Source organism: Salmo trutta, chromosome 13 (assembly GCF_901001165.1).
Source record: "Salmo trutta chromosome 13, fSalTru1.1, whole genome shotgun sequence".
NCBI lineage: Eukaryota > Metazoa > Chordata > Actinopteri > Salmoniformes > Salmonidae > Salmo > Salmo trutta.
In genome coordinates this window covers 35448067-35520155 of record NC_042969.1, presented here as the reverse complement: position 1 = coordinate 35520155, position 72089 = coordinate 35448067, and the positions used below count along the sequence as shown (strand labels likewise).

Sequence of the window (72089 nt, the reverse complement as noted above, 5' to 3'; positions counted from 1 at the left end):
GGGGTCTCACTCCCACTCACAAGGGGTTCCACTCCCATTCACAAGGGGTCCCACTTCCATTCACAAGGGGTCCCACTCCCATTCACAAGGGGTCCCACTCACACGGGGTCCCACTCCCATTCACAAGGGGTCCCACTCCCACTCACAAGGGGTCCCACTCCCACTCACAAGGGGTCCCACTCCCATTCACAAGGGGTCCCACTCCCATTCACAAGGGTTCCCACTCCCATTCACAAGGGGTCCCACTCACACTCACAAGGGGTCCCACTCACAAGGGGTCCCACTCCTACTCACAAGGGGTCCCACTCACACTCACAAGGGGTCCCACTCACAAGGGGTCCCACTCCTACTCACAAGGGGTCCCACTCACAAGGGGTCCCACTCCCACTCACAAGGGGTCCCACTCCCATTCACAAGGGGTCCCACTCCCACTCACAAGGGGTCCCACTCTCACTCACAAGGGGTCCCACTCCCATTCACAAGGGGTCCCACTCCCATTCACAAGGGGTCCCACTCCCACTCACAAGGGGACCCACTCCCATTCACAAGGGGTCCCACTCCCACTCACAAGGGGTCCCACTCCCACTCACAAGGGGTACCACTCCCCTTCACAAGGAGGCTAGAGCAAAGTTTTCAAAAAAAATCTTCATTTCATTTTGTGAAAGCAAGGAAGAGTCACCTTCCCTTACTAGTCATCATGTTTTGGTCACAGAGAAAAGAGCACATGGCTAGCTAGTTGGATACAGCAGGTTCTACCGTTTCACAATAGCCTGGAATCACTATAGACAGCATAGCCACAGGAACTAGAGGTTCTGAGGGTGCTGCAACAACCCCTGATATATCAGCATAAAAAAATACTGTATGAACACAGACCGTACGCTACGTGAAAACAGACCGTATGCTACGTGAACACAGACACTATGCTATGTGAACACAGACAGTATGCTATGTGACCACAGATAGTATGCAATATGAACACAGACACTATGCTATGTGAACACAGACAGTATGCTACGTGAACTCAGACAGTATGCTACGTGAACACAGACAGTATGCAATATGAACACAGACAGTATGCTACGTGAACACAGACAGTACTTTAAAGGACAACTTGTCATCCAACCAGATACCTAGTTATTTGTAGGATGACATTTTTTCAATGGATAAGCCACAAGATGTGACAATGCTAACCTTCTCTGGCAGAGTTCTAGCTCTGGTAAAGGTCATGAATTGTATTTTTTGTACATTCAAGACCAGTTTGAGACCATAAAGGGAGGCCTGCAGTGACTGAAAAGCAGTCTGGAGCTCTTCAACAGCCCGTACCAGAGAAGGAGCACATCAATATATGACTGTGCTGGTTGCATCCCATTTCCCAAATCATTAATAAAAAGTGAGAACAACACAGGAGCTAAAATGGAACCCTGGGGCACACCTCTATTCATCTATGAAACCCTACATAGGGAATATGGTTTCACTATGTAGGGAATAGGGTTAAGAAAGCTAGACTTGTGATTGTCAGTATATACACATTGTGTTCTGTCAGAAAGATAGTTCCTAAACAATTTACTGCCCCTTCACTGAGACCAATGTTTCTGAGTCTGGCAAGCAACAATTGATGGTCAACTGAATCAAATGCCTTTGATAAATCCACAAACAGAGCAGCACAATGTTGCTTTTTATCAAGTGCATTAATGATGTCGTTTGCCACTGCCGTAGCTGCAGGTGTGGTGCTGTGCCCCGATCTAAACCCAAACTGAGCCCTGATCAGTATGTTATTTTCAATATATTTTTTTTAAACTGTGAGTTTATTAGGGATTCATAGACATTGGCCAGGATAGGGAGTTTAGAGACAGGATGATAGTTATTAGCATCTGAGGGATCTCCAGCCTTTAGCAGTGGGAGGACATAAACTGATTTACAAATGCTGGGTATGGAATTGGTCAAGAGACTCAAGTTGAAAATGTGTGCCACAGGTTCAGTAATAATACCAGCTGCTCTCTTTAAGAGGTAGGGGTCCAGGTTGTCTGAACCTGCAGACTTTTTTGTGTCTATTGCCTTTAGTGCTTTATAGACCTCAGCATAAGAAACAGGCTCAAAGTTAAAATGGTTCACATGAGGGCCTATATCATAGTTTACTGTAACAGAGCTAACATTAGAGGCCTGGGCCCCACCACTATCAAAAACTGAATCAGCAGATATGAAGTGCTTATTAAAAACCCCTACAATATGGGCTTTATCCTTCACTTCATTAGAATCCATCATTAAATGGTCAGGAAGGCCAGAGGATACATTAGAACCTCCCACTGATTTGATTAGCTTCCAGAACTTGGTAGGGTTGTTTAGGTTCTTCTGGACTTTCTGTTCAATCTTGTGCATTTGTTTCTTAGCACTCTGAAGGAGGCCCAGTCAACAGGAGCATTTGTTTCTTAGCACTCTGAAGGAGGCCCAGTCAACAGGAGCATTTGTTTCTTAGCACTCTGAAGGAGGCCCAGTCAACAGGAGCATTTGTTTCTTAGCACTCTGAAGGAGGCCCAGTCAACAGGAGCATTTGTTTCTTAGCACTCTGAAGGAGGCCCAGTCAACAGGAGCATTTGTTTCTTAGCACTCTGAAGGAGGCCCAGTCAACAGGAGCATTTGTTTCTTAGCACTCTGAAGGAGGCCCAGTCAACAGGAGCATTTGTGTGTCTAGCTTAATTGCTGACAGACAATTTGTTCATTGGACATGGTGGGATCTTTTTGTGTCTGTAAAATTAATTATGCGAGTCATAGCGGTGGAAACGCCTTTATGCGCAAATATTGATTTAATAACAATCATATTGAAGTGAACTTGGAGTCACGCGATGATTTGTGTTTGGTCTGTGTAGTTTATTAGTCTACAGATTAAATAAACTATGATGAACTTCACAGGGTGGTGAAAGTGCACATGATGAGCTTGATGCTCCTTTCCAATAAATGGTCTTATTTTGGTGACATGATGATGCTTGGCTGCCGTTTGACAAATAAAACAAATATCGCTCTTATCCAGAATAATCTCAAAATGCAGGTAGCCTACCAGCATTGAGCTGTTGGCTAGAGGGCACGTGCCAAGACCAGAGTGGGCACGTTTGCTGTTTAACACAAGAGTTTGTGGCAAAACCATCAGTAGAGTTGAAAATGCGATGGAAACCCATTTAACTTTGTATTTTTTAATTCAGTACAATGTCATTTAACCACAAAAGTTATTTTTTATGTGCACGACGTCATCACCCACAGCCTTTTATATCCACAATGACTCCACAGCCTTTTTATCCACAATAAGTCCACAGCCTTTTTATCCACAATGAGTTCACAGCCTTTTTATCCGCAATGAGTCCACAGCCTTTTTATCCACAATGAGTCCACAGCCTTTTTATCCGCAATGAGTCCACAGCCTTTTTATCCGCAATGAGTCCACAGCCTTTTTATCTGCAATGAGTCCACAGCCTTTTTATCCACAATGAGTCCACAGCCTTTTTATCCGCAATGAGTCCACGGCCTTTTTATCCACAATGAGTCCACAGCCTTTTTAACCACAATGAGTCCACAGCCTTTTTATCCGCAATGAGTACACAGCCTTTTTATCCACATTGAGTACACAGCCTTTTTATCCACATTGAGTCCACAGCCTTTTTATCCACAATGAGTCCACAGACTTTTTATCCACAATGAGTCCACAGCCTTTTTATCCGCAATGACTCCACGGCCTTTTTATCCGCAATGAGTCCACGGCCTTTTTATCCACAATGAGTCCACGGCCTTTTTATCCACATTGAGTCCACAGCCTTTTTATCCACAATGAGTCCACAGCCTTTTTATCCACATTGAGTCCACAGCCTTTTTATCCACAATGAGTTTCACAGCCTTTTTATCCGCAATGACTCCACAGCCTTTTTATCCACAATGAGTCCACAGCCTTTTTATCCGCAATGAGTCCACGGCCTTTTTATCCGCAATGACTCCACAGCCTTTTTATCCACAATGAGTCCACAGCCTTTTTATCCGCAGTAAGTCCGTTTGATGGAAACACATCTCTGGTGGGAAAATGCGGGTATTGTTTTATGCAGATTTTTTAATATTTGCATGTAAATCTGTCGTAAATTGGATGGAAACCTAGTTTATGACACTTCATTAAAACAACTAAAGGATATGTCCCAAATGACACCCTTTGCCCTACATAGCGCAGTATTTTTGACCAGTTCTGTTCGAAAGTATCGCACTACATTTCCCTCATCTCTTGAGTTATGATGTAAAAATCTCCTGGCACACAGTGACTGACTGACCTTCCTCCTCTTAAACACACAGTAGGCAGGTTTCCATTGACCCGGGATTAATCGACAAAAGCAATGTGGCAAAAATAATCATTGCGATATGTGTAACAAAACGCCAGATATAGGATACATTTTCTAAAGATCAATAAACATTTTGTCTCTGTTTCGACAGGGGTGGATTTTTCTTTTGTTGAACTTTCTTTATTGCGACACATGATGGAAACTATGATTGCTAAGTCATTTTGATGGTACACGTGGCACGTGACGTCATCACATAACTATAAAGCGCTACTTCACATTTGATTCTAAATGCCTGAACTTCCTCCTCTGTAATGTGATATTTTTAGCTGTTGGATGACGATGACCCAATAAAGGACTAGGTTCCATCATGACGTTGCGCCCTAAATGGTACCCTATTTCCTATAAAGTGCACTACTTACACCACAGGGCTATGGTCAAAAGTAGTGCACTATATAAGGAATAAGACGTATTTTGTTACATAGCCATAGCTCTGGCTCCTCTGCCCTTGTTCAAGTGAGTGCGTAACAACTCACTGCACCTCCCCCTCTCCCTCTCCCAGACCACCCGGTCCCTTGGATGGCCCTGCAGTAAGTAGCAGGATACTACAGTGGGACTTACTGAAATGACATTACAGCTGACTCTGAAAACCACCCCCAGGGCCTGGAGCCAGTGAAACATGAAGGCTTTGACAGAAGTGTGTTTCTCAGTGTATGAAATAAGAGCATTTGGCCTCCCTCTCTGGTTAAGGCAAAAGATAGCACATTTTGGCATGTAATTATGGTGATAATGATGTTGTTTCACACAATAATGTGCATATTTTTTTGTGACCCTGCAAATACAACCCTATTTCACACTGAGAAATAAGCTCTGTTTTTGTTGTGTTGATGGTGATAACTAACCCTTGGTGGTTTCACCACATGATAACGAAGACCTTGACATTTCTTCACACGCCAGGATGGGAATGTTAATAGATTCAAACAGTCTTAATGAGAGACCTGATCGCCTCCAACGTGTTTGTGTCTGTGTGCTTAAGTGCCTGTTTGCATTCCTGTGTGTGTGTGTGTGCGTGCGTGCGTGCTTGCGTGTGCGTGCGTGCGTGTGTGTGTGTGTGTGTGTATGTATGTTCATTCCAGGGCTCCTCAGGCTATAGGCCCCTCTCTCTGGTTGAGACTGTGGTTGTATCCCTAATAGCACTCTGTTCTAAAAGTAGTGCACTATGTAGGGAATAGGGTTTCACTATGTAGGGAATAGGATTTCACTATGTAGGGGATAGGGTTTCACTATGTAGGGAATAGGATTTCACTATGTAGGGAATAGGGTTTCACTATGTAGGGAATAGGATTTCACTATGTAGGGAATAGGGTTTCACTATGTAGGGAATAGGGTTTCACTATGTAGGGAATAGGGTTTCACTATGTAGGGAATAGGGTTTCACTATGTAGGGAATAGGATTTCACTATGTAGGGAATAGGGTTTCACTATGTAGGGAATAGGATTTCACTATGTAGGGGATAGGGTTTCACTATGTAGGGAATAGGGTTTCACTATGTAGGGAATAGGGTTTCACAATGTAGGGTTTCACTATGTAGGGGATAGGGTTTCACTATGTAGGGAATAGGGTTTCACTATGCAGGGTTTCACTATGTAGGGGATAGGGTTTCACTATGTAGGGAATAGGGTTTCACTATGTAGGGTTTCGCTATGTAGGGAATAGGGTTTCAGGGGATAGGGTTTCACAATGTAGGGAATGGGGTTTCACTATGTAGGGGATAGGGTTTCACTATGTAGGGAATAAGGTTTCACTATGTAGGGTTTTGCTATGAAGGGAAAAGAGTTTCAGGGGATAGGGTTTCACTATGTAGGGAATAGGGTTTCACTATGTAGGGGATAGGATTTCACTATGTAGGGAATAGGGTTTCATTATGTAGGGAATAGGATTTCACTATGTAGGGAATAGGGTTTCACTATGTAGGGAATAGGGTTTCACTCTGCAGGGAATAGGGTTTCACTATGTAGGGAATAGGGTTTCAATATGTAGGGAATAGGATTTCACTATGTAGGGAATAGGGTTTCACTATGTAGGGAATAGGATTTCACTATGTAGGGGATAGGGTTTCACTATGTAGGGAATAGGGTTTCACTATGTAGGGAATAGGGTTTCACTATGTAAGGAATAGGGTTTCACTATGTAGGGGATAGGATTTCACTATGTAGGGGATAGGGTTTCACTATGTAGGGAATAGGGTTTCACTATGTAGGGAATAGGATTTCACTATGTAGGGAATAGGATTTCACTATGTCGAGAATAGGGTTTCACTATGTAGGGAATAGGGTTTCACTATGTAGGGAATAGGGTTTCACTATGTAGGGTTTCACTATTTAGGGGATAGGGTTTCACTATGTAGGGAATAGGGTTTCACTATGTAGGGGATAGGGTTTCACTATGTAGGGAATAGGGTTTCACTATGTAGGGAATAGGGTTTCACTATGTAGGGTTTCGCTATGTAGGGAATAGGGTTTCAGGGGATAGGGTTTCACTATGTAGGGAATGGGGTTTCACTATGTAGGGGATAGGGTTTCACTATGTAGGGAATAGGATTTCACTATGTAGGGAATAGGGTTTCACTATGTAGGGAATAGGATTTCACTATGTAGGGATTAGGGTTTCACTATGTAGGGAATAGGGTTTCACTATGTAGGGAATAGGGTTTCACTATGTAGGGAATAGGGTTTCACTATGTAGGGAATAGGATTTCACTATGTAGGGAATAGGGTTTCACTATGTAGGGAATAGGATTTCACTATGTAGGGGATAGGGTTTCAATATGTAGGGAATAGGGTTTCACTATGTAGGGAATAGGGTTTCACAATGTAGGGTTTCACTATGTAGGGGATAGGGTTTCACTATGTAGGGAATAGGGTTTCACTATGTAGGGTTTCACTATGTAGGGGATAGGGTTTCACTATGTAGGGAATAGGGTTTCACTATGTAGGGTTTCGCTATGTAGGGAATAGGGTTTCAGGGGATAGGGTTTCACAATGTAGGGAATGGGGTTTCACTATGTAGGGGATAGGGTTTCACTATGTAGGGAATAAGGTTTCACTATGTAGGGTTTTGCTATGAAGGGAAAAGAGTTTCAGGGGATAGGGTTTCACTATGTAGGGAATAGGGTTTCACTATGTAGGGGATAGGGTTTCACTATGTAGGGGATAGGGTTTCACTATGTAGGGAATAGGATTTCACTATGTAGGGAATAGGGTTTCACTATGTAGGGAATAGGATTTCACTATGTAGGGAATAGGGTTTCACTATGTAGGGAATAGGGTTTCACTCTGTAGGGAATAGGGTTTCACTATGTAGGGAATAGGGTTTCACTATGTAGGGAATAGGATTTCACTATGTAGGGGATAGGGTTTCACTATGTAGGGGATAGGGTTTCACTATGTAGGGAATAGGATTTCACTATGTAGGGAATAGGGTTTCATTATGTAGGGAATAGGATTTCACTATGTAGGGAATAGGGTTTCACTATGTAGGGAATAGGGTTTCACTATGTAGGGAATAGGGTTTCAATATGTAGGGAATAGGATTTCACTATGTAGGGAATAGGGTTTCACTATGTAGGGAATAGGATTTCACTATGTAGGGGATAGGGTTTCACTATGTAGGGAATAGGGTTTCACTATGTAGGGAATAGGGTTTCACTATGTAAGGAATAGGGTTTCACTATGTAGGGGATAGGATTTCACTATGTAGGGGATAGGGTTTCACTATGTAGGGAATAGGGTTTCACTATGTAGGGAATAGGATTTCACTATGTAGGGAATAGGATTTCACTATGTCGAGAATAGGGTTTCACTATGTAGGGAATAGGGTTTCACTATGTAGGGAACAGGGTTTCACTATGTAGGGTTTCACTATTTAGGGGATAGGGTTTCACTATGTAGGGAATAGGGTTTCACTATGTAGGGGATAGGGTTTCACTATGTAGGGGATAGGGTTTCACTATGTAGGGTTTCGCTATGTAGGGAATAGGGTTTCAGGGGATAGGGTTTCACTATGTAGGGAATGGGGTTTCACTATGTAGGGAATAGGGTTTCACTATGTAGGGAATAGGGTTTCACTCTGAAGGGAATAGGGTTTCACTATGTAGGGAATAGGGTTTCACTATGTAGGGAATAGGATTTCACTATGTAGGGAATAGGGTTTCACTATGTAGGGAATAGGATTTCACTATGTAGGGGATAGGGTTTCACTATGTAGGGAATAGGGTTTCACTATGTAAGGAATAGGGTTTCACTATGTAGGGGATAGGGTTTCACTATGTAGGGAATAGGGTTTCACTCTGCAGGGAATAGGGTTTCACTATGTAGGGAATAGGGTTTCAATATGTAGGGAATAGGATTTCACTATGTAGGGAATCGGGTTTCACTATGTAGGGAATAGGATTTCACTATGTAGGGGATAGGGTTTCACTATGTAGGGAATAGGGTTTCACTATGTAGGGAATAGGGTTTCACTATGTAAGGAATAGGGTTTCACTATGTAGGGGATAGGATTTCACTATGTAGGGGATAGGGTTTCACTATGTAGGGAATAGGGTTTCACTATGTAGGGAATAGGATTTCACTATGTAGGGAATAGGATTTCACTATGTCGAGAATAGGGTTTCACTATGTAGGGAATAGGGTTTCACTATGTAGGGAATAGGGTTTCACTATGTAGGGTTTCACTATTTAGGGTATAGGGTTTCACTATGTAGGGAATAGGATTTCACTATGTAGGGGATAGGGTTTCACTATGTAGGGAATAGGGTTTCACTATGTAGGGAATAGGGTTTCACAATGTAGGGTTTCACTATGTAGGGGATAGGGTTTCACTATGTAGGGAATAGGGTTTCACTATGCAGGGTTTCACTATGTAGGGGATAGGGTTTCACTATGTAGGGAATAGGGTTTCACTATGTAGGGTTTCGCTATGTAGGGAATAGGGTTTCAGGGGATAGGGTTTCACAATGTAGGGAATGGGGTTTCACTATGTAGGGGATAGGGTTTCACTATGTAGGGAATAAGGTTTCACTATGTAGGGTTTTGCTATGAAGGGAAAAGAGTTTCAGGGGATAGGGTTTCACTATGTAGGGAATAGGGTTTCACTATGTAGGGGATAGGATTTCACTATGTAGGGAATAGGGTTTCATTATGTAGGGAATAGGATTTCACTATGTAGGGAATAGGGTTTCACTATGTAGGGAATAGGGTTTCACTCTGCAGGGAATAGGGTTTCACTATGTAGGGAATAGGGTTTCAATATGTAGGGAATAGGATTTCACTATGTAGGGAATAGGGTTTCACTATGTAGGGAATAGGATTTCACTATGTAGGGGATAGGGTTTCACTATGTAGGGAATAGGGTTTCACTATGTAGGGAATAGGGTTTCACTATGTAGGGAATAGGGTTTCACTATGTAGGGGATAGGATTTCACTATGTAGGGGATAGGGTTTCACTATGTAGGGAATAGGGTTTCACTATGTAGGGAATAGGATTTCACTATGTAGGGAATAGGATTTCACTATGTCGAGAATAGGGTTTCACTATGTAGGGAATAGGGTTTCACTATGTAGGGAATAGGGTTTCACTATGTAGGGTTTCACTATTTAGGGGATAGGGTTTCACTATGTAGGGAATAGGGTTTCACTATGTAGGGGATAGGGTTTCACTATGTAGGGAATAGGGTTTCACTATGTAGGGAATAGGGTTTCACTATGTAGGGTTTCGCTATGTAGGGAATAGGGTTTCAGGGGATAGGGTTTCACTATGTAGGGAATGGGGTTTCACTATGTAGGGGATAGGGTTTCACTATGTAGGGAATAGGATTTCACTATGTAGGGAATAGGGTTTCACTATGTAGGGAATAGGATTTCACTATGTAGGGATTAGGGTTTCACTATGTAGGGAATAGGGTTTCACTATGTAGGGAATAGGGTTTCACTATGTAGGGAATAGGGTTTCACTATGTAGGGAATAGGATTTCACTATGTAGGGAATAGGGTTTCACTATGTAGGGAATAGGATTTCACTATGTAGGGGATAGGGTTTCAATATGTAGGGAATAGGGTTTCACTATGTAGGGAATAGGGTTTCACAATGTAGGGTTTCACTATGTAGGGGATAGGGTTTCACTATGTAGGGAATAGGGTTTCACTATGTAGGGTTTCACTATGTAGGGGATAGGGTTTCACTATGTAGGGAATAGGGTTTCACTATGTAGGGTTTCGCTATGTAGGGAATAGGGTTTCAGGGGATAGGGTTTCACAATGTAGGGAATGGGGTTTCACTATGTAGGGGATAGGGTTTCACTATGTAGGGAATAAGGTTTCACTATGTAGGGTTTTGCTATGAAGGGAAAAGAGTTTCAGGGGATAGGGTTTCACTATGTAGGGAATAGGGTTTCACTATGTAGGGGATAGGGTTTCACTATGTAGGGGATAGGGTTTCACTATGTAGGGAATAGGATTTCACTATGTAGGGAATAGGGTTTCACTATGTAGGGAATAGGATTTCACTATGTAGGGAATAGGGTTTCACTATGTAGGGAATAGGGTTTCACTCTGTAGGGAATAGGGTTTCACTATGTAGGGAATAGGGTTTCACGATGTAGGGAATAGGATTTCACTATGTAGGGGATAGGGTTTCACTATGTAGGGGATAGGGTTTCACTATGTAGGGAATAGGATTTCACTATGTAGGGAATAGGGTTTCATTATGTAGGGAATAGGATTTCACTATGTAGGGAATAGGGTTTCACTATGTAGGGAATAGGGTTTCACTATGTAGGGAATAGGGTTTCAATATGTAGGGAATAGGATTTCACTATGTAGGGAATAGGGTTTCACTATGTAGGGAATAGGATTTCACTATGTAGGGGATAGGGTTTCACTATGTAGGGAATAGGGTTTCACTATGTAGGGAATAGGGTTTCACTATGTAAGGAATAGGGTTTCACTATGTAGGGGATAGGATTTCACTATGTAGGGGATAGGGTTTCACTATGTAGGGAATAGGGTTTCACTATGTAGGGAATAGGATTTCACTATGTAGGGAATAGGATTTCACTATGTCGAGAATAGGGTTTCACTATGTAGGGAATAGGGTTTCACTATGTAGGGAATAGGGTTTCACTATGTAGGGTTTCACTATTTAGGGGATAGGGTTTCACTATGTAGGGAATAGGGTTTCACTATGTAGGGGATAGGGTTTCACTATGTAGGGGATAGGGTTTCACTATGTAGGGTTTCGCTATGTAGGGAATAGGGTTTCAGGGGATAGGGTTTCACTATGTAGGGAATGGGGTTTCACTATGTAGGGAATAGGGTTTCACTATGTAGGGAATAGGGTTTCACTATGTAGGGAATAGGGTTTCACTATGTAGGGTTTCGCTATGTAGGGAATAGTGTTTCAGGGGATAGGGTTTCACTATGTAGGGAATAGGGTTTCACTATGTAGGGGATAGGGTTTCACTATGTAGGGGATAGGGTTTCACTATGTAGGGAATAGGATTTCACTATGTAGGGAATAGGGTTTCACTATGTAGGGAATAGGATTTCACTATGTAGGGAATAGGGTTTCACTATGTAGGGAATAGGGTTTCACTATGTAGGGAATAGGATTTCACTATGTAGGGAATAGGGTTTCACTATGTAGGGAATAGGGTTTCACTATGTAGGGTTTTGCTATGAAGGGAAAAGAGTTTCAGGGGATAGGGTTTCACTATGTAGGGGATAGGGTTTCACTATGTAGGGGATAGGGTTTCACTATGTAGGGAATAGGATTTCACTATGTAGGGAATAGGGTTTCACTATGTAGGGAATAGGATTTCACTCTATAGGGAATAGGGTTTCGCTATGTAGGGAATAGGGTTTCAGGGGATAGGGTTTCACAATGTAGGGAATGGGGTTTCACTATGTAGGGGATAGGGTTTCACTATGTAGGGAATAAGGTTTCACTATGTAGGGTTTTGCTATGAAGGGAAAAGAGTTTCAGGGGATAGGGTTTCACTATGTAGGGAATAGGGTTTCACTATGTAGGGGATAGGGTTTCACTATGTAGGGGATAGGGTTTCACTATGTAGGGAATAGGATTTCACTATGTAGGGAATAGGGTTTCACTATGTAGGGAATAGGATTTCACTATGTAGGGAATAGGGTTTCACTATGTAGGGAATAGGGTTTCACTCTGTAGGGAATAGGGTTTCACTATGTAGGGAATAGGGTTTCACTATGTAGGGAATAGGATTTCACTATGTAGGGGATAGGGTTTCACTATATAGGGGATAGGGTTTCACTATGTAGGGAATAGGATTTCACTATGTAGGGAATAGGGTTTCATTATGTAGGGAATAGGGTTTCACTATGTAGGGTTTTGCTATGAAGGGAAAAGAGTTTCAGGGGATAGGGTTTCACTATGTAGGGGATAGGGTTTCACTATGTAGGGGATAGGGTTTCACTATGTAGGGAATAGGATTTCACTATGTAGGGAATAGGGTTTCACTATGTAGGGAATAGGATTTCACTATGTAGGGAATAGGGTTTCACTATGTAGGGAATAGGGTTTCACTCTATAGGGAATAGGGTTTCACTATGTAGGGAATAGGGTTTCACTATGTAGGGAATAGGATTTCACTATGTAGGGGATAGGGTTTCACTATGTAGGGGATAGGGTTTCACTATGTAGGGAATAGGATTTCACTATGTAGGGAATAGGGTTTCATTATGTAGGGAATAGGATTTCACTATGTAGGGAATAGGGTTTCACTATGTAGGGAATAGGGTTTCACTATGTAGGGAATAGGGTTTCAATATGTAGGGAATAGGATTTCACTATGTAGGGAATAGGGTTTCACTATGTAGGGAATAGGATTTCACTATGTAGGGGATAGGGTTTCACTATGTAGGGAATAGGGTTTCACTATGTAGGGAATAGGGTTTCACTATGTAAGGAATAGGGTTTCACTATGTAGGGGATAGGATTTCACTATGTAGGGGATAGGGTTTCACTATGTAGGGAATAGGGTTTCACTATGTAGGGAATAGGATTTCACTATGTAGGGAATAGGATTTCACTATGTCGAGAATAGGGTTTCACTATGTAGGGAATAGGGTTTCACTATGTAGGGAATAGGGTTTCACTATGTAGGGTTTCACTATTTAGGGGATAGGGTTTCACTATGTAGGGAATAGGGTTTCACTATGTAGGGGATAGGGTTTCACTATGTAGGGGATAGGGTTTCACTATGTAGGGTTTCGCTATGTAGGGAATAGGGTTTCAGGGGATAGGGTTTCACTATGTAGGGAATGGGGTTTCACTATGTAGGAAATAGGGTTTCACTATGTAGGGAATAGGGTTTCACTCTGAAGGGAATAGGGTTTCACTATGTAGGGAATAGGGTTTCACTATGTAGGGAATAGGATTTCACTATGTAGGGAATAGGGTTTCACTATGTAGGGAATAGGATTTCACTATGTAGGGGATAGGGTTTCACTATGTAGGGAATAGGGTTTCACTATGTAAGGAATAGGGTTTCACTATGTAGGGGATAGGGTTTCACTATGTAGGGAATAGGGTTTCACTATGTAGGGAATAGGGTTTCACTATGTAGGGAATAGGGTTTCACTATGTAGGGGATAGGATTTCACTATGTAGGGGATAGGGTTTCACTATGTAGGGAATAGGGTTTCACTATGTAGGGAATAGGGTTTCACTATGTAGGGAATAAGGTTTCACTATGTAGGAAATAGGATTTCACTATGTAGGGGATAGGGTTTCACTATGTAGGGAATAGGATTTCACTATGTAGGGAATAGGATTTCACTATGTAGAGAATAGGGTTTCACTATGTAGGGAATAGGGTTTCACTATGTAGGGAATAGGGTTTCACTATGTAGGGTTTCACTATGTAGGGGATAGGGTTTCACTATGTAGGGAATAGGGTTTCACTATGTAGGGTTTCACTATGTAGGGAATAGGGTTTCACTATGTAGGGGATAGGACTTCACTATGTAGGGGATAGGACTTCACTATGTAGGGGATAGGATTTTACTATGTAGGGAATAGGGTTTCACTATGTAGGGAATAGGGTTTCACTATGTAGGGAATAGGATTTCACTATGTAGGGAATAGGGTTTCACTATGTAGGGAATAGGGTTTCACTATGTAGGGTTTCACTGTGTAGGGAATAGGGTTTCACTATGTAGGGGATAGGGTTTCACTACGTAGGGAATAGGGTTTCACTATGTAGGGTTTTGCTATGTAGGGAATAGGGTTTCAGGGGATAGGGTTTCACTATGTAGGGAATAGGGTTTCACTATGTAAGGGATAGGGTTTCACTATGTAGGGAATAGGGTTTCACTATGTAGGGTTATGCTATGTAGGGAATAGGGTTTCAGGGGATAGGGTTTCAATATGTAGGGAATAGGGTTTCACTCTATAGGGGATAGGGTTTCACTATGTAGGGAATAGGGTTTCAGGGGATAGGGTTTCACTATGTAGGGTTTTGCTATGTAGGGAATAGGGTTTCAGGGGATAGGGTTTCACTATGTTAGGGAATAGGGTTTCACTATGTAGGGGATAGGGTTTCACTATGTAGGGAATAGGGTTTCACTATGTAGGGTTATGCTATGTAGGGAATAGGGTTTCAGGGGATAGGGTTTCAATATGTAGGGAATAGGGTTTCACTCTATAGGGGATAGGGTTTCACTATGTAGGGAATAGGGTTTCAGGGGATAGGGTTTCACTATGTAGGGAATAGGGTTTCACTATGTAGGGAATAGGGTTTCACAATGTAGGGATTCACAATGTAGGGAGTAGGGTTTCACTGTGTAGGGAATTGGGTGGGCTCTAGTTAAAATTAGTGCACTATGTAGGGAAAAAGGTGCCATTTGGGAGGGGTTTGTCCAGCTGGAGGGTCGTATGCTCAGAGGGTCGTTTCCAGCTGTACCAGCACCTTCTCAGCCCATGTGGGTCACAGGGTGGGGATACCAAATACGATACGACCGATACACCCAGAGAGGTTATGTTGCATTCTCCTCCACATCATGAATACTAATGAACACAGTCTCTCACAGTCTCAGCTGCTGGAAGACCTTGTCCTTGTTCATGAGGAAATCTACAGCACCATTTGCTGGGTTGTGTTCATTAGACCACACTATAGCAACCCTAATCCTAAATTCAGGTAGTAACTTTTATTTTATTTTATTTATTTAACCTTGATTTAACTACCGTAAATTCCGGACTATAAACCGTAACTTTTTTCCCAGGCTTTGAACCTCGCGGCTTAAACAATGGATTTTTCCCGCTTTCAATTTTTTTTTCGCCAAAAAACACATTCTGTGACGTGCTCAGTTTTTTGGCGGCATGAAGCTTTCATTAGACCAATGAAATTGCCGAACGGGTTAAGGTCAAACAACTTTTTTTGTTTACTGTTTAGATTAAATCGAGCGCTCTCAAACTTCCCATCATTCTGATTACGGTAGTCATTTTGTCACCCTCATCATGGCAAAGACACGGAGAAATGCATATGATGCAGCTTTCAAGTTGAAGGCGAATTGATCTGGCTGTTGGAAAAGGAAATAGAGCTGCTGCACGGGAGCTTGGTCTTAATGAGTCGATGATAAGACGTTGGAAACAGCAGCATGAGGAATTGACTCAGTGCAAAAAGACAACTAAAGCTTACTGCTATTTTTTTGTTACAAGCCATGTTTCGTTAAAGCCTATTTATTTTTGTTACAAGCCGTGTTTCGTTAAAGCCTGTGTAAAGTTCATTTGTTTCAATGTACCGGTAGGCAAAATTCCACATGACCATTGAGTCGTGGTAATCTCCTTTTATGCACGCAGAACATATGTTGGTAGTACTCAACTTGGCCATCAGGTCCTAATGGTCTGGTACTCAGGGCTCTATTGTCCCTCCATCAGGTCCTAATGGTCTGGTACTCAGGGCTCTATTGTCCATCCATCAGGTCCTAATGGTCTGGTACTCAGGGCTCTATTGTCCCTCCATCAGGTTCTAATGGCCTGGTACTCAGGGCTCTATTGTCCCTCCATCAGGTTCTAATGGCCTGGTACTCAGGGCTCTATTGTCCCTCCATCAGGTCCTAATGGTCTGGTACTCAGGGATCTATTGTCCCTCCATCAGGTCCTAATGGTCTGGTACTCAGGGCTCTATTGTCCCTCCATCGGGTTCTAATAGTCTGGTACTCAGGACTCTATTGTCCAGCCAACAGGTTTTAATGGTCTGGTACTCAGGGCTCTATTGTCCCTCTGACATTAATGCAAATGCGCTAATTTTTTTGGTTGTTGTTTGTTTCTTCAAGTGCAGTCGCAAAAACCAACAAGCGCTATGATGAAACTGGCTTTCATGAGGACCGCCACAGGAAAGGAAGACCCAGAGTTACCTCTGCTGCAGAGGATAAATTAATTAGTTCCAGCCTCAGAAATTGCAGCCCAAATAAATGCTTCACAGAGTTCAAGTAACAGACACATCTCAAAATCAACTGTTCAGAGGAGACAGTGTGTGAATCAGGCCTTCATGGTCGAATTTCTGCAACAAAAAAACACTACTAAAGGACACCAATAAGAAGAAGAGACTTGCTTGGGCCAAGAAACACAAGTAATGGACATTAGACCAGTGGAAATCTGTCCTTTGGTCTGATGAGTAAAAATGTCAGATTTTTGGTTCCAACCGCTATGTCTTTGTGAGACACAGAGTAGGTGAACGGATGATCTCTGCATGTGTGGGTCCCACGGTCAAGCATGGAGGAGGAGGTGTGATGGTGTGGGGGTGCTTCGCTGGTGACACTGTCTGTGATTTATTTAGAATTCAAGGCACCAGCATGGCTACCACAGCATTCTGCAGCGATACACCATCTCATCTGGGGTACACTTAGTTTTCATCAGGACAATCATCCAAGGGTAAGGGCTATCTGTCCAAGTAGGAGAGGGATGGAGTGCTGCATCAGATGACCTGGCCTCCACAATCACCCGACCTTAACCCAATTGAGATGGTTTGGGATGAGTTGGACCGCAGAGTGAAGGAAAAGCAGCCAACAAATACTCAGCATATGTGGGAACTCCTTCAAGACTATTGGAAAAGCATTCCAGGTGAAGCTGGTTGAGAGAATGCCAAGAGTGTGCAAAGCTGTCATCAAGGCAAAGGGTGGCTACTTTGAAGAATTAAAACAATTTGGGTTACTACATTATTCCATATGTGATATTCCATAGTTTTGATGTCTTCACTATTATTATACAATGTAGAAAATAGTAATAATAAAGAAAAACCCTTGAATGAGTAGGCGTGTCCAAACTTTTGACTGGTACTGTATATTTCTTTAGGAACTCAGTTGGGGTCTCAACTTACTGTTAAGAGTTAGAATAATAGAGTACACAAAGTGGAATTTCGAAATTTGGTTGTGCGTTTACTCAATTAGCCCATGTCAAGGTAAATGTTTTTAGATTGGTAAATTAGTCAACGACCAGCTATCTAGTAGACATTGTCGAATTACCAATCGGTGGGGCCCATATATCATCAGTTATCATATTAAAAACGGCAAACATTTCCCTCCATCCTATGTCAAATGTTGAATTGCAGGAAATGAGCTTTAAAACTCATTTTTTCTCTCCGCCCCATGGCAAAATTTGATTTTTCTCTCCGCCCCATGGCAAAATTTGTAGAATTACATTAAATTAGCTATAAAATTGCTAAATCTTCTCTACGCCCCATGGATAAAAATGTGTAGAATTGCAGGAAACTTGCTTTAAAATGGAAACATTTTCTCTACATCCTGTGGCAAAAATGTGCAGAATTCCAGGAACTGAACTTTAAAGCATATTTAAAACAGGGGGGGATGTGGGTACGCAGACCCTCTGCGGGCCCTCATGATGAGTTCTTCTTTGTTGTGGCCCCCACCCCATCACAGTTGCCCATCCCTGGTCTAGCCTATACTCCAAAATTAAACAAATTATAGTCATCACCTTTTGACTATGGACTGTATTACTATGCATACTGGGTGGACTGGTTACCTTATGCTATGCCCCAAACTTACTATCCATGAGTCTAGGAGAGAACGTATAGGCCTAGGCGATGCTGTTGGTTCATTGATTGTGCAGGGCGGCTTATAGAGTTAGCCTACAATTATAATGAATTTCTTTTTGATGTTCCAAAGGTGCGCATCAGCAGATCGTATGCGGCTTGAATGCATGGGGGCCTGGAGATGCTAAACGTGTTTATGTTAATTCATGTAAATTACTGTGAGACTAGCATGACAATAAAGGCTGACAAAATTTCATGACCACCACAGCCCTAGTAATAACACCCTGTTTCAACCCTAATTTCAGGTAGTACCAACCCGTTTCAACCCTAAATTCAGGTAATACCACCCCGTTTCAACCCTAACCCTAACTTCAGGTAGTACCTACTAGTGAATACACCCAAGGTGTTCATTAGGCACCAAACTGAAGAAAACGGACTGTAACAGGGAGGCTGGACATGTCCAATAACAAACTGTTATTTGTGTTTTCCATTGGAAGCTGGTTTGCATTGTGTACCCTAATGAAGACCCTTGAAATCAAGTAGGATTTGGGAATGTTTTGCAAGACACTCACGTTGACATTGAGGGTAAGTCTTTGAGGTTTGATTCAAGTATCTACATATCGGTAATTCAAGGATCTCTCTGTACTTTTCTCTGTTCATCTTTCCCTCGATCCTGACTAGTCTCCCAGTCCCTTCCGCTGAAAAACCTCCCCACAGCATGATGCTGCCGCCACCATGCTTCACCGTAGAGATTGTGCCAGGTTTCCTCCAGACGTGACGCTTGGCATTCAGGCCAAAGTGATCAATCTTGGTTTATTCAGACCAGAGAATCTTGTTTCTCATGGTCTGAGAGTCCTTTAGATGCCTTTTGGCAAACTCCAAGTGCGCTGTCGTGCCTCTTTCTGAGTGGCCACTCTTGCATAAAGGCCTGATTGTTGGAGTACTGCAGAGATGAGAGAACCTTCCAGAATAGCAACCATCTCCACAGAGGAACTCTGTCAAAGTGACCATCGGGTTCTGACCAAGGCCCTTCTCCCCAGATTACTCAATTAGGCCGGGCGGCCTGCTCTAGGAACCGTCTTGGTGGTTCCAAACTTCTTCAATTTAAAAATGATAGAGGCCACTGTGTTCTTGGGGACCTTCAACGCTGAAAGCATTTTTTTTTTTCACCCTTCCTCAGATCTGTGCCTCGACACAATCTTGTCTCAGAAGTCGATGGACAATTCCTTCGACCTCATGGCTTGGTTTCTGCTCTGACATGCACTGTCAGATGTGCCGTTCCAAATCATGTCCTATCAATTGAATTTACCACAGGTGGACTCCAAGTTGTAGAATCAATGGAAACAGGATGCACCTGAACTCAATTTTGAGTCTAATAGCAAAGGGTCTGAATATTTATGTAAATAAGGTATTTCTGTTATTCATTTTTAATACATTTGCAAACATCTCTAAAAAACAGTTTGTGTGTAGATTGATGAGGGGGAAAAAATGGTTTGATCCATTTTAGAATAAGGCTGTAACATAATAAAATGTGGAAAAGGGAAGGGGTCTGAATACTTTGCGTATGCACTGTAAGGCCTCGACTAGAGAAGTGCCACTGCTTCCGGTCTTCTGCCTTTTGGGGGATGGTATCTCCTTTTCCACGGCTCTTTGCCAGGTTTCCTTTGGGCGGCCACACTTCCTTTTCTAATAATTTTCCAAAAACATGAAATATAAAACTTAAACATGAAATGAAATAACATATCCCAGAAATGTTCCATATGCACAAAAGCTTATTTCTTAAAAACAGTTGTGGAAAATTTGTTTACATCCCTGTTTGTGAGCATTTCTCCTTTGCCAAGATAATCCATCCACCTGACAGGTGTGGCATATCAAGAAGTTGATTAAACAGCATGATCAGTACACAGGTTCACCTTGTGCTGGGGACACTAAAAGGCCACTCTAAAATGTGTAGTTATCACAAAACACAATGCCACAGAGCATGCAATTGGCATGCTGACTGCAGGAATGTCCACCAGAACCATTGCCAGATAAATGTTAATTTCTCCACCATAAACCACCTCCGTTGTTTTAGAGAATTTGTTAGTACATCCAACCGACCTCACAACCGCAGACTACGTGTAACACCAGCCCAGGACCTCCACATCCGGCTTCTTCACTTGCGGGATCATTGAGACCAGCCACCCGGACATCTGATGAAGTTGTGGGTTTGCACAACCAAATAATTCCTTTAAATTGTCAGAAACTGTCCCAGGGAAGCTCATCGTCCTCACCAGGCTCTTGACCTGCTCGATGGCCACTGGCACAGTGGAGAATTGTGCTCTTCACGGATTAATCCTGGTTTCAACTGTACCGGGTAGATTGTGTATGGCATCATATGGGAGAGCGGTTTACTGATGTCAACATTATGAACAGAGTTCTCCATGGTGGGGTTATGGTATGGGCAGGCATAAACTACAAACACAATTGCATTTTAAAACGCAGATAATCACTGTCATGCCATCTGCCACCATCACCTCATGTTACAGGATAACTCACGACCCCCATGTCACAAGGACCTGTACACAATTCCCAGAAGCTGAAAATGTCCCAGTGCTTTCATGGCCTGCACACTCCAATGTCACCCGTTGAGCATGTATTGGCCTGTATCGACGTGTACAACCGCATGTTCCAGCTTTTGACATTATCCATCAACTTTGAACAGCCATTGGAGTGGGACAACATTCCACAACCAGCCTGAGTAACTACGCAAAGGAGATGTTGGGCTGCATGAGGCAAAATGTGGTCACACCAGACACCGAATGGTTCGGATCCACACCCCTACTTTTTAAAAGGAACCAGTGACTAGACGCATGGGTGTTCTGTCATGTCAAACCCATAGACTAGGGCCTAATGAATTTATTTCAATTAACTGATTTCAATTGACTGATTTCCTTACATGTAACTAACATTTTTGAAATTGTGGCATTTATATTCTTACAGTGTATATAGGGACATTTCTTAAATTGAAGACAATCTCCAACAAAAAACAACCTTAATCTGTGTCCAGCAAAACAAAGCCATAAAAAGCAACTCAATGTATAAAATACAGAAGTCAGGTTTAAAACAGTAACTCATGTTTATTCAGTTCTCTCATCAGCTGATTGGTATTGTCATGATGAAGTGCATCAGTGAAAGGCAGACCGGATTTGTTACATGCTCGATAATAACCATTTACAACCATGACTCAACTCCACACTTTAAAATAAAACCATTACTTGCATTTGACCTGAAAAGACAGTGGTGGTAATACACAGGACCGCCCAAGCAGTACATACACGTTCCTTTAAGAAACAGGGAGAGAACGCCAAAACCAAACTGGGTTGTTCCAATTCAAGTAGTTAGTTTAGACTCTTTACTTTCTTTCCACAAATTCAAGTTCAGGACGTAAAAGACGAGGAGAAAAGTCCAGATCATGTCAACGTCGGGAGAAAGGAGAGATGGATCACATTCCAGAATTTCAGGGTAGAAAACAAAAAGCGAACGGGAGGGAGGGAGAAGCCATCTTTGTACAATACTCGAGTCGGGGCGACTGACATCAGCTGTTGTAGCTGGCATGGTACATTAGACCAACGTCAGAGTGACGTTCACTGACGAGGTCCCATATAGCGACCTCCCTCGCTGGGTCCAGTGCCTCTTCCAGAGCCAAAGCTGGGTTTCTGTGCCATGCCACCCCTGGTGGGGGGACCTCTGGGCCCTCCTATCCTCTCTCGGGGCCCTCCGGGGCCACCTGGACCTCTGGGGCGGATGTCTCGCCGGTCCCCTTCCCGGGCGGAGCGCGTCTTTTTTTCCTCCACGTTCAGTCGGATGTCTCCTCTGAACTTAATGGGCTACAGAGGAAAGAGGTCTGTCAGAACATTCATTCATATGATCAAAAACAACTTTAAAGATCAGATTGAGTCCAAGGCTTTACAAAGTGGAGGTAGGTTAATCAAATCAGCATGGGACTTTGTAATGAAAACAATTCTTACCCGGTTGCTTAAGATTTTCTGTACAGGTTCAAAATCGTCGAACACCACGAATCCAAAGTTGGGAAGCTTTCCGCCGCTGTTGATCCGTAGCTCAAGAACAGTACCATACTCTGTAGGAGGAACGAGATCGTATAAAAATTACAAATCAACCATTTCAATCAATTACTTCAGTTGCTGCAAAGCACGTATCATATTCTGTGGCAGGGACACAGATCATTTAACATTACAGAACAGTGATTTTAATCAATTATTTCAAACCCTTTTTACAGGTCATTGGGGGGGGGGGGGGGGGGACTATGATTAATGGAGACTAGCCGTCTATATCTGGCACTACTACACGCCAGCAGTCAGTTGAAGCCATACAAATCCATTCATTAAAACACTTTTTTTTGCAGACCATTTTGAAATAAAACGTGACATACGTTGGAAAAACTCCTTGAGCTCTGCCTTGTCCACATCATGGGGGACGTTTCCTACGAAGAGCTGGTGAGCGTCTGGATATCTCACCACACGGCGAACCTCTGACGACTCTCCCTGCTCTCCTTCCCGCACTGCAAACCAAGAGCAGACAGAGGCATGACAGATCACTTCATTAACGGACATGCAACTGTATCCACATGTCTGCTGTTTCCTCAAATAAACCAGACCAACACAGATCGGATTACATTCAATGTAGACAGCACACTGTAGCAAAACATTTTTAAAACAGATTTTTTAAATCTGTTCTTATTGGATGATGTCAGGTAGTACCACCCAGTTTCACTTCATTTCAAAATGTTTTCTACATCCTAAACATGACCCAGCTGTCTGGTGGATGGTACTGCGTGTTGGGTGAGATGCTATCTAGTGGACGGTACCTCCTGGTCGGGGTCCTCTGTTGACTGGTGGGGGGCCTGGCCTTGCTTCCCGTGGTCTCTGGTCTCCTCTCGGTTGTGTTCTCTGTGCTGCGGCTTCTGTTTTCACCTCCAACCTGGGCTAAAGCACCAAGACAAAACAATGAGATACCAAGCTAGAAGACCAAGATAAGACAGACTCCAAGCTACATAACCAGTTGATTGAATGTGTTCATTAAAAAGAGGAACGTTCATTAAAATAGGTCACCAAATGTGTTTGTTATAGCGAACACATTTAGTAGGATACATGCTAGATATGTAATAGGAGAATTTAGCCCCCTTAGTAATCAATATAGTACATGTGGTTGTTTCGCCTACTGGTGTTTAATCATTTTACATAGAGAAAAGTAACAAAGTTAACGTACCGGTGCCGAGGGGACTTTGACGACGTGGGGGGGGATGCCTGAGACAGGGACCGCTCCACTAGGGGGAAGGTTCTTACTTGTGACAGATGCCCAGGAGAAAGGCTGGAGGAGAGACGAAACAGACGTTATTAAATCAAGCTGAATGAGGTCTGGTAGCTGTACAGGGAAACCACTAGAAGCTAGGTAAAACTAATAAAAAAACATCAAGAGGCAAAAGAAAAAAGGAATTTCTCAGCAATAGCTAATTTTGTAAATAAACAACTATCAAAGCTGATTGTAATGCAACCAAAATGGTTCTTAAACCAAAACAGAATAGGTGTAGACAGGTCACACATGGTATTGCCTAGTGACCTCAGTGTTGACCGTGGATAACCAGCTAAAAGCACAGCATCCAGAGAGGATTAGACAGCCGGGACCCACATGGAAACCTGACCACCATGTTGACATGACCATAGCCAAAATGAGGGTTGAGCCCTACCCGGTTATCTTCAGCAGCAGGTGCAGGGGCAGGGTCAGCAGTGGCAGAGGGCAGGGGTGAGGAGACAGGACACTTCTCTCCCTGCTCCTCTGTAGTGTGTTGCTGCTGCTGGGTCTCTGGCTCCAGGGCCGGTTTTCCATCCACCACGTCTGGATCTGGCTCTGCCTCAGGTTCAGGCTCTGGGGTCACAGCCAACTCCTCCTCCACTAGCCCCTCTGGCTCAGTGCTGAAATAGCCCAGACAAAGATCTAATATTAACCCAGAGTATATTCTGGTCATAGACTTGTCATAAAGAAACTAATGTTCTAATTTGAGATTATGAAAAAGGAGAATATGCATTGCAGCATGCTACCATGATGTTACTGTAACAAACTCTGGTGAAAAGCATGAGCTGGTGCAAAACAGAGGTGCCAACTAACGGAGACTAAACTGTAGGCTAGAAAAATCATGTCGCATTTATTTGGTAAAGCACCAACATTTCGGCATTGGTGCCTTCTTCAGCGTTATGATGCATATTACCACATTATGCCAAAATGGTGGTTCTCTACTTGCTCGAACATCTCATTCCAAAATCATGTGCATTAAAATTAGGGCCGATTTCAAGTTTTCATAACAATCGGAAATCGGTATTTTTGGACGCCGATTTGGCAGAATTTTTTTTTTACACCTTTATTTAACTAGGCAAGTAAGTTAAGAACACATTTTTATTTTCAATGACGGCCTAGGAACGGTGGGTTAACTGCCTTGTTCAGGGGCAGAACGACAGATTTTTACCTTGTCAGCTCGGGGATTCAATCTTGCAACCTTACGGTTAACTAGACCAAAGCTCTAACCACCTGCTTTACATTGCACTCCACAAGGAGCCTGCCTGTTATGCGAATGCAGTAAGAAGCCAAGGTAAGTTGCTAGCTAGCATTAAACTTATAAAAAACAATCAATCATAATCACTAGTTAGCTACACATGGTTGATGATATTACTAGTTTATCTAGCCTGTCCTGCGTTGCATATAATCGCTTAGGTACACGTTGCTCCAACGTGTACCTAACCATAAACATCAATGCCTTTCTTAAAATCAATACACAGAAGTATATATTTTTAAACCTGCATATTTAGCTAAAAGAAATCCAGGTTAGCAGGCAATATTAACCAGGTGAAAATGTGTCACTTCTCTTGCACGCAGAGTCAGGGTATATGCAACAGTTTGGGCTGCCTGGCTCATTGCGAACTAATTTGCCATTATGACATAACATTGAAGGTTGTGCAATATAATAGGAATATTTATACTTAGGGATGCCACCCATTAGATAAAATACGGAACGGTTCCGTATTTCACTGACAGGAAAAACTTTGAGATAATTTCCGGATTCGACCATATTAATGACCTAAGGCTCGTATTTCTGTATGTTTATTATATTATAATTAAGTCTATGATTTGATAGAGCAGTCTGAGCGGTGGTAGGTAGCGGCATGCTCGTGAGCATTCATTCAAACAGCACTTTTGTGCGTTTTGCCAGCAGCTCTTCGCTGTGCTTCAAGCATTGCGCTGTTTATGACTTCAAGCCTATCAATTCCCAAGAATAGGCTGGTGTAACCCATGTGAAATGGCTAGCTAGTTAGCGGGTGCGCGCTAATAGCGTTTCAAACGTCACTCGCTCTGAGACTTGGAGTAGTTGTTCCCCTTGCTCTGCATGGGTAACGCTGCTTCGAGGGTGGCTGTTGTCGATGTGTTCCTGGTTCGAGCCCAGGTAGGAGCGAGGAGAGGGACGGAAGCTATACTGTTACACTGGCAATACTAAAGTGCCTATAAAGAACATCCAATAGTCAAAGGTATATGAAATACAAATCGTAGAGAGAGAAATAGTCCTATAATAACTACAACCTAAAACGTCTTACCTGGGAATATTTAAGACTCATGTTAAAAGGAACCACCAGCTTTCATATGTTCTCATGTTCTGAGCAAGGCACTTAAAAGTTAGCTTTCTTACATGGCACATATTGCACTTTTACTTTCTTCCCCAACACTTTGTTTTTGCATTATTTAAACCAAACATGTTTCATTATTTATTTGAGGCTAAATTGATTTTATTGATGTATTACATTAACACTTTGTTGCTACATGATTCCAAAGGTGTTATTTCGTAGTTATGTCATAGTTCTACAATGTAGAAAATAGTACAAATAAAGAAAAACCCTGGAATGAGTAGGCATCCAAACTTGAGACTGGTAATGTATGCAAGTGCTTTCAGTATAATTTCCCCCCCTCCACACATTGGGAAAAATGTCCAATAATAATAAAAAAATGTTAATGGCTAGGCTAAATTAAATGAGAAAGGCCTAGATTGCAAATGTATTTGAAAACAGCTGTTTCATTTAAATAAATGTTCATGCAAATGGTCCATAGGACAGGTAATTATCAACAATACACAAATATTATAGCCGGAATTGTTTTATTACCGTGTAGGAGACCTGTTCTTCTAAGCATAAAAAAAAAGATATTTATTTATAGCAGGGATGAAGATGTAACAGGCAATGTTTTGCTTTCTAATAACACCTGTCAGTGTTGGTATGAGAACATTGTTCTACGTGATTACAACTTAACAGGGTCATTTCTGTTTTGTTAGGTTTAATTACAATAATCCAAATGTGACTGAGCACCGTTGGTGGAGGTCCTAATGCGTTACACACCCATATCCGACACTCTCACTAACACACTGTCACTATTATGAAGTAAGGGCATGTTTGCCACCACTCATGCGACAGTAATAGACTTAACGTTGAGGATTAAAGTAGAATAGGATTGCTGATATAGTCAAGACTAAGATGATATATTAAGAGAAGATGAATAAGTTTCCTTACCATGGTGTCTGTTCGTAGAAGGTTGCAGCCTCTTCCTGGGTCACCTCTGGTGATGGTACCCTCTCCTCCATCTCCTCCACATCCTCGTCAGACTCTAAAACGTCAACAACATTGAGTCCCACTTACAGCAGTTTTGGGGCTGAATCAAATACCAATTCCATTTTAGTCATTTAGCATATTATTCATAATACTAGTGTTGACCCATATGCAAGGTAATGTATGAGTAAAAAGCACTGTGATGGAGTTCAATAAGAGCAACACTTCTAACCATTATGTATTAGTCATGAGAAGTAAATGACATGAAACAACCAGCCAACCGTAAAGCAGCTTGCTAATTTTTAACAGGCTCACCTTCAGGGGGTTCTGAGTCAGAATCCCCAAACACTTCGTCTTGGTAACGGAATACATCGTTGTGAACGTAGAACTTGTTTGCTACAGTGCCCTGAAACACCAACGTCATTGAGTTTTAACACAAAATTAACCCTATAGCTGAACTGGAACCTAACACAATAATGAAAATGTTTCAAGGACAAATGTCCATTTATACAGTTGAAGGACTTACCTCAGGGGCCAGCACAAATGTCTGCATGAATTTGCGCATGGGCTGCATGTCATTGGACAGCTCCCCCATCACTTGCACCACCACGCCCTCGTTCAAGGTCGCATGGGCGTCCACATGTCTGATCTTGGTGTGGCAGTCACGAAAGTTCAGCGTCAACACTTTTTTATGGATCTCCTTTTCACATAAATAAAAGACCTTGATGAGAATCTCAAACTTAAGCGTTAGCCTTGTATCAGAAAGCCTAACTGACAATACATTACCCATCTTTAACAACAATGATAGATCAATGCCATAAAATCATGAGTGGATGTGTCACATTAGATATTTTACAAATTAAAAGCTATATTAGTGCTTCACTAAGGTTTCATGAAGTTTTGCAAACATCATTTAGGGAGATTGTTTTGCAGTACGCACCGACTGTCCGTAGACCGCTTCAACTGGTTTGCCATTGTTGTCTAGACCTCCATGTACATAGGAAGAGTTCTTCCCATAAAACCTAAAACAAGTTGAAAAAAATAGTTATTTCTTGTCTTAGAGGCATAGATAGCCCAATAATATATGAAAGCAGATCATGGAATAGATACTGGTTTGGGAAGAATTCTCTAGTACTACCTGTGCAGGTAGTCGGGTGCCTGGTTGAGTAGTGTGTAGTACTGTCGGACAAACTCCCGCCCGACGAGCTGGGCACTTGGCTTCTCCATCACCATTTCTTTGGTCAGCTGGAGAGAACTGAAACAGGGACAAGGCGTGGTTGTCATGGTGTTGATAATTGACTGGATGTGAATAACGGAGTCTGATCTCAAATTAAATTGGGTAGGTTGCATACACATTATCTGGACCTGTTCTGGTCACCATCTGTTTCTGTTCAGTCTGAAATCCCACTAGTCTAGCCATATAGTCAAGCTACACTAGATGAACAAATATGTGGACACCTGCTCAAACATCTTATTACAAAAATCATGGGAATTCATATGGACTTGGTCCCCCCTTCACTGCTTTAAAAGCCTCCACTCTCCTGGGAAGGCTTTCCACTTGATGTTGGAACATTGCTGCAGGGACTTGCTTCCATTCAGCCACAAGAGCATTAGTGAGGTCAGGCACTGATGTTGGGCAATTAGGCCTGGCTCGCAGTCGGCGTTCCAAATCATCCCAAAGGTGTTCGATGGGGTTGAGGTCAGGGATCTGTGCAATCAAGTTCTTCCACACCGATCGACAACATTTCTATATGGACCTCACTTTGTGCACGTGGGCATTGTCATGCTGAAACAGGAAAGGGCCTTGCCCAAACTGTTGCCATAAAGTTGGACGTACAGAATGTCATTGTATGCTGTAGCGTTAAGATTTCCCTTCACTGGAACTAAGGGGCCTAGCGCAAACCATGAAAAACAGCCCCAGACCATTATTCCTCCACCAATCGTTACAGTTGGCACTATGCATTAGGGCATGTAGCGTTCTCCTGACATCTGCCAAACCCAGATTCGTCCGTCCGGCTGCCAGATGGTGAAGCATGACTCATCACTCCAAAAAACGCATTTCCACTGCTCCAGAGTCCAATGGTGGCGAGCTTTACACCACTCCAGCCGACGCCTGGCATTGCGCATGGTGATCTTATGCTTGTGTGCAGCTGCTCGGCCATGGAAACCCATTTCATGAAGCTCCCGACAAACAGTTCCTGTGCTGACGTTGCTTCCAGAGGCAGTTTGGAACTCAGTAGTGAGTGTTGCAACAGAAGATATGCGCTACGCGCTTCAGCGGTCCCATTCTGTGAGTGTGTGTGGTCTACCACTTCTGACCCGTTGTTACTCCTAGATGTTTCCACTTCACAATACCAGCACTTACAGTTGACCTGGGCAGAAATTTGACAAACTGACTTGTTGGAATCCTATGACAGTGACATGTTTAAAGTCAATGTGCTCTTCAGTAAGGCCATTCTACTGCAATTGTTTGTCTATGGAGATTGCATGGCGGTGTGCTCGATTTTATACACCTGTCAGCAATGGGTGTGGCTGAAATAGCCGAAGCCACTAAAATAAAACTAAAAATTATATATATTGCCAATCATGAGACAAATGCAATCCGATAACGTTACATGAGGCTGTGCAAGAGCATAAATAATTTGCATTCCAACTGGTCTATGGTTAACTAGCTAGAAATCTAGTCAATTCAACCAAGAATTGGTTTCAGTTCATAGTAGTATGAAATTCATTGTGGGAGACAAATGGGTCACCCAGACCCACCCAACTAAGCTAGTTACCTAACGTTAGTTAGCTAAATTAGCTAATAGTATCTATGCCTAAAAAGGCCACGATGCAACACCGGTCACGCCATGGACAGAAAATAAATCAAAGTATCGAAATGTGACGTTTTTTGGCATGCAAAAAAGGTATTTATATAGTTGTCCAGACAACTGTCCTATTAGCCAATCAACTGACAGCTGGAACTAGCTACGATAAATCTTTCATAACCAGCACGTGCGGCAAATAGAATGCTGCTGGCTAACTAGCTAATTTCCTAGCCTAGCCACGGCTACCCTTTTCCGTTCAGAGTTTATTCAGCTAGCTAGTTAATAAGTCTATAAAACAGCGGTCGACTTAATCTTCGACATCAAACTGATATTATTGTAAACATTTCAACAGAAGCGTTGGATGGCAATTTCTTTTTTTTTTAAATATAAAATACACCGCTAACTGGGCAACCATGGCTCGCTAGCCGTTCCATTAGCTAGAAATCAGGAAAGGCCATTCTTTCAACCGTCGGATTAGCTAACCATTTAGACAGTCAATTTGGGCATTGGCCGACTGATTTAACCCACGTCATCCGATGCAATGTCATTAATCGCACATTGAATAAATGAAGACAATAATTTACTATATAGGTAGCGTTAGTTAACACAACTCCAAGATGGACTTTAACTTAATCATGCGAACTAGCGTTCACGTTAGATTACGGGTATTACAGCAGCGAATATTTATTCAATAATGCTACACAGGGTATTGTACTTACCAGGAGGCAATTGTTCAAATAGTTAATAAAATGATTTCACTGAATCACCTCCGCTCTGCCAGGCGGTAGCTTGAATGATTGTTCTAGCAGGGCACAGCACAACGTGTTCGCCTGCTCTTTTACCGGTCTCAACTGTGGGACATGGACAACCTATGGTGAATTTCCACCCGAGATATATGAACCAATGAATTTACGGCGAGAGGAAATATGTCACCAATCAAATGTTTGTATTCTAAGCAGTTCAGTCTACAACCAATTGTTGTGGAGTATGTGCTTACCTGTCGTTCTAAATGTAGCCAATAGGAGACGTGTGGTCGATTCCGATTATGGGCATGCTTGGTAAGAAATTTGCAGCACGCCGGATCATGCCCGGAATGAAATTGACCGGGGTATTTTTCGTTGCACTTGGTTTAGTTCACCCAGCACACTAAACATTTTTTTTTAAACCTAGCCTATGAATGAAAGTTTACAATTTAGGTGCACACAGGTCGAGAGATTTGAGGTGACAGACAAAGACATGTAATACCGCCTTGCACACACTGGCCTGTACCTAGCTGATCTAGTGCAGGGTTTCCCAAACTGATCTAGTGCAGGGTCCCCGTGCACGATAGTTTTTTTTTTGCCCAAACACAACACAGCTGATTCAAATAACCAATTCAGCATGAAGTTTTGATGATTTTAATCAGCTGTGTAGTACTAGGACAAAAAACTGGGGCAGGACCAGGTTTTGATTACACCCTAGATCAGGGTTTAATCATTAGTTCAACAGTTGCAAACAAGAGTTTCTAATGGGACAAATTCAGGTATGTTAATCCCCATTACATTCTGTCGAATTAAATGTTTTTCAACAAAATCGTCGGAATGACTACACCCCTGATCACACAAACAGTTCATTTTCATAGCCACAAACACCTCGTTGTATTCCTTCTCACATCTCTGCGCTCTCCTCATCTCACCTTTTTCCTTCGCTTGTGGACTTCAGTGCACAACACATCAGCTGTCTGACCAGGTGAAAAAACCTTTCCAAGCCAAACCTTGATATCATAACCGCTACATACAGCTTACATCATTGTCACCATATTAGCTAAAGTAACATCATAGTCAACATAGCTAATAGATCTAACGTGTAAGTAAACCCGCTCCAATCATTTAGTACAGTCAGTAAGCAGTTACACCGGCGAGCCCCGGTTGCAATACATTTGTAAAACCAAAAGCTTACCTTGACTTGGGAGTTCCAGTAGTCATAGCCAGCTGGCTAACATGGCATCCCGGTGTTTGAGTAGGCTAAACTAGCTAGCTCGCTGCATTTGCTAGCTAAGTAAGTGAAAACTCTCCCCTCCATTTGAAATAATTATTAGTTCAAAACTGTTTAACTATTATCTTCCTCTCACTTTTAGTCAACTACTCACATTTTACGCAGTACTAGGCTAGCTGTAGCTTATGCTTTCAGTACTAGGCTAGCTGTAGCTTATGCTTTCAGTACTAGATTCATTCTCTGATCCTTTGATTAGGTGGACATGTCAGTTCATCAATTGTTTTCTTTTCTTTGCTTACTTACAAACCAACAATGCAGTTCAAGAAATTGTAACGATGTGCACTGAGAGTCGGGAAGCAAGGTCAGGGAGTGAGTGTTTTAATAAATAAACGCACCGTAAACCAAGAAACACAGACATGAAACAATAACACCTGGGGGGAAAGAACCAAAGGGAGTGATATATCTATATATATATAGGGAAGGTAATCAGGGAAGTGATGGAGTCCAGGTGAGTCTGATGACGTGCAGGTGTGCGTAATGATGGTGACGGGTGTGCGCCATAATGAGCAGCCTGGTGACCTAGAGGCCGGAGAGGGAGCGCATGTGACAGAAATAGAGTAAAGAAAATATGTGCTAAATAAACAAAAATAAAAGTAAAAAGTAACACATGCTGCAAAAGCTCTGATAGGTTGGAGGATGTCCTCCGGATGATGTCATAATTAGTTTGTTACTATGGAAGGGGATGAGAACCATGAGCCTCCTAGGTTTTGTATTGAAGTCAATGTACCCAGAGGAGAACAGAAACTAGCTTTCCTCTGGCTACACCATGGTGCTACCCTACAGAGTGCTGTTGAGGCTACTGTAGACCTTCATTGCAAAACAGTGTGTTTTAATAAATTATTTGGTGACGTAAATATATTTTGTATAGTTCTACCGAAAAAGGATAACTTTTTAAATGTTTCACAATTTTTTTGGAAATGAAATCCACAGAGGAGGATGGTGCCCGCCTTCCTCCTTTGAGGAGCCTCCACTGATCAATACACATCAAACACATCAATAGATTATACATATAAATGTTTACATTTTACCGTTTTTTGTCATTTAGCAGACACTTATCCAGAGCGACTTACACTTAGTGCATTCATCTTAAGATAGCTAGGTGGGAAAACCCCATATCACAGGAATAGTGAGTACATTTTTTTTTAATTGGGGGGAGGGGGGGTGCTATGGGATTATTTAAGATACTGTTTGAAGAGGTAGGGTTTCAGATGTTTTCAGAGGAAGGGCAGGGAGCATGAACCTGAATGGGAGGGAGCATGAACCTGCAGGAGCGAATCACTGCTTTGATGTTTGCAGAGAACGACAGGATGTTGTCCAGGGTCATGCCAAAGTTCTTTGCACTTTGGGAGGGGGACACCATGGAGTTGTCAACCGTGATGGAGAGGTCTTGGAGCGGGCAGGCCTTCCCCGGGAGGAAGAGAAGCGCTGTTTTGTTAAGGTTTAGCTTGAGGTGGTGGGCTGACATCCAAACTGAAATATCTGCCAGGCACGCAGAGATACGTGTCCCCACCTGGGCATAGCCGCAGGAAGTAGTGGTGCTGAGGATGTAGGGGTGCTGAAGAAAATCGCAGCATCCCCACCCCCCAGCAACTTCCCACGGCTATGCACCTGGGTGTCAGAAGGGGGGAAGGAGAACAGTAGTTGAGTATCTTCCGCGTAGCAATGATAGGAGAGACCATGTGAGGATATGACAGAGCCGAGTGACTTGGTGTATAGAGAGAAGAGGAGAGGGACTAGAACCGAGCCGTTGGGGACACCAGTAGTGAGAGTATGTGGTGCAGACACAGATCCTCTCCACGTCACCTGGTAGGAGCAGCCTGCCAGGTAGGATGCAATCCAAGAGTGTGCAGAGCCTGGGACGCCCAGCCCTGAGAGGGTGGAGAGGAGGACATGATGGTTCACAATGTTGAAGGCAGAGGATAGATCTAGGAGGATGAGAACAGAGGAGAGAGAGTCAGCTTTGGCAGTGCGGAGATCCTCAGTGACACAGAGAAGAGCAGTCTCATCAATATCCACATCAATGTACAAAAAGCAAAACACAATCATTGAAAACAAACACGCTCTTCAGTAAAAAGGTCCTCAATCAGCCTTTTGAATAGTACTAGAGGCATCAAGTCATTCAACTTTAGAGAGCTTTGGAGATCATTCTACAAGTAAGGTGCAAAAAAAACTAAAAGCAGATTTACCTCTCAGTGGACATGGAAGGGATCTTCAGAGTTAGCCATCCCTAAGACCAGGTCTGGTATCTCGTACATCTGTAACAATGAAATAAGGTACAGTGGAAGATATATAAGAGGGCTCTATAAACAAAAAGAGTGCAATGCATTGATCTTCAAGACCTCAAAGAGGGCCAGTTTACTTTCTTATACAGAATGCAATAATGTATCCTGAACCCATCCAGTTATTGACTGAAGCCATCGTCCTTAATAAAGCATAGTGCGCTAAGATAAACAGTGTCCAATGGCTTCAATACAGTGACAGCTTCACCTGGTGGGAACTGTTCTTTTTCAGCACCAATGGAATGAAACCAAAATTGAAACTTCTGCCCAAATGGTGCGACAGGCGAGGTAAATCAAGCGTGCCTATAAATTCTAGAGAACTTATGCATTCATCCACTGGGTGGCGGCACAAATCCACCCAGACCTCTTCATGTCACATGGCGTTTGGACTGAACTGGAGTCAGTTGGGGTTATTCTCAATACCTAGTTCCATGATTATGAATTTGTGTTCATCTGATCGTTGACCACTCATATGAAACCTTATCGTATATCAGAACTTTTGCCCAACGTCTATCAAATAATATGCTCTGGTCATCTTCCCTCCATTCTTTTGACTGTCATGATTGTTTTTTTTAAAGATATTACATTTTGCTAAAACTTTATGGGTTGGGATATTAATGCATCCTGTGCAGTGGCGACCCCGTCATTCAGGGCAGAGCCCCACCTGTTTTATATATATATTAAAATGTTTTCCTTGTTTTGCATGTTATTTTGGCATTAATACGTGTCACATATCAGTTTGCAAACAATGTAAAAATTATAATAATAGAGTTGATAAAGCTGCATATAAACTTGGTCTATTTTTTGCTTTCTTGAGTAAGGCAGCTCCAAAATGCAGGTCTTTCAGTCTAGCTCAGTGCTTTCTGTGATGGTGGGGCAGCCAGTGGAAAATACGGAGCGTATGGGTTTGTGATGTTCTCTAGTTGCGCCGTGATTGGCTCAATGTTCTGTCAATCATAGAGACACTACGTCACCGCACAATCTACTGGGAGAGCACGAAAACTGAAGCCCATCCAAGAAGGCTCAAGGTCATTGGCCACAGATAAAATGACATCCAATCACGTAATATCTACCGTAGCTTTGATTGGACTGATCATGTCAACATCATACTTTCAAAATATTAGCTATCAATCTAGACAAGCAGTCATCATGAATCTTCATGAATCAAGTCGACAATCTACTGGCAAATCCTTTTCAATCTTTGTCATATGAAGATAAATTATAGATAAAACGTATCGGGGCTCATCGTCCATTGGACATAAACATTACACAACAAGTTTGAAATATCTAATTCAACAATGAGTGGTTTATAAGGAATCAGTGGCTAACTGCAAGCATTGCAAAGCAATCACGAGCCTGCTATTCAGTGGAGTGGGTGTGTGGTCCAAGTCTGGGTTTAAGGGTCTCTTTTCCAAGCTTCCTTCACATGTCATGGGCTCGAAAAGGTTGAATATATTGGCCATGCTGTCAAATCCAGCATGACTTCTACCGCATTCAAAACAACTGGAAACTCAGAACTGGGAAATCTCAGACTTCAGTGAGTTCAAGACAACTGGGAACTCTGAAAAAAATTTGCTCCGACTGGGAAAATACGTTTTGAACGTTCATCCAACTCGGAATTCCAAGTCGGGAACTCGGGCCTCCTTCTAGAGCTCCAACCTAAAGCTCACTGATGTCATGATTCGACCTTGTTTCTTTCAGCGTTCCAAGTTGTCTTGAAAGCACCATAAATCCAAAGAATGACAGACTTTGATGACAAAGTTAGATGACAAAATTTGCCCACAAGAAGGACCGCCGCGCCACCTTCCTGTTCAAGTGAGCACAGCACAACAAGGTGAGTCCAAAAATGTATTGTATGCTGCTGCATAAATTATGTATTATGCCAGGGAGATATGTATACTGTAGCTAATAAAGTAATACTAAGTGTATGTTGTGTATTAAGCTGTTAGTAGCCCAGGTGCCTCTAACCCTAATCGTTTGGTCCCTTTCCCCCTCATAACTTAACCTACTGTTCTGACTTGGTGGTGCACATGTAGCCTATAGCCTATACATTTCCTAGCTTGCTCATTTATGTCTTCATCGAAATTACGGATTGCCTCTTATCCACCTGTCGTTCCCTTATGCCATAGTTTGTTCATCTCAATTGTCAGTAGAAACCACATTTGTTTAAGCAAGTCAGCCATATCAGCTATGTTTTTTTAAAAGGCAGTAAATGAGGCTGATTAACTGTTTCTCTGCCAGACAAGGCTCCTCTGACGGCCAGGTGTAGCTGTGGTAAGGATTCACTCCATGGTGCTGAAAAGAAAGCTCTGCTGTAGGGACAGCTTTGTATTGGCCTTAACAGTTTGTGGGAACCGTTTGTCACCGTTATAGTGCAATTCATGTATTATTTAGTGTAGTGGTTTTGCTGGCATGCACCTAAAAACAAATGTAGGTGTTTTCCCCACCAAGATTTACATGCTAAAATCGCCACTGAGCTTTATGTAGGCCCTAGCAATTTGTGGGCACCATTTGTCACCGTTAAAGTGAAATTAATGTATTGTTTAGTGTTGTGTTGTGTCGTGGCTTTGCTGGCATGCATCAATTTATTTGGGGTTTTGTTTGCCCCACCACTGATCCTTCTGTGAATGATCAATATCTCACAGGAACGATGCAATTTATCTGTGGTCGATTCAACGTTGAACATCATGATAAGGAGAAACATTTTGTTCTAGTCAGATAAATGAAGAATGTGCCAAATCATTTATTTAATTGTCAATGTTAATTTTGTTAGTTTTTTTGGGGCCCACACATTTTTTACCCCCCTCTTCTTTGTTTTTACATTCTACACACATTTTATATTCGTATATTTTTTGTTTTTACAGTAGTTACATAGCAATAATAAAGTAATTTGATATTTTTATATATAATGAAAAAAATATAAATGCAACATGCAACAATTTCAAAGATTTTACTGAGTTACAGTTCATAGAAGGAAATCAGCCAATTTAAATAAGTTCCTTAGGCTCTAATTTATGGATTTCACATGACTGAGCAGCCATGGGTGGACCTGGGAGGGCTTAGGCCCACCCACTTGGGAGCCAGGCCCACCCACTGGGGAGACAGATCTGGCCAATCAGAATGAGTTTTTCCCTAATGGCTTTATTATAGACAGAAATACTCTACCCCCTCACCCCTCCTCAAACGATCCCACAGGTGAAGAAGCCGGATGTCGAGGTCCTGGGCTAGCATGGTTACACGTACGTGGTCTGTAGTTGTGAGGCCGGTTGCTGTTTAATCTTCTTCTTGATATGCCACACCTGTCAGGTGGATGGATTATCTTGGCAAAGAAGAAATACTCACTAAACAGGGATGTAAATAAATTTGTGCCCAACATTGGAGAGAAAGAAGCTTTTTGTGAGTTTGGAAAATTTCTTGGATCTTTTATTTCAACTCATGAAACATGGGACCAAGACTTTACAAGTTGAATTTATATTTTAGTTCAGTGTACATTACATATTTATTTTTTATTTAACCTTTATTTAACCTTTATTTAACTAGGCAAGTCAGTTAAGAACAAATTCTTATTAACAATGTCGGCCTACCCCGGCCAAACCATGACGACGCTGGGACAATTGTGCACCGCCCCATGGGACTCCCAATCATGGCCGGTTGTGATACAGCCTGGAATCAAACCAGATAGATAGATTGTACTTACACATTATAAATCGTGTTTTTAGTCATAACTATTATACAACATGAGCTTTTAAACCCCCCCCCCAGCTACTCTCAGTCCATCCCACCTATCTCCTTAACCCCACCCCTCAGCTACTCTCAGTCCATCCCACCTATCTCCTTAACCTTACCCCTCAGCTACTCTCAGTCCATCCCACCTATCTCCTTAACCCCACCCCTCAGCTACTCTCAGTCCATCACACCTATCTCCTTAACCCCTCCTTAGTTACTCTCAGTCCATCCCACCTATCTCCTCAACCCCACCCCTCAGCTACTCAGTCCATCACAACTATCTCCTTAACCCCCCCCCAGCTACTCTCAGTCCATCCCACCTATCTCCTTAACCCCACCCCTCAGCTACTCTCAGTCCATCCCACCTATCTCCTTAACCCCACCCCTCAGCTACTCTCAGTCCATCCCACCTATCTCCTTAACCCCCCCCCTCAGTTACTCTCAGTCCATCCCACCTATCTCCTTAACCCCACCCCTCAGCTACTCTCAGTCCATCACAACTATCTCCTTAACCCCACCCCTCAGCTACTCTCAGTCCATCACACCTATCTCCTTAACCCCTCCTCAGTTACTCTCAGTCCATCCCACCTATCTCCTCAACCCCACCCCTCAGCTACTCAGTCCATCACAACTATCTCCTTAACCCCACCCCTCAGCTACTCTCAGTCCATCACACCGATCTCCTTAACCCCACCCCTCAGCTACTCTCAGTCCATCACAACAATCTCCTTAACCCCACCCCTCAGCTACTCTCAGTCCATCACAACTATCTCCTTAACCCCACCCCTCAGCTACTCTCAGTCCATCACACAGATCTCCTTAACCCCCCCCCCCGCAGCTACTCTCAGTCCATCCCACCTATCTCCTTAACCCCACCCCTCAGCTACTCTCAGTCCATCCCACCTATCTCCTTAACCCCACCCTTCAGCTACTCAGTCCATCCCGCCTATCTCCTTAACCCCACCCCTCAGCTACTCTCAGTCCATCCCACCTGTCTCCTGAACCCCACCCCTCAGCTACTCAGTCCATCCCGCCTATCTGCATAAACCACCGTCAGTCTAATCAGTCTAATGATTTCCATGTGGCATATATTTTTCAGCCATTCCTGAACCTGCGACCTGAAACAAGGTAAATTACATAGGGGCAATACCAAAATAAGTATTCTAATGATTCTGTCTCTATGGTAGCAAAATCTGCAGAGCTGAGATTGTTATGTTCCATATACATAACATTCTGTTTGTGGCAATTATTTTTTAAATAATAATTTAAATGGAAAAACTCGTAGTTTTGAATCAAGCGTTGTTTTGCGTATCAGTTCATAAACCATGTGACACGGAGTCGGCACATCTAACATCTCTTCCCAAATATTTTGCAACCTGTGCGCGCAATCAACATTTTGGTCTGTGTAAAGCCATGTAAAGCTGATATATCATTTTTTGTATTACTTGTTTTTGTTGTTGCCAGTTTTGGTCTTTAATAATGGGTAGATAAACAAGTTCCTCACCTTTTCCCCCTTCCACTTGCCTCCTCCCTTTTTTGCGGTAATTCTGCGATCAGTTTGTTGTAATTTTGGATAACTCCACCTTTCCTATTAATAATATCATTAACAAAGATTAAAAAATTTTTTTTTTTTATTTTCCACAAAGAATGATTTATTTGAATAAATTAGTATATATTTTAATTGTAATATTTGTTCTGTTTTTTTTCTGAAGGATGCAAGTGATCTGTGGTCAATTCAACATGGAACATCATGATAAAGGCAAAAATATTTTGTTCTAGTCAGATAAATTAAGAATATGCCAAAGTATTTCTTTAACTCACATTCTTTATTCATCCCCCAAAAACATTGAGAATTGTTAACAATAATCTCATTGTATTCAACTGTTATTTCCTCCGTTTGTCTTGGAGAGAAGGGAGGACATTTCCCACTTGTGGAAGAAGGGGTGGTGCCTGTGGCTCAGCCTATGTGGATGAGGCTCTACAGTTGTTCGGAGTTCCTGCCTCGCTGTACTGTCTGGCTGAAAGGGTAGAGATGGTAACAGGGTGCTGTAGTAATGCACTATAGACTTCTCCTTTCCTCTGACTCTCATGGGACCTTTCTTCGATTCTACAGAGAGGAAACTTTGAGGTTGTTCTGGTTTTTGACCAAATATGGAAATATGGCCATTTGTTCTTCTTTCTTTTCTGTTTTTAAGAGGATACATAAGATGAATTTCTCTGAAAACTAAACAGAACTAGCCAGTTCCTGGCAAACCTATTCTTATGGGTTCATTGGGACAGGGTGTCCAGCTGGTTTTACAAACACAATGCAATTCTATGGTTCAGTATTTTTCTCTTAAGTCATTGCATGCATGCCACAGAACCACACAGGACATTTTAACTGCATGAGGTTATTGGCCTCGTAGGAAAGTTATTAGATATTGTAGTTTCAAGCCTATGCAAAGTGCTGGTTTGAACTTTCAATATAGACTCTTAAATAGAGGGTTAGAAAACTTTTGCATTGTGGTATACCAATGTTTTGACAAAAAATACTGTATTCAAGGGCCAGGACTACACTCATCACAGGATGTTGAGACGTGTACTGAGCCTGTAACTCATAAGGCTAAGGCGTAGCCTACCATGCAGTACAGAATACCTTGCACTGCAACTGTACATGTGGCATTTCTTTCAATGAATTGATACTTCATGATGATGTACTTCATATCTGTGATATGGATGCTTTGGAGGTCTTTTGTTTTTTTCAAAACTAATGTGTAAAGACAACTAATTAAATGTCCCATGAAATGTTCTAAGTCAGTGTTTTTCCATTTGTTCCAGTTGAAATGTATCAACATTGTGAGGATTCTGAATAAATGCAGATATGAAAGCATTCAACAGTGTTGGACATTTCAGTAACTTTTATTTGAGGAAAGAGTTCTATTGTTGTCACACGATGTCACAAAGTATAAGAATGTCAGTATACATGCTATAGCGTGAGGAAAAACACTCAACCTGCGAGACGCTTCCCTCGTAGAGTTGAAACAATATTTACTTTTATTGTCTCAATCATTTTTCAGTAAACTTATGCCCTTGTTGTGTGGCAGAATCTACGTGAGAAAACAAACCTGAGGATAGTCAGGCCTTAATTTAAAGCAGTAGTCAAGAGTCAAACAAAACAACGGAGATGACAAAATGAGTGAGTACACCAAAACAACTAAAATATTTTGAAAAAAGCAAATGAAAGAAGCATTTATTTAGAAACTTTATTTTTAGATTTTTACAAAACTTGTCTCCTCCAAAGAATTTTCTAATTGATGTTAGTAAATCCAAGCCCTGATCACGTGAACACAATATAAATGTTGTGAACAACCATTATCACAACCCATTCAACATACATTTACATCTTTCTCCCATCAAAAAGTATCTTTCTGTTACTTCCTCTAATCTATCTGGTTAAAAAGGCTTATTTATTTGCAGAAACAAGAAACAAAATGAAGTTGCATCATGATCACGTTTTGTGATTTGTTAGTTCAGACTGTGCATATGTCTTTTTCATCAATTTTAGTGGTGTAGGTCGGTCGTTAATTAGTTGTAGTTGGCACCTTTACTGTGTTTAATTTAGAGATCCGCTTAGCACCTCGTCCCAATAGAGACTAGTTTTCATATTGTAGGTCAGCTGATGAGCTTAGATGACAAGGTCCTTGTCGACATCCTCTGAAAAAAACAAAAACAAGCCCACTATTAACAAGCAATAATGAAATGGCCTGCTATGAACCGTTTCAATTCAAAACCAGACAGTAAAATAGAAGGACGGGAAGATATGTCTGAAATGGTACCCTATGCAGCCATAGGACTCTGGTCAAAAGTAGTGCACTATATAGGGAATAGGGTGCCATTGGCCATAGGACTCTGGTTAAAAGTAGTGCACTATATAGGGAAAAGGGTACCATTTCAGATAGTCCAAAGAGGGCATTGGTCCTCCTGGTTTCTTTGAGGCAGTAAAATAACGAGTGTAAACTATGAACGAGGTGTTTTTAAAACTACTCACGCTCCTTGATGCTGAAGCAGTTGGCCCACTCCTCCAGGGCGATGTACTTGTCATTGTCAGCGTCACACTGCTCGAAGAAACGAGTGGTGCAGTGCTCCATGGGGATGAGAGGGGCGCGCAGAGGGGCCAGCTCTGTGTGGGACAGGAACCTACAACACCACAGAACACATGTTACGAAGCATCTACGCAGGCCTAATAAAGGATTTATAAAGGCTTTATGAAGGCTTTATAAGCTATAGTGTATAGACCCTAGAAAAGTATGAACAGCACCAATGTAGCAATGTCAGTTGTTTTTTTCGCTCATAAAACAATACATTCAGGCATGCTGCCAATATCCTTTCTGAGACATTTTAGAAATGTTTCAGTATTGATGTCCCAGCTAGCACAGAGTTGAATCAAAGTTATAGCCCAAGCAAGCCTGTATTTATGTGATGTTGAAACAATCCAGCTGAAGCAGAAGACAGGAAACTCTTCTTCTTCTCCTCAACCTACCCATCGACGGGGTGCTGGTCCAGCTGACCGAACTGCCAGTGGACGGGGAAAATGTACATGTTGTAGTTCTTCTCAAAGTCGTGGGCCAGCAGGTCCAGGGAGTGCTCTCCAGCCTGCAGTCTCTTCTCATTCTCATAGATCTTCCTCACCTGCAAGCCAAGTAAACATTTGTTTTGCAAACATTAGTTTGTCTAATAATCTTTTGAATAGATCAAACTGATAAATAAATCCCAGTAGGATTGGATGCACAAAAGGAGTCGACTTCATAGTGAGAGCAGAATGTCAAATCCTATAACCGTATTTTGATTTATTCATTATTTTCGACCCATCCACAGAGTTCGGTAAATGAACGTAAGCAAAATTAATTGGTTCTGTGCTGTGTTTAATAATGATTTTGACCCAACCTCAGTAGGCAAACATGCAGTAAATGGGTTCTGTGCTGTGTTTAAAAATGATTTTGACCCAACCTCAGTAGGCAAACATGCAGTAAATGGGTTCTGTGCTGTGTTTAATAATGATTTTGACCCAACCTCAGTAGGCAAACATGCAGTAAATGGGATTTGTGCAGTGCATATAGAGTGGCTAAGTGGACTTACTCTGAGCTTCTGCTTCTCAGTCAGCAGGTTGTTCTCCTCATCGCGCTCGTACAGGGTGACCAGAACGTTCTTCAGCCAGTCCCTCATACGCAGGGGGAACTCATTCAGCTCAGCATCCATGCAGGCCTCGATGACTGGAGAATAAACAGGAAGGAGAATGAGTTCTATGTCAGAGTTATTCTGTCCACACAGGGCTCAGTGACTGGAGAGACACACAGGAAGAAACATTAGGTATGGTCAGAGAGAAAAAAATAAACAGGGAAGACCCAGGAACAGCTGAAGAAGGTTTTGTTTAATGACGTATGGTCCCCAAGGAGCCAAAGGGTTTCATTTAATTAAGTCAAGTAAGTCATAGTCAGAAAGGTGTTTTGCAAGTAGGGCATTCAAGTCAAAATCTCCAATCCTATTTTTCAAACAATTATGGTCAAGCCCTTTGTCATAGAACATAAAACCCACAACTCACACAAAATGTGACATTTGTGTCCATTGAAAATGTATGGTTGATGCGCACAGCCCCATAGGCAATGATTTTGTACCTTTTTGTTTTATCCCTTGGTTGAATACTGTACCTGACATTTAGAGGCCATTAGTTTAAAAAAGTTTTATTTAAAAAATGTTTGCCTCCACAAGGTGCAACAACATTATCTCCACCTGTGCCCTTCAGTCCTAAGGTACTCATCACCAACAGTGAGAGATGCATGGGCTTGGTTCTGTTATTTAATGACAGACATTTAGCTGCAGATTCAGCAGTAGTTTGAGAAGGGCAGCGATGCAGTGAGCATGCTACAGCCTGCCCTCCACTCTAAGTGTTAGGTTCCTTAAGGCAAAATCCCTCTATTTCAGCCCATCAATCATTCCCCTGGAGAAGCTTTCAGCAGGGCTTCAGCTCTAAGACAGCATAACCAATCACACTGGGAACGGAGTCTCAGAGGAAAATATGTCTCTGGGGGATTCTCAAAAAGGTGAAAATTTTTGCACCGAATTGAATGGTTGTATTAAAATGTTCTCAATGATCCCTGTGAGGATAAAATACGTTGAATTGAAATGAATTTAATACAATTCAATCCACGAATGTTTAACTATAAAGCATAGCTCACATTTGCATGGCCCGATGTAGTCTAGGTGCAGTTTGTGGCCCTTCTTGGTTCCCTCCAGACTGCACTTCTGGGCAAAGAAGTGGCAGGAAGAGTCGTAGGTTGTGTTGTCGGTGGCGCAAACCTGGAATACACAGATTATATTCATGAATCAGATACAGTCAGAAATTACAGTATATCAAGAATGAGCCAATGATGCAAATAAGTAGTAGCATTATTGTACAGGTCAAGGTTCTATTAGGAACCGTGTTAAATATGAAACATCTAGGCCTACTTGATGTTGGTCTGAACAGATTAGAATATGATTTAAATGTTGATAACTCACATGCTCAAACTCTCCAACGGCACCAGGGCAGGTAGTTGGGTCCTGGCAGACACACATGGGGGTGTTCTCCTCATCCACCTCACACACCTTTCCCTTCTTGCAGTGGTGGTTCAAGCAGGGGTCTACGAAGGAATCGGAACAAATTGTTCAAACATTCTGGAACTTTAAAAATGGAACATATCGGAAGTGTTCTTTTGCCCTTGAATTTACCGCTAAGTTATTCAAAAGACAGATATTCCTGGCGGTATTTAGCGGAGAAGGAGTGTGGCGGCGCCCCTGCCAATTAGGAGAAGGGTTTATTTTCCGTTTCTAAGAAGCTTACTGGAACCATTGGGTGGAACACATGATGATAGGTCTCTCTTTTGAGACAGAAGCACTCTGTCATTACCAATGTGTTCCCCCCCCCTCTCTCTACCATCTAGCCAACATCTCACAACACAGCTGCTGCAAAGGAGCACTGACATACAGCTTCATTTGATTGATGTTGTCATACCTCTATTAAACCTAAGCAGCCTAAAATATATACCAGCCCAAGATCATGAACTAGATTCAGAGTTTTTCTTGAGTGGATGATCAGGGGGCCGGATATATGATTACAAAAAAATGTATAGACCGCAAATTGACCACAAGAAGCCCAAACAGATATAATATTTGACTAAAACATAATCATTTCAAACCTTGCTTACATTTGTATAAGATCACATGTCTCTCTATTATGCATGGGAATAGTTTGGAACAGTTTTCCAAAGTTAAAATCAATTGGAGCTGATTTGCTGCTGTTTTTACAGTCTTTTATGTCCAACAATAAAAACATTTTTTCCCCATATTTTTTCTTCACTCAGATAACTTGGGGGGCTACATAAAACCCCCCTTGGGCCAAATTTGGCCTCCGGGCCACCAGTTGGGGAACCCTGTAGTAGCTATTGTGTGTTTAACGTTACAATAATAGCTATACATTACTGTAGCCATGCAGACTGTTAGCTTGGTGAATGTTCCCAATTATCATTGTAATATATGGTAAACTAGGACTTTATATAAGTTTCCCTTCACAGAAGGCATTGGGGATTAGGTATTGTTTTCTCACAACGTCTGTTGAACGACAGTAGTGATTAGTGATTACAATGACTATTGCTCACTCTCAGCGGTGACCTCCTCCTCCTCCTCGACATCGATGGCCTCGTCAAAGTCTCCAGTCTCTACCTGCACTGGGTTGACCCCCACCTCTGGCTGTGCCTGAGACAAGCCAATCACAACATGGAGCCGTCAATAGAGACATAGTACAGTTGGAATCAACACATTTAAAGTGAATATATACCTTATGAAAGATGACAGTACTCTAAATAAGCTATGGGCAATGCTCATAAATTGGTCGCAGAATTTTAGTACCAGAAAAGGAAGCTGTAGCTAAGTCTCTTTAGTTATCAGGCGGCACGGCAGAATAAAGTGTATTTCAGACAGGTCTAGAGAGAGGTCTAGCAGCCTGCAGCTGGATGGGATGGATAGAGCCTGGCCCACATGTGGTGAAGCCATTAAAACGTCATGGTTTCCTGTCCGCTGTATTTATAACCTGTGGGATTCTGCTCACTCTGTCTCAAGCTACATTACAGAAAATGGTCAACATTTAAGGGAAAAATCCTCTGTCACAAAATGTTTGAGATTCAATTATTTCAGTCAAAGTTGTAATGTTGTTTTCGTTTGTTAACTTGTCAAAAGCGACACAGAGAGTAAAGAATACATCTATTGTCAATGTTTTACATCTGGCTGTGTTTTTATTCCTATATTGCAAATGTTTTACATCTGGCTGTGTTTTTATTCCTATATTGCAAATATCTTTCATCTGGCTGTGTTTTTATTCCTATATTGCAAATGTTTTTCATCTGGCTGTGTTTTGATTCCTATATTGCAAATGTTTTACATCTGGCTGTGTTTTGATTCCTATATTGCAAATGTTTTTCATCTGGCTGTGTTTTGATTCCTATATTGCAAATGTTTTACATCTGGCTGTGTTTTGATTCCTATATTGCAAATGTTTTACATCTGGCTGTGTTTTGATTCCTATATTGCAAATGTTTTTCATCTGACTGTGTTTTGATTCCTATATTGCAAAATGTTTTTCATCTGGCTGTGTTTTGATTCCTATATTGCAAATGTTTTTCATCTGGCTGTGTTTCGATCCCTATATTGCTAAATGTTTTTCATCTGGCTGTGTTTTGATTCCTATATTGCAAATGTTTTTCATCTGGCTGTGTTTTGATTCCTATATTGCTAATGTTTTTCATCTGGCTGTGTTTTGATCCCTATATTGCTAATGTTTTTCATCTGGCTGTGTTTTGATCCCTATATTGCTAATGTTTTTCATCTGGCTGTGTTTTGATCCCTATATTGCTAATGTTTTTCATCTGGCTGTGTTTTGATTCCTACACGACACTATTGCTAATTTGCTCCCACCTGTGAAAGTGTTTACTCACTGGGCACAGACGTAAATTCCACATCCATTCCATGTTGGTTCAACGTAATTTCATTGAAATGATGTGGAATCAACGTTGATTCAACCAGTGTGTGCCCAGTGGGTATGTTCAAGTTGTGTGATGTTGTTTCCCCCCTAAGCACACCTGTCCATAGAAATCTGTAAACAAGTCAATGACCTTACCTCCTCACCGACATCATCAATGATGGGCTCCTCCTCAGTCTGAAATGGTTAAGACGATGGTATTATTATGATTGTTTGCCACACACACACACACACTCACTCACACACACACACACACACACACACACACACACACACACACACACACACACACACACACACACACACACACACACACACACACACACACACACACACACACACACACACACACACACACACACACACACCAAAGGGACACTTACAATGGAAGCGGTGAATGCCTGGCCAGCTAGGCACAGGAGGAAAACAATCCACACCCTCATCGTTCAGTCTAGAGAGAGACACAAAGAGGAACATTTTAATACACATTACACACATTCAATGCAACTGACGTTTGGTTGATAACGAGGTGCAGTTGAGGTCATACTCCTTTCCAGTTTACCGCCTGTCTAGAGCAGCACTATGTACTGTATTCCTATACACAGTGTACAAAGTGTATGGGCCAGACAAAGTCCAGACATTTACTCAGGCGGGGTCAAACAAGTCATGCAGGGACAAAAACAAGATGTTACTCCAAGAATCACAAAGGCTCATGGGTAGCGTTTTGGTTCCAGACAAACCGTTCACTGTCCAGTCTGATTAATAAAGAGATAGCTATGTTCACATTCTTTGTGGTTAGCTCAAAGACTGTCTACAATTCAATCACCGGAGCTGAATTCAGTCTCCTGTTCGACTTTGTATTTCCACCTAGTTAATAGATACTTAGAAAAGCCATGTTGAATGTAGTCTAGTGCTAGTAGTCTACAGTATTACATATGAGGTCTACTTGAGATTTTTTAGTGTAGACTTGGATCACAATCCACCTTCTATAAGTACAGGCATTTCACATTTTTGGAAATGTGGGTAATATTTGGTTCAGACTTTTCAACCTTTGCTCACCCACTCAAAAATGAGAATGAGATTCCAATTTATTTTCACATTCTCAAAAAGACAGTCAGAAGTTTGTTGAATTCCCAATGTGTTATCCCTATGCTTTCAACCATTCCAATGGAAAAACAATGTAGGATTTTTGGTTTAGTTGGCATCTACAGTTGAAGTCAGAAGTTTATATACACCTTAGCCAAATACATTTAAACTCAGTTTTTCACAATTCCTGACATTTAATCCTAGTAAAAATTCCCTGTCTAAGGTCTGTTAGGATCACCACTTTATTTTAAGAATGTGAAATGTCAGAATAATAGTAGAGAGAATGATTTATTTCAGCTTTTATTTATTTCCTCACATTCCCAGTGGGTCAGAAGTTTACATACACTCAATTAGTATTTGATAGCATTGCCTTTAAATTGTTTAACTTGGGTCAAATATTTTGGGTAGCCTTCCACAAGCTTCCCACAATAAGTTTGGTGAATGTTGGCCCATTTCTCCTGACAGAGCTGGTGTAACTGAGTCAGGTTAGTAGGCCTCCTTGCTCGCACACGCTTTTTCAGTTCTGCCCACAAATTTTCTACGGGATTGAGGTCAGGTCTTTGTGTTGGCCACTCCAATACCTTGACTTTGTTGTCCTTAAGCCATTTTGCCACAACTTTGGAACTATGCTTGGCGTCATTGTCCATTTGGAAGACCCATTTGCGACCAAGCTTTAACTTCCTGACTGATGTCTTGAGATGTTGCTTCAATATATCCACATAATTTTCCTTTCTCATGATGCCATCTATTTTGTGAAGTGCACCAGTTCCTCCTGCAGCAAAGCACCCCCACAACATGATGCTGCCACCCCTGTGCTTCACGGTTGGGATGGTGTCTTCGGCTTGCAAGCCTCTCCCTTTTTCCTCCAAACATAACGATGGTCTTTATGGCCATTATGGCCATTTTTCTTTCATCAGACCAGAGGACATTTCTCCAAAAAGTATGAACTTTGTTCCCATGTGCAGTTGCAAACCGTATGGCGGTTTTGGAGCAGTGGCTTCTTCCTTGCTGAGCGGCCTTTCAGGTTATGTCGATATAGGACTCGTTTTACTGTGGATATAGATACCTTTGTACCTGTTTCCTCCAGCATCTTCACAAGGTCCTTTGCTGTTGTTCTGGGATTGATTTGCACTTTTCGCACCAAAGTACGTTAATCTCTAGGTGACAGAATGCGTCTCCTTCCTGAGCGGTATGAAGGCTGCATGGTCCTATGGTGTTTATACTTGCGTACTATTGTTTGTACAGATGAATGTGGTATCTTCAGGCGTTTGGAAATTGCTCCCAAGGATGAACCAGACTTGTGGAGGTCTACAATTTCTTTTCTGAGGTATTGGCTGATTTATTTTGATTTTCCCATGATGTCAAGCAAAGAGGCACTGAGTTTGAAGGTAGGCCTTGAAATACATCCACAGGTACACCTCCAATTGACTCAAATTATGTCAATTAGCCTATCAGAAGCTTCTAAAGCCATGACATCATTTTCAGGAATTTTCCAAGCTGTTTAAAGGCACAGTCAACTTAGTGTATGTGAACTTCTGACCCACTGGAATTGATACAGTGAATTATAAGTGAAATAATCTGTCTGTAAACAATTGTTTGAAAAATGACTTGTGTCATGCATACAGTAGATGTCCTAACCGACTTGCAAAAATGACAGTTTGTTAACAAGAAATTTGTGGAGTGGTTGAAAACGAGTTTTAATGACTCCAACCTAAGTGTATGTAAACTTCTGACTTCAACTGTAAATGTGATATCACTGCGCTTTCACTAACATATATTTTTGTATTTATACAACAACCTAATGTGTTATCACTGTGCTTCATCTAATAGAACAATCAAATGACCTGGGTTGCAGTTGAGATTACATCAATAGTACATCAATAGTACATCAATATTAAGTAAATAGTACATTAATAGTACATCAATAGTACATCAATATTATGTAAATAGTACATTAATAGTACATCAATAGTACATCAATTTTATGTAAATAGTACATTAATAGTACCTCAATAGTACATCAATAGTACATCAATATTATGTAAATAGTACATCACTAGTACATCAATAGTACATCAATTTTATGTAAATAGTACATTAATAGTACATCAATAGTACATCGATATTACATCGATAGTACATCGATAGTACATTAATAGTACATGATCAATGCTGTTTGAGATTCTGCACAGATTATTATAGCAATCTCCACAGACCTGAAACCTTTGCATGCTATGTTGAAGAAGACATTTATAGTTACAGTAACCTCAAAATGTGGCCATGGATGTGTTACTCATTTTAAGGTTGAACAAATACATTAGTTTGTAAGATAGCCTTAACTAAAGTAATATTGAATTGTGTTTGGTTGACAACCCAACCAAATATCAACTAGGTATATAATGCCTCGATAGTTTCATCTGAGCTACTGGCTAAATAATTTAATTTGACGTAGATTTTTGGTTTAGTTGGAGACGTGAATCCAACATAACATTTGTTAACCCTATCAGTCCCGCGATCCCAACTAAAATCAGCTTTTCATTTATCTATCTGACTTTCATTTATCTCCATGTCCAACCCTTATATTTAGCCTTACAAAGAAGTGTTTTACCATTTTATTTTCAGGACAACAAGGACTGCAAGAAGAACACAAAATAATTCTTAAAAAAACAGAGTTTTATTAAATGCCGTAAATAAATAAATTGTTTGCTCAGTGGGAAATGAATGTTCAACCTGTCAGTAACAACTGTGTGGAGTTTGTGACAGCAACTATATGAACGTATTATAGTATCATAGACACTACAGTAGGTCCTGAGATTTCCTATAGTCTTCTATGTAGAAGAACCCCTTACAGTATTATAGACACTATGTCCTGAGATTTCCTATAGTCTTCTATGTAGAAGAACCCCTTACAGTATTATAGACACTACAGTAGGTCCTGAGATTTCCTATAGTCTTCTATGTAGAAGAACCCCTTACAGTATTATAGACACTATGTCCTGAGATTTCCTATAGTCTTCTATGTAGAAGAACCCCTTACAGTATTATGGACACTATGTCCTGAGATTTCCTATAGTCTTCTATGTAGAAGAACTCCTTACAGTATTATAGACACTACAGTAGGTCCTGAGATTTCCTATAGTCTTCTATGTGGAAGAACTCCTTACAGTATCATAGACACTACAGTAGGTCCTGAGATTTACTATAGTCTTCTATGTAGAAGAACTCCTTACAGTATTATAGACACTATGTCCTGAGATTTATTATAGTCTTCTATGTAGAAGAACCCCTTACAGTATTATAGACACTATGTCCTGAGATTTCCTATAGTCTTCTATGTAGAAGAACTCCTTACAGTATTATAGACACTATGTCCTGAGATTTATTATAGTCTTCTATGTAGAAGAACCCCTTACAGTATTGTAGACACTATGTCCTGAGATGTCCTATAGTCTTCTATGTAGAAGAACCCCTTACAGTATTATAGACACTATGTCCTGGGATTTCCTATAGTCTTCTATGTAGAAGAACCCCTTACAGTATTATAGACACTACAGTAGGTCCTGAGATTTACTATAGTCTTCTATGTAGAAGAACCCTTACAGTATTATAGACACTATGTCCTGAGATTTCCTATAGTCTTCTATGTAGAAGAACCCCTTACAGTATTATAGACACTACAGTAGGTCCTGAGATTTACTATAGTCTTCTATGTAGAAGAACTCCTTACAGTATTATAGACACTATGTCCTGAGATTTACTATAATCTTCTATGTAGAAGAACCCTTACAGTATTATAGACACTATGTCCTGAGATTTACTATAGTCTTCTATGTAGAAGAACCCCTTACAGTATTATAGACACTACAGTAGGTCCTGCGATTTCCTATAGTCTTCGATGTAGAAGAACTCCTTACAGTATTATAGACACTATGTCCTGAGATTTACTATAGTCTTCTATGTAGAAGAACCCCTTACAGTATTATAGACACTATGTCCTGAGATTTACTATAGTCTTCTACGTAGAAGAACCCCTTACAGTATCATAGACACTACAGTAGGTCCTGAGATTTCCTATAGTCTTCTATGTAGAAGAACTCCTTACAGTATTATAGACACTATGTCCTGAGATTTACTATAGTCTTCTATGTAGAAGAACCCCTTACAGTATTATAGACACTATGTCCTGGGATTTCCTATAGTCTTCTATGTAGAAGAACCCTTACAGTATTATAGACACTACAGTAGGTCCTGAGATTTCCTATAGTCTTCTATGTAGAAGAACTCCTTACAGTATTATAGACACTATGTCCTGAGATTTACTATAGTCTTCTATGTAGAAGAACCCCTTACAGTATTATAGACACTATGTCCTGGGATTTCCTATAGTCTTCTATGTAGAAGAACTCCTTACAGTATTATAGACACTATGTCCTGAGATGTCCTATAGTCTTCTATGTAGAAGAACCCCTTACAGTATTATAGACACTATGTCCTGGGATTTACTATAGTCTTCTATGTAGAAGAACCCCTTACAGTGTTATAGACACTACAGTAGGTCCTGAGATTTACTATTGTCTTCTACGTAGAAGAACCCCTTACAGTATTATAGACACTATGTCCTGGGATTTCCTATAGTCTTCTATGTAGAAGAACCCCTTACAGTATTATAGACACTATGTCCTGAGATTTACTACAGTCTTCTATGTAGAAGAACCTCTTACAGTATTATAGACACTATGTCCTGGGATTTACTATGATCTATGTAGAATAACTCCTTACAGTATTATAGATACTATGTCCTGGGATTTACTATGATCTATGTAGAAGAACCCCTTACAGTATTATAGACACTATATCCTGGGATTTCCTATGAACTTCTATGTAGAAGAACCCCTTACAGTATTATGGACACTATGTCCTGGGATTTACTACAGTCTTCTATGTAGAAGAACCCCTTACAGTATTATAGACACTATGTTCTGAGATTTCCTCTGATCTTCTATATAGAAGAACCCCTTACATTCTAACGAATCTTGTATAGCTTGTGAGCATCATAGATCAAAACATGTTACATGTATGTGTTTGTGAGAGTCCCAGCTTTTCATCAATAGCTTTTAATAGTTTGTAGCTCAAACTATTCGGACTCTACAGAAGTTTTTGTAAAATGTCCCGGCCCCAGGTCCCTTGATCCGCCCTTGTCTTACAAACACTGCTCTAGCTCAGTCCCTGTTAATCACACAGACGAATGGTTTTGGTTGAGATGGAGACGCGATTCCAACGTATCAATTATTCATTTGTAGCCCAACTGGAATTAAAGCCAGACTGTCAGTGACACAGATGGAACTATACAAGCAGAAGATGCATCTCCTTTACATTTTCATTTTTAGTTGCTTTGACAACCAAAACCAAACACATATCCAGTTTACAAATTAATAATTTACATGTTGGATTCATGTTTCCATAAAAAAGACAAAATCAAATCAAACTTTAAATGCACCTTGAATAAAGTTTGCTTTGATTTAGTCCTATTTTTGGTTGAGACGTGAATCAAGCATATGAATTATTAACTGTAAGATTACATCTGAAATCCACCAAAGCTTGAATCCCTAGACCTAAACGTATTGTCTATTTTTAGTGGAACACTGGGTTGAAATGAAACATTATCTGTTTACGAGTTCCTTAATGCTATATAGGCCTAAATAGTCTCGTTGGTGATATAAGACTTATGAAGCATGGTTACAGTTCATTTGCTCTGTTTAAACCCCCTGGAGTCAATTGATGCACCGGTCCATCAATCTAAATTACATAACAAAAACCTCCCCATCAAAACCCATTAGTTTAAGCTAGAGATATCTTTGCATTGGATGCGTCTCAATTCACCACATCTGTGGTGAAAGGTGTCAGAGCTAGAGCGATGTTTGTCAGACCAGGAGACATCTGTGGTGAAAGGTGTCAGAGCTAGAGCGATGTTTGTCAGACCAGGAGACATCTGTGGTGAAAGGTGTCAGAGCTAGAGCGATGTTTGTCAGACCAGGAGACATCTGTGGTGAAAGGTGTCAGAGCTAGAGCGATGTTTGTCAGACCATGAGACGTTGTTTCCCACAAGTGTCAGAAGGCTCGTCTGAAGTCAGTACCGGCGATGTGCCAACTTCTGCTTGGTAGAGTCTGAACTGTTTGGGCTACAAAATAATGGGAACCCACTGTGGAAAGGGGAGATTCTCACAATGGTGTTCTCCATTTTGCTCTACGACTACCACAAGTGTCACGGGACTCGCCTGAAGGTAACCAGTACCGATTTTAAAAAAACAAATGGAAGTATGAAGGTAGTTTTGTGCCTTTTTTAAATATATATATATATCTCCAAGATTTAGGACGGACACTTCAAAACCTTATCCAAATCAAATAGCTAAATGATCCATAGTATGACCATCTTAAAACAATTCCATAAGTCAGCTTAACACCCCCCAAACCACTTAGACTTACAGGGGTTAAACCTACCCTGTGGAATGACTTTGATAGCGAAAGTGAATCTATTTAGTTAGAGCTCTCTGACCATAGCACATTGATAGTAGTCATTGACAACTATCCTAGCTAAGCTGGGCTTGGTTAAAACCCTGGATGGAAGACCAAAGGTTAGCTGTAGATAGATCAACTCCCCAGTAGAAGGTGCTCTAGGTAGATCAACTCCCCAGTAGAAGGTGCTGTAGATAGATCAACTCCCCAGTAGAAGGTGCTGTAGGTAGATCAGCTCTCCAGTAGAAGGTGCTGCCCAGTCTATTGTTGTTGTTTTTTGGATAGTGGATATAACGTTGAAGTTCTGACATTGTTTCAAAAGGTAAAAACATATTTTATACAAGATTTGTCTATGTTGAAAATTGGTTACCATGATGACACAATCCTGTGGTTGACATTTCACCTCAAAACAGAAATTTCACCCTCAAAACAGAAATTTCACCATGAAAACAACATTGGATTTCACTTTTTTCAAATCCAATGTATTCTCCACGTAGATTCCACGTCACATTATGCTGACAAATTACGTTGAAACAACGTTGATTCAACCAGTTTGTGCCCAGTGGGATGTTCCCTCTCCATGCTGGTTTATTTGTCTATGGTATTAAAGAGCAGCAGGACATTTTTTTCAGGTCTGGGGCTTCGTACGTGAACCCTGCCTCATATATTACACCTGTTCTATATGCTTCCCTTCCTGTCTAGTCCCTTATACCTGTTCTATATGCTTCCTTTCCTGACTAGTCCCTTATACCTGTTTTATATGCTTCCCTTCCTGTCTATTCCCATTACACCTGTTCTATATGCTTCCCTTCCTGTCTAGTCCCATCACACCTGTTCTATATGCTTACCTTCCTGTCTAGTCCCATCACACCTGTTCTACATGCTTCCCTTCCTGTCTAGTCCCATTAGACCTGTTCTATATGCTTCCCTTCCTGTCTAGTCCCTTATACCTGTTCTATATGCTTACCTTCCTGTCTAGTCCCATTACACCTGTTCTATATGCTTCCTTTCCTGACTAGTCCCTTATACCTGTTCTATATGCTTCCCTTCCTGTCTAGTCCCATTACACCTGTTCTATATGCTTACCTTCCTGTCTAGTCCCATCACACCTGTTCTACATGCTTCCCTTCCTGTCTAGTCCCTTATACCTGTTCTATATGCTTCCCTTTCTGTCTAGTCCCATTAGACCTGTTCTATATTCTTCCCTTCCTGTCTAGTCCCATTACACCTGTTCTGTATGCTTCCCTTCCTGTCTAGTCCCTTATACCTGTTCTATAAGCTTCCCTTCCTGTCTAGTCCCTTATACCTGTTCTATATGCTTCCCTTCCTGTCTATTCCCTCATACCTGTTCTATATGCTTCCCTTACTTTCTAGTTCCTTATACCTGTTCTATATGCTTCCCTTCTTGTCTAGTCCCTTATACCTGTTCTACATGCTTCCCTTCCTGTCTAGTCCCTTATACCTATTCAATATGCTTCCCTTTCTGTCCAGTTCCATCACACCTGTTCTATATGCTTCCCTTCCTGTCTAGTCCCTTATACCTGTTCTATATGCTTCCCTTTCTGTCTAGTCCCTTATACCTGTTCTATATGCTTCCCTTCCTGTCTAGTCCCATTAGACCTGTTCTATATGCTTCCCTTCCTGTCTAGTCCCATTACACCTGTTCTATATGCTTCCCTTCCTGTCTAGTTCCATCACACCTGTTCTATATGCTTCCCTTCCTGTCTAGTCCCATTACACCTGTTGTATATGCTTCCCTTCCTGTCTAGTCTCTTATACCTGTTCTATATGCTTCCCTTCCTGTCTAGTCCCATTACACCTGTTCTATATGCTTCCCTTCCTGTCTAGTCCCTTATACCTGTTCTATATGCTTCCCTTCCTGTCTAGTTCCATCACACCTGTTCTATATGCTTCCCTTCCTGTCTCGTCCCATTACACCTGTTCTATATGCTTCCCTTCCTGTCTAGTCCCTTATACCTGTTCTATATGCTTCCCTTCTTGTCTAGTTCCATCACACCTGTTCTATATGCTTCCCTTCCTGTCTAGTCCCATTACACCTGTTGTATATGCTTCCCTTCCTGTCTAGTCTCTTATACCTGTTCTATATGCTTCCCTTCCTGTCTAGTCCCATTACACCTGTTCTATATGCTTCCCTTCCTGTCTAGTCCCTTATACCTGTTCTATATGCTTCCCTTCCTGTCTAGTTCCATCACACCTGTTCTATATGCTTCCCTTCCTGTCTAGTCCCATTACACCTGTTCTATATGCTTCCCTTCCTGTCTAGTCCCTTATACCTGTTCTGTATGCTTCCCTTCCTGTCTAGTTCCATCACACCTGTTCTATATGCTTCCCTTCCTGTCTAGTCCCATTACACCTGTTGTATATGCTTCCCTTCCTGTCTAGTCTCTTATACCTGTTCTATATGCTTCCCTTCCTGTCTAGTCCCATTAGACCTGTTCTATATGCTTCCCTTCCTGTCTAGTCCCATTACACCTGTTCTATATGCTTCCCTTCCTGTCTAGTCCCTTATACCTGTTCTATATGCTTCCCTTCCTGTCTAGTTCCATCACACCTGTTCTATATGCTTCCCTTCCTGTCTAGTCCCATTACACCTGTTCTATATGCTTCCCTTCCTGTCTAGTCCCTTATACCTGTTCTATATGCTTCCCTTCCTGTTTAGTCCCATCTCACCTGTTCTATATGCTACCTTTCTGTCTAGTCTGACACGAGTGCTGAAGAGAGTAGCAAGTAAAAATCGTCTGTCCTTGGTTACAAAACTCACTACCGAGTTCCAAACTGCCTCTGGAAGCAATGTCAGCACAATAACTGTTCCCCGGGAGCTTCATGAAATGGGTTTCCATGGCTGAGCAGCCGCACACAAGCCAAGCGTCGGCTGGAGTGGTGTAAAGCTCGCTGCAATTGGACTCTGGAGCAGTGGAAACGTGTTCTCTGGAGTCATGAATCACGCTTCACAATTTGGCAGTCTAAAGGACAAATCTGGGTTTGGTGGATGCCAGGAGAATGCTACCTGCCCCAATGCATAGTGCCAACTGTAAAGTTTGGTGGAGGAGGAATATTGGGCTGGGGCTGTTTTTCATTGTTCGGGCCCCTTAGTTCCAGTGAAGGGAAATCTTAACGCTACAGCATACAATGACATTCAACATCACAATGTCGCCGTGCACAAAGCAAAGTCCATACAGAAATGTGGAAGAACTTGACTGGCCTCTACAGAGCCCTGACCTCAACCCCATCAAACACCTTTGAGATGAATTGGAACATCAACTGCAAGCCAGCCCTAATCACCCAACATCAGTTCCTGACCTCACTAATTCTCTTGTGGCTGAATGGAAGCAAGTCCCCGCAGCAATGATCCAACATCTAGTGGAAAGCCGACCAGAAGAGTGGAGGTTGTTATAGCAGCAAAAGGGGGGACCAAGTCCATATTAATGCCCATGATATTGGAATGAGATGTTTGACAAGCAGGTGAACTCTGGATGTGGAAAAATACAGTGACTCTGGCAGAAGTTGCAGAGGATGACGTCTTCAAATACTGTGCACAAGGAAGGTTCTCTCTGCTTTGAAAAATGAGAAAAAGCGTGTTTTTTTCACTTAGAACTTGGACATCCACCTCTAACAAACATATAGCTAGTGTAGTATCTGAAAGGAAGCTAGCGATGTGACAACCTTCAGTGAAAACAAAAACACTGGTACCAGCTCCAAGACATGTCTATATTTAGCCTGGAGGTTGTACTGTGTTGCCAAACTTCCTATCTAATGATATTTTAACATATTTATACTTAGTCTTGTTTTCAGTTCAGTGGGAGGATGACTGACGTAACAGCAAAACAAATTATTTTATTTGGAAAGCGGTGTTCATAATCAAACAGGGTAGAGGTAGAGGAAACAGCAGTATAAAGAGGCCCCTTTTCAGCAGGTATTTCATTTACAGGTTTGTTGGGTTGGGGCGTAAACTAAACTGGGACGGAAACAGCAGATCTCAACAGTTTTCAAAGAGGCTTTAAAGGCTGCAGGATTAGGGAATTTTTTCTTCTTCTCCAGGGTGATATAACCGGTGGTTAAATGGTTTGAAAAAGAAGCCTGGTGGCTATAGGGGGACTAGGGGCTCAGTCTCTGTGCATGTCAGTCAGTGGAGGACCTCAGCATGGTAAATGGACAAACATTTACCGGCAGTAAATGTACATTTTGAAAAATACTGGAAAAGTACCTCTCAAAGACTCAACGCACTTTTGAACTCATGCACTTAGAAATAAAACATAAAACAATGCTAAGAAATAGATTCAATTAAATAAATCTAGTCATACGGTGTTAGTCTTGAGAATTTTGCAAAATATTTTCTGAATGAGTGGTATTTCTCTGGACAACTAGGCCCAATGAGACACATGATGCGTACAGGTAACAGGTGGTATGGAACTTTTTACAGGACACACCTGTCCATTCCATTCAATAACCTTTACTGCAATATGTCAAATTTTGAGAACCAATTCCAGAACATTCAGGTATTTTCATAATGTATATCCCTATCTTTATGTTGTTGTTCTTTGAATTGTTCTTTAAATCCTCTTAGTTGGTCTACTGGCCCTAAACACACACCTGTCTCACATAAAAAAAAATACCAACAGTTTCCTAATCCTCCAGTTAAATAATTTAACAATTTACCACAGGCTGTAACCAATACAAAATCTGTGCCAATCAGGTGTTTGAGTTCGTATTGAGTGTAAAGTTTGCTCTAAATGTGTGTGTGTTTTTTTTTAAATATGTGCATCCAATATATTTCACTCTAAAGTCTGACCTGGTGTGGTATACAGTATGTTAGTAATTTACTACGTAACACAAAAAGCTCTTTTGTCATCTACAGTGGGCTAGTCAGTCTGCAACACTGGATACAGGCCTTCAGACCCTCGTCTCGCTAGCTGTACTGGCACGGAGTCAGAGGAGTGTCGCTAGGCAATACGCTCCGGTTTCCTTCCACCTTTGGAACCGTACATCTCCTCCTCTGAGTCTCTCTCACACACCCAACCCCTTGTTTCCATCCCCTTGTGATTTTGTACATTTGCTTAGTGGTTAAAGAAGCGAAGGAGTGAGATTTGGCATTCCTAGTCTAGCTAACACTCTATGGTTAATTCCGCTGTTTTTTTACGCTGACTCAGAGTTCAAATGTTTTCCATTTCCACGTCAGACTGTTGGTGAAGAGATGGCATGAGCACAATAGCTTCCTTCCTGTCCAGGATTAGAGCTTTCTTAGGGTTGCCATGCAGCCAATCCAAAATATCCACAGTCCTTTCAATCTTTCTTGACCTAGTTTAAACTTTAAACTCTGCACAACAGTAGCTACCCTTCAGCATATCGAAGCAAGCAACTATTTTTATTTTGGTAAATGCGACCTCCTCTCATACTAAGTGAAAGACAGTTAAATAAAGTGTTTATATTCATCAAAAGGCAAAGAGGATATGTGAAGAAAAAAAACGTTCCATTGCATAAACAGTTTGTCATTCTTTAGTCGTTAACTCAAACCTGAATACTTCACTCAGTTCACTGCTAAACTGAAAAAAGACAAATAGATCCTATAAGCCAGCTTTGATTTCTCAACGGGTGAAATGTGCTTTTTCTGAAAAGCTGACATCTTCAATTCATGATGGAAAAAAATTAAACATTTATTAATATCCCAGTAGAGTTATATCATTGTACAAAAAAAGGCAATTGAGAATAAATGGTTGTCACTCTTCTTTGTTTTAAAAGTATTTCTTTGTGTTCAAAGTTGCAGTTATTCTCAGGCAGAACAATGGACAGAGAGTGTGTTGTCAGCCTTGCTGTGTGAGTTTGTCAAACTCAGAGACCATCAGAACAGACATCTGCATGATCACAGAGCCTAAACAGCTGGTGGGGATTGTCATGGTAACGTGCATTCCTGTTGATGGAAGTAATTGGGAGTGGAGGGAGGGATCTGTGTTGAGATTGCTTATCTCTCTCTCTCTCTCTCTCTTTCTTTCTATTTCTTTCTCAATTCAAGGGGCTTTATTGGCATGGGAAACATATGTTAACATTGCCAAAGCAAGTGAAGTAGATAATATACAAAAGTGAAATAAACAGTAAACATTACACACACAGAAGTTCCAAAAGAACAAAGACATTTCAAATGTCATATTATGTCTATATACACTGTTGTAGTGATGTGCAAATAGTTAAAGTATAAAATGGAAAATAGATAAACATAAATATGGGTTGTACAGTATTTACAATGGTTTGTTCTTCACTGGTTGACCTTTTCTTGTGGCAACAGGTCACACATCTTGCTGCTGTGATGGCACACTGTGCTATTTCACCCAGTAGATATGTGAGTTTATCAAAATTGGGTTTAACATAGCCTGTCTTCTCTTGAGAGCCAGGTCTGCCTACGGCGACCTTTCTCAATAGCAAGCCTATGCTCACTGAGTCTGTACATAGTCAAAGCTTTCCTTAAGTTTGGGTCAGTCACAAAGGTCAGGTATTCTGCAACTGTGTACTCCCTGTTTAGGGCCAAATAGCATTCTAGTTTGCTCAGTTTTTTTTGTTAATTCTTTCCAATATGTCAAGTAATTATCTTTTTGTTTTCTCATGATTTGGTTGGGTCTAATTGTGTTGCTGTCCTGGAGCTCTGTGGGGTCTGTTTGTGTTTGTGAACAGAGCCCCAGGACCAGCTTGCTTAGGGGACTTCTCCAGGTTCATCTCTCTGTAGGTGATGACTTTGTTATGGAAGATTTGGGAATCGTTTCCTTTTAGGTGGTTGTAGAATTGAACAGCTCTTTTCTGGATTTTGATAATTAGCGGGTATCGGCCTAATTCTGCTTTGCATGCATTTTTTGGTGTTTTATGTTGTACACTGAAAATATGTTTGCAGAATTCTGCATGCAGAGTCTCACTTTGGTGTTTCTCCCCTTTTGTGAAATGTTGGTTGGTGAGCGGACCCCAGATTTCACAACCATAAAGGGCAATGGGTTCTATTACTGAGTCAAGTATTTTTAGCCAGATCCTAATTGGTATGTTGAATTTTATTTTCCTTTTGATGGCATAGAAGGCCCTTCTTGCCTTGTCTTTCGGATCGTTCACAGCCTTGTGGAAGTCACCTGTGGCGCTGATATTTAGGTCGAGGTATGTATTGTTTTTTTGTGTGCTCTAGGGCAACGCTGACTAGATGGAATTTGTATTTGTGGTCCTGGCAACTGGACCTTTTTTGGAACACCATTATTTTTTGTCATACTGAGATCTCTCTCTCTCTCTCCCCTTCTCTCTCTGTGTCTCAATTAAATTCAAAGGGCTCTATTGCCATGGGAAACATATGTTTACGTTGCCAAAGAAAGTGAAATAGATAATTAACAAAAGGGAAATAAACAATCAAAAATGAACAGTAAGTTTAAAGGAATAGATACATTTCGAATGTCACATTATGGCTATATACAATGTTATAACAATGTGGAAATAGTTTAAGTACAAAAGGAAGAATAAATGAACATAAATATGGGTTGTATTTACAGTGGTGTTTGTCCCCCCCCCCTCTCTCTCAGGCTTTGTCGAGCCCCATCCCCCTCCACCACCCCTCCAAGTGACTATGTGGCAACAATACTTGTGTAACATTGTGCTGTTCCAATAGAGAATGTCCGAACTGGTTCTGCTTTTCCATGAATGAAAAGGTATAGAAATTGTTTGATTATTACTTTTCTATATTCTGTTGAACTAAATATTCTATTGACAATAGAGTTTCAGAAGAAATATTTACTAATTTCAAAGTTTTTACACAAAAACGTTCACTTTTGCACCATGATATATTTTAACTTTCAAGGTGTGGTCAAGCAAAAAAAAGATGAATTTCCTGCACAACTTGAATATAACCACAGGAAAGCCTCCAATCACTGTCGTGCAGGTAAACACTCTGAAATATTATCACATAGTTCAAGTATCACAGCAACTCAAAACATTGCACAGCGTTTCCAATGCAACATTAGTTGAGAAGTCCTTACTGGCTAAGTCACAGCAAGTCATTGAGGAGGATGCTCAGTCTTACCTTCAGAACACCAACAAGCAGAAAAGCCAAAGGAGAAGTTAGCTGTCAGAAAGGACTAGGACGATCTAACAGCTACACAAGTTCACACAGAAGACATTTGCTGTGGGCAGGCTCAGGCAGACCCCCTAACCCCGTCCCTTCCTCAGAGGGTGGGACGTCTGACAGACGCTCCTAAATTTAACTCTATGCTCCCTTCTAGACAGCAGGAACTCGCAAGGTTTATGGATTCTACAGGGGCCTATTTTGCTTTGTAGTTGTTTTTTTTGTTGGTACATTGTTTAGAGACTGGGAGAACCATCTACATGCATTTCAGAAGTGACTCCAATTTTGTGACATTTTAGCATAGCAATAGAACATGTATAGCCTTAAAGACAGTCATATGTGGCAGCTGTCTTTTTATAGTATTTGCACTGTTATATAACGTTTTAATGTATACAGGACAGGGCCTAAATGTTTAGTCATGAATTGTTGAAGGAACGTTAGCTTGCAGAACCTCCCTAGAGATTAAGCTATTCATTACAGTGTAAGGCAGATATTTTACTATGTGTACATTTTACTTGACAGTGAAAACATTTGGAAACATGAAATCACTCCTAGTTTCAGCTTCTATGCTGTCTGGAACAGCTGAGAAACCAGAGAGTTCTAATGACTGTAATTACTATGATGTAACTGACCAGGGTCATGTCATCTTGGTTCACCCCTAACTAATTAGACCCTAGGGGTTTCCATCCTCAGCATGATACACACAACTACTAGATGACATTTGACAGTGACTCCACAGGCCACACAATATAACTACTGAAAGAGGCTGCTAAAATTCACACAGCCATTGTCAAAGATATGTTTCACTCTCAATTTCAATGTCAGATTAGATAAGATATTGATTCATATTACTGTTTCTATAAGGTTAAAACATAGTTTAAAGATATTAAAATTTCAACATGTGAAATTTTCTTTGACTATTTTAGCATGTTTTAGAAAATAACATTATAATTTCTCAAACATCTCAAAGGAACAAATTGAGAGCCGTAGAGATGAGTAATCCTATTGGCCTCTGCAACCATTTCTTTATCATTTGGGGAAGTCAGTGCTGGTGAAACGTGGAACCATCAGACAGAAATAATCAAACTCAAATCCAATTTTTTTGAGGTTTTACAGATACATATATATCGGCTGGTGCCTCTCTGTGGTGGATTACTAATGTCTGTTTCCAGTCAGACCAGTGTGAAGCTAGAACAACATCTGGATCAGACAAGGGGAGAAAAAATAGCTGCAATGCAACGTGGCATTTTCCATTCTGTCCGGAACAGATTCTTAAACCCCAGGCCCAATGCATGCGATGGAGAGAGAGAAAGGAGGCGGAGTTAAACTGAGTCTCATGGTTCCCAGTAGACGTGGCAGCAGTACTGTCTGTACAGGCTGCCGTGTCTGAAATGCCCCCCTGTTCCCTATGCGGGCCCTGGTCAAAAGTAGTGCACTATAGGAAATAGGATGCCATTTCCCACACAGCCTATATCTGAGGCAACAAGTCCTCACAGAGTTAGTTATACAGAAGGGCTGCAATCTACTGTATAAACACAGTTTGAAAATTGAGATTCCCAGCTGCCTGCCTGCAGTGCAGATAACTAGCTGTGTGTGAGCCTCAGATTACTATACACCCTTTCATTCTCAAAATGATTATCTGAGAAAGAAAGAATAAGTTGGCACCAATCACGTATAGATAGATATTTATAGCAAGGTTTCCATTCAATTGGCGACAGATTTTAATCTGAATATTCGAGAATCCGTATAAAGAAAATATGTACATTTTCCCACCATTTTCCCCATATGTTTCCACCAAGTAGACTTGTTGCAGATAAAAGTCAGTGAGTGACAACATAGTGCACACAAAATGTATTTTGTTGCTTAAGTTTTCATGTACCGAATAAAAATGGAATGTTCGATGTGTTTCCATGACATTTTCACGTCTACCGATAGTTTTGTCCCAAAAACGGTTGCATTAAATAGCAAATGTGGCAACTCTAGTCTTGGCGCCTGCGCTCTAGCCAACAGCTCGCAGATACAGGGCGGGGAGGCTGTGTGGGTAGACTAGTTTAGTTTATTATGATCCCCAGTAGCTACTGCACATGCAGCAGCTGCTCTTCCTGGGGTCCACATAAAACATACAAATACATGACAAAGTTAAACAAAGTTACAGAATTATACACTGAACAAAAAATATAAACACAACATGTAAAGTGTTGGTCCCATTATTCATGAGCTGAAATATAAGTACATTTTACATACGCACAAAATGCTTTATTTCTCTTAAATTTTGTGCACAAATTTGTTTACATCCCTGTTAGTGAGCATTTCTCCTGACAGGTGTGGCATATCAAGAAGCTGACTAAAGAGAATGATCATTACACAGGTGCACCTTGTGTTGGGGAAAATAAAAAAACACTCTAAAATGTGCAGTTTTGACATACAACACAATGCCACAGATGTTTCAAGTTTTGACGGCGTGTGCAATTGGCATGCTGACTCCAGGAATGTCCACCAGAGCTGTTACCAGAGAATTTCTCTACCATAAGCCGTCTCCGTTGTTTTAGAGAATTTGGCAGTACATCCAACCGGCCTCACAACCGCAGACCACGTGCATAACATTGTGTGGGCGTGCGGTTTGCTGATGTCAACGTTGTGAACAGAGTGCCCCATGGTGGCAGTGGGGATATGGTTTGGACAGGCATAAGCTATGGACAACGAACACAATTGCATTTTATCAATGGAAATATCGATGGAGATACCATGACGAGATCCTGAGACCCATTGTCGTACCATTCATCCACCGCCATCACCTCATGTTTCAGCATGATAATGCACGGCCCCATGTCGCAAGGATCTGTACACAATTCCTAGAAGCTGAAAATGTCCTAGTTGTTCCATGGCCTGCATACTCACCAGACATGTCACCCATTGAGCATGTTTTGGATGCTCTGGATCGACGTGTACAAACATTCCACAGGCCACAATCTGATCCCACAATCTGATTCCACAGCCTGATCAGCTCTATGAGAAGGAGATGGGTCGTTCCATATGAGGCAAATGGTGGTCACACCGGATACTGACTGGTTTTCTGATCCACGCCCCTACCTTTTTTTTAAGGTATCTGTGACCAACAGATATACATATGTATTCTCAGTCATGTGAATCCATAGATTAGGTTCTAATTTATTTATTTCAATCGACTGATTTCCTTATACAAACTCTAACTCAGTAAAATCTTTGAAATTGTTGCATGTTGCATTTATATTTTTGTTCGGTAGGCCTATATATAGGAAAGACACCACCAAAAATACTATCTTGTCTACATGATGATATTATTATGGATAAGAGTGAAAATAGCCAAGCATCATCATGTCACCAGAATAAGACCATTTATTGGAAAGGAGCAGCAAGCTCATCACCGTGCAGTTTCACCACCCTGTGAAGTTCATCATAATTAATTTAATCTGTAGCCAAATAAACCGCATGGTTTCCCGAGTCGTAGTAGGAGGATCACACACTATACCATTGCTTTTCCCTCGCAATTTCAACCCTACTGATGGTTTTCTCACAAAATGTTGGGTGGTATTGGCACGTGCGCTCTAGCCAACAGCTCACAGATATAGTATACATGATGAGATTGTTATGGACAAATGTGTTTTTTATTTGCCGCAGAGCATCGATGTAATAATGGCGCCAGAGGGGATGGCTGCCATTTTACGGGCTCCTAACCAACTGTGCTATTTTGTAAAAAAAAAAAAAGTGTGTTGTTTGTAACTCATTTTGTACATAATGTTGCTGCTACCGTCTCTTCTGACTGAAAATAGCTTCTGAACATCAGAACAGCGATTACTCACCTCGAACTCCACACTGCCCTTTCCCACCTGGACAAAAGGAACACCCATGTGAGAATACTGTTCATTGACTACAGCTCAGCGTTCAACACCATAGTGCCCACAAAGCTCATCACTAAGCTAAGGACCCTGGGACTAAACACCTCCCTCTGCAACTTGAACCTGGACTTCCTGACAGGCTGCCCCCAGGTGGAAAGGGTAGGCAACACCACATGTGCCACGCTGATCTTCAACACCGGGGCCCCTCAGGGATGCGTGCTTAGTCCCCTCCTGTACTCCCTGTTCACCCACAACTGCGTGTCCAAGCACACTCCAACACCATCATTAAGTTTGCTAACACCACAACAGTGGTAGGCCTGATCACCGACAACGATGAGACAGTCTATAGGGACAAGGTCAGAGACCTGGCAGTGTGGTGCCAGGACAACAACCTCTCCCTCAATGTGAGCAGAAAAAGGAGGGCCAGTAGTGGAGCGGGTCGAGAGTTTCAAGTTCCTTGGTGTCCACATCACCAAGAAACTATCATGGTCCAAACACACCAAGACAGTCACGAATAGGGCACGACAACAACTTTTCCCCCTTAAGAGACCGAAAAGATTCGGCATGGGTCCCCAGATCCTCAAAGTTCTACAGCATCCTGACCGGTTGCATCAACACCTGGTGTGGCAACTGCTTGGCATCCATCCACAAGGCGCTACAGAGTGTAGTGCGTACGACCCAATACATCACTGGGGCCACGCTTCCTGCCATCCAGGACCTATATACTACCTTCCTGCACCCCCCTTTGTTTTTACACTGCTGCTACTCGCTGTTTATTATCTATGCATAGTTACTTTACCTCTACCTACAGGTACAAATTATCTCAACTAACCTGTAACCCCGCACATTGACTCAGTATCGGTACCCACTGCATATAGCCTCGTTATTGTTATATAATCTTACTGTGTAACCTTTCATTTTATTTGTGACTTTATTGTTTTTGTGCAAATGTTTTCTTAACTCTATTTCTTGAACTGCATTGTTGGTTAAGGGCTTGTAAGTAAGCATTTCACGGCCAAATACAACACCTATTGTATTCGGCACACGTGACCCCCCAAAAAATGATATGATTTGAGTATCATGTCACCAGAATACCATCCTCAATAGTTACTGGAAAGGAGCATCAAGCTCATCACCTTGTGATGTTCATCACAACTTATTTCATCTGTAGCATAATAAACTGCCCAGTTTCCTGAAGTATACTAAGTAAATCCTTCAGCATGAGTGAATTAGTAAAGTATACTAAGTATCAAGGTAAGACCCAGATGCAGACCGAGTCGAAGTAACAATGTTTATTACAGCAACAGAAGCAAAGGTACAGGATGGCAGGCTCAGGGTCAGGGTAAGGTCAGGCAGAGGTCGGTAATCCAGAGGTGGAGCAAAGGTACAGGACAGCAGGCAGGCAGAGTGGTCAAGCGGGTGGGTACAGGGTCAGGACAGGCAAGGGTCAAAAACCAGGAGGACGAGAAAAGAGAGACTGGGGAAAAGCAGGAGCTGACAAACACTCTGGTTGGCTTGACAAACAAGATGAACTGGCAACAGACAAACAGAGAACACAAGTATAAATACACAGGGGATAATGGGGAAGATGGGCAACACCTGGAGGGGGGTGGAGATAATACACCCCCCTCCAGGGGCGCACTTGGTGTCCTAAGTGGGTGCATACCCGGTTGACCGGGGTGCCGGTGGTGGAAGTCAGCGATGAGAGCTGGGTCCAGGATGTCTCCAGCGGGGACCCAGCACCTCTCCTCCGGGCCATAGCCCTCCCAGTCAACCAGGCACTGGAAACCCCTGCCACGCGGTTGGACCCTCAGGAGGCGTCTCACTGTGTACGCCGGATGGCCATCGACGACACGGGGAGGAGGGGTGTGTCTGGAAATAGAAGACAAAGACACAGGCTTAATTATAGACACATGGAATGTATGATGAATACGAAGGGTATGGGGCAACAGAAGGCGGACACCTGAGGGGTTAATGATCTTGGAGATGGGGAAAGGGACGATAAACTGAGGGGGACAGTTTGCGAGACCCCACACGGAGGGGCAGGTCCCGGGTGGACAGCCATACCTTCTGCCCGAGACTATACTGGGGAGCCGGGGTCCGATGGCGATCCGCTTGTTGTCGATACATGGAGGTGGTCTTGAGGAGAGTTGACAGGACTCTCCTCCAGGTACGATGATAGCAACGTACAAATACCTTCTGCCCAGATATGCCGACCTCCTCTTCCTGCTCAGGGAAGAGCGGGGCTGATACCCCAGGGAACACTCAAAGGGAGATAGGCCTGTGGCAGAGCAGGGAAGGGTGTTGCGGGCATATTCAACCCACACAAGCTGCTGGCTCCAGGTGCTGGAGTTGGCAGAGACCAGGCAGCGCAAGGTAGTTTCGAGGTCCTAGTTGGCTTGCTCTGACTGGCCGTTGGACTGGGGGTGGAACCCGGAGGACAGGCTGGCCGACGACCCAATAAGGGTGCAGAATGCCTTCCACGGGAAGTCTATGGATCCGGAAGACGTGCTGCACCATGAGCCGGGCCGTTTCTTTGGCAGGGGGTAGTTTGGGGAGAGGAATGAAGTGGGCGGCTTTGGAAAACTGATCCACCATAGTCAGGATGGCGGTGTTGCCATCAGACGGGGGAAGACCCATGACAAAGTCCAGGGAGATGTGAGATCAGGGATGGTGGGGGACAGGTAGAGGTTGGAGGAGACCAGCCGGAGCTTGCCGAGGAGTCTTGTTCTGTGCACACACCGTGCAAGCGGTGACAAATGCGGACACGTCAGGGACCATAGTAGGCCTCCAAAAGTGCTGTTGCACAAAGACCAGGGTCCGACGGGCACCCGGGTGGCAGGCAAGCATGGAGGAGTGGGCCCACTCCAGGACTGCAGAGCGGAAGGCGTCAGGAATAAACATCCGGTTACCAGGCCCCCCCGTAGATCGGCTCACGGACCTGCTTCCCTATTCCCCAGCTGAGTGCCGTCTCCAGGCATGAAGTGGGAAGAATGGTCTCGGGTTCTGGGGTAGTAGTCGTGGGGCTATAGCGGCGGGCATCCGGCTTGACATTCTTGGATCCCGACCGGTATGAGAGGGTCGAATCGTGTGAACAGCAGGGCCCATCTAGCTTGCCTGGAGTTGAGGCGCTTGGCGATGTGGAGATACTCCAGATTCTTGTGGTCAGTCCACACGATGAAGAGATGTTTCGCCCCCTCCAGCCATTGCCTCCTTTCCTCCAACTCCATCTTCACCGCAAGAAGCTCACGATTCCCCACAATGTAGTTCCTTTCCGTGGTGTTGAGGCGATTGGAGAAGAAGGCGCAGGGATGTAGCTTGAGGTCAAGGGCAGAAAGCTGGGACAGAACAGAACCTACTCCGACATCCGAAGCATCGGCGTCCACCACGAACTGACGAGATGGGTCAAGAAGAACCAGGATGGGAGCTGTGTTGAAGCAATGTTTGAGGTCCTGGAACGGTCAGCAGCTGGAGACCACATGAACGGAATACTGGGCGAGGTGAGTGCTAACAGTGGGGAAGCCAGGGTGTTGTAACCCCATATAATGTAGCAATAGAAGTTGGCGAACCCCAGGAAACATTGCAGCTGCATCCTGGACGTAGGCTAAGGCCAATCCATCACTGTTCTCACCGCAGAGATGATGTAACCCAGAAAGGGGATGGTGGAGCGATGGAACTCGCACTTCTCCACCTTCACAAACAGCTGACTCTCCAGGAGGCGTTGAAGCACGTGTTCTTGAAGGGAGCGGGAGATGACGAGGATGTCATCAATGTAGACGAAGACGAACCAGTTCAACATGTCTCGGAGAACATCATTCACCAGAGCCTGGAACACAGCAGGGGCGTTGGTGAGGCCATAGGGCATGACCAGATACTCGTAGTGACCGCTGGCTGTGTTGAAGGCGGTCTTCCACTCGTACCTCTCTCGTATCCGCACCAGGTGGTAGGCCTACCGTAAATCCAGCGTGGAAAACACAGGGGTCCCTTGGAGCGGCTCGAAAGCTGAGGAGATGAGTGGTAGCGGGTAACGGTTCTCTTGCGGATCAGTGAGACGCTACCGTCCCATTTCGACACCTTCCGGTGAAATTGCAGAGCGCCAAATTCAAATTAAATTACTATAAATATTAAACTTTCATGAAATCCCAAGTGCAATACATCAAAATAAATCTTAACTTGTTGTTAATCCAGCCGCTGTGTCAGATTTCAAAAAGGCTTTACGGCGAAAGCAAACCATGCGATTATCTGAGGACAGCGCCCAGCACACAAATGCATAACAAATCATTTTCAACCAGGGAGTTGCGACACGAAAGTCAGAAATAGCGATATAATATATGCCTTACCTTTGAAGATCTTCTTCTGTTGGCACTCCAAAAGGTCCCAGTTACATTACAAATAGTCCTTTCGTTCGATTAAGTCCTTCTTTATATCCATAAAAACTCAGTTTAGCTGGCACGCTTCAGTCAATAATCCACTCGGTTTCCCTCTTTCAAAATGCATACAAAATGAATCCCAAACGTTACCAATAAACTTATCCAATCAAGTCAATCAATGTTTATATTCAAACAATCGGTACCCTAATACGCAAATAAATGATAAAATTTAAGACGGAGAATCGTTATTGTCTTTACCGGAGATAAACAAAAAGAACGCGCTCTCTCGGCCATGCGCTTGGAAACACTACAGACAAAATGGGAGCCACTTAGAAAAACTAGAACTTCTCCCTCATTTTTCTTTAAACCAGCCTGAAACTCTTTCTAAAGACTGTTGACATCTATTGGAAGCCCTAGGAACTGCAATTTGGGAGGGTTTCGCCTTATAATAAAAATGCCAGCCATTGAAATCAGTGGTAGGCTGAATTTTGTTTTGGGGGGGGGTGGTTTGTCCTCGGGGTATCGCCTGCCATATCAGTTCTGTTATACTCACAGACATTATTTTAACAGTTTTAGAAACTTTAGAGTGTTTTCTATCCAAATAAGTTAATAACCTCTCTGGGGTATGTGGGACGCTAGCCAACAGCCAGTGAAATAGCAGGGCGCCAAATTCAAAACAACAAAAATATCATAATTCAAATTTCTCAAACATACAACTATTATATCCCATTTTAAAGATACACTTGTCGTTAATCCAACCACAGTGTCCAATTTCAAAAAGGCTTTACGGCGAAAGCATAACATTAGATTATGTTAGGACAGCGCCTAGACAAGAAAAACCACACAGCCATTTTCCAAGCAAGGAGAGGCATCTCAAAAACCAGAAATACAGCTAAAATGAATCACTAACCTTTGATGATCTTCATCAGATGGCACTCATAGGACTTCATGTTACACAATACATGTATGTTTTGCTCGATAAAGTTCATATTTATATAAAAAAAAAACATTTTACATTGGCGTGTAATGTTCAGAAATGTTTTGCCTCCCAAAACTTCCGGTGAATGAGCACATCAATTTACAGAAATACTCATCATAAACGTTGATAAAATATACAACTGTTATTCAAAGAATTATAGATACACTTCTCCTTAATGCAACCCCTGTGTCAGATTTCAAAAAGGCTTTATGGAGAAAGCAAACTTTACAATAATCTGAGTACAG

General features: G+C 42.0%; 2 protein-coding genes across 3 annotated transcripts; both read right to left on the bottom strand.

Moving 5' to 3' along the window:
- Window positions 1-21488: 21488 nt before the first annotated feature.
- LOC115205722 (ras GTPase-activating protein-binding protein 1) lies at window positions 21489-30855 on the bottom strand. 2 transcript variants are annotated; one of them, XM_029771990.1, is made up of 12 exons: window positions 30836-30855; window positions 28167-28283; window positions 27969-28050; window positions 27555-27728; window positions 27344-27434; window positions 26993-27086; window positions 24136-24361; window positions 23658-23759; window positions 23257-23374; window positions 22822-22950; window positions 22400-22509; window positions 21489-22258 (listed from the first exon to the last, which is right to left on the bottom strand). In XM_029771990.1, exons 2-12 carry the CDS (start codon window positions 28259-28261, stop codon window positions 22016-22018), a joined length of 1464 nt encoding a protein of 487 aa, XP_029627850.1. In that variant the 5' UTR covers window positions 28262-28283; window positions 30836-30855; the 3' UTR covers window positions 21489-22015. The 2 variants fall into 2 exon arrangements, with proteins under 2 accessions (XP_029627850.1, XP_029627849.1); XM_029771989.1 differs by lacking the exon at window positions 30836-30855 and adding an exon at window positions 30558-30701.
- A 10250-nt stretch (window positions 30856-41105) lies between these two features.
- Window positions 41106-62726, bottom strand: LOC115205721 (SPARC). The gene is made up of 10 exons (XM_029771988.1): window positions 62579-62726; window positions 47307-47374; window positions 47062-47100; window positions 45548-45644; window positions 44412-44533; window positions 44090-44210; window positions 42993-43126; window positions 42397-42545; window positions 41905-42053; window positions 41106-41570 (listed from the first exon to the last, which is right to left on the bottom strand). The coding sequence occupies exons 2-10, from the start codon at window positions 47364-47366 to the stop codon at window positions 41542-41544; spliced, it is 900 nt and encodes a 299-aa protein (XP_029627848.1). The 5' UTR covers window positions 47367-47374; window positions 62579-62726; the 3' UTR covers window positions 41106-41541.
- Window positions 62727-72089: the final 9363 nt, after the last annotated feature.

What these genes read in the sequence shown, in the direction of transcription:
- LOC115205721 (XM_029771988.1), bottom strand. Translation starts at nt 47,366, where the DNA reads ATGAGGGTGTGGATTGTTTTCCTCCTGTGCCTAGCTGGCCAGGCATTC. An exon ending in GACCAGCACCCCGTCGATGG is followed by an intron (nt 42,054 to 42,396) that starts GTAGGTTGAGGA and finishes GTGGTGTTGTAG; the next exon opens with GTTCCTGTCCCACACAGAGC. An exon ending in CTGCTTCAGCATCAAGGAGC is followed by an intron (nt 41,571 to 41,904) that starts GTGAGTAGTTTT and finishes TGTTTTTTTCAG; the next exon opens with AGGATGTCGACAAGGACCTT.
- LOC115205722 (XM_029771990.1), bottom strand. Translation starts at nt 28,261, where the DNA reads ATGGTGATGGAGAAGCCAAGTGCCCAGCTCGTCGGGCGGGAGTTTGTC. An exon ending in CTGCTGCTGAAGATAACCGG is followed by an intron (nt 23,760 to 24,135) that starts GTAGGGCTCAAC and finishes TCTCTCCTCCAG; the next exon opens with CCTTTCTCCTGGGCATCTGT. An exon ending in AGAAAATCTTAAGCAACCGG is followed by an intron (nt 22,259 to 22,399) that starts GTAAGAATTGTT and finishes TTTCCTCTGTAG; the next exon opens with CCCATTAAGTTCAGAGGAGA.